Source organism: Cornus florida, unplaced genomic scaffold (assembly GCF_030987335.1).
Source record: "Cornus florida cultivar Cherokee Brave unplaced genomic scaffold, ASM3098733v1 CherokeeBrave_3.0.0_Hap2_Chr10, whole genome shotgun sequence".
Classification (NCBI taxonomy): Eukaryota; Viridiplantae; Streptophyta; class Magnoliopsida; order Cornales; family Cornaceae; genus Cornus; species Cornus florida.
The window spans coordinates 57,113,676-57,185,764 of NW_026775580.1; the positions used below are offsets into that span (position 1 = coordinate 57,113,676).

The 72,089-nt window shown below is 33.9% G+C and overlaps 3 protein-coding genes across 4 annotated transcripts; 2 read left to right on the plus strand and 1 right to left on the minus strand.

Annotated features, from left to right (window-relative positions):
- Window positions 1–23,928: 23,928 nt before the first annotated feature.
- LOC132278500 (xylulose kinase 2-like) lies at window positions 23,929–31,679 on the plus strand. Its single transcript, XM_059780294.1, has 11 exons — window positions 23,929–24,427; window positions 25,408–26,062; window positions 26,227–26,315; window positions 28,219–28,283; window positions 28,861–28,916; window positions 29,660–29,780; window positions 29,875–29,949; window positions 30,029–30,082; window positions 30,490–30,584; window positions 30,677–30,851; window positions 31,243–31,679. The coding sequence occupies exons 1-11, from the start codon at window positions 24,369–24,371 to the stop codon at window positions 31,473–31,475; spliced, it is 1,677 nt and encodes a 558-aa protein (XP_059636277.1). The 5' UTR covers window positions 23,929–24,368; the 3' UTR covers window positions 31,476–31,679.
- A 133-nt stretch (window positions 31,680–31,812) lies between these two features.
- On the plus strand, window positions 31,813–38,638 carry LOC132278501 (xylulose kinase 2-like). 2 transcript variants are annotated; one of them, XM_059780295.1, is made up of 11 exons: window positions 31,813–32,594; window positions 33,033–33,687; window positions 33,937–34,025; window positions 34,810–34,874; window positions 36,008–36,063; window positions 36,593–36,713; window positions 36,806–36,880; window positions 36,962–37,015; window positions 37,539–37,633; window positions 37,716–37,887; window positions 38,156–38,638. In XM_059780295.1, exons 1-11 carry the CDS (start codon window positions 32,536–32,538, stop codon window positions 38,386–38,388), a joined length of 1,674 nt encoding a protein of 557 aa, XP_059636278.1. In that variant the 5' UTR covers window positions 31,813–32,535; the 3' UTR covers window positions 38,389–38,638. The 2 variants fall into 2 exon arrangements, with proteins under 2 accessions (XP_059636278.1, XP_059636279.1); XM_059780296.1 differs by having other exon boundaries at window positions 32,491–32,594; window positions 33,019–33,687.
- Window positions 38,639–38,788: 150 nt separating this feature from the next.
- LOC132278503 (tubulin alpha chain) lies at window positions 38,789–41,237 on the minus strand. Its single transcript, XM_059780297.1, has 4 exons — window positions 41,017–41,237; window positions 40,225–40,459; window positions 39,770–40,140; window positions 38,789–39,663 (listed from the first exon to the last, which is right to left on the minus strand). Exons 1-4 carry the CDS (start codon window positions 41,107–41,109, stop codon window positions 39,007–39,009), a joined length of 1,356 nt encoding a protein of 451 aa, XP_059636280.1. The 5' UTR covers window positions 41,110–41,237; the 3' UTR covers window positions 38,789–39,006.
- Window positions 41,238–72,089: the final 30,852 nt, after the last annotated feature.

Here is a 72,089-nt window from a genome sequence, read left to right on the forward strand (position 1 = left end):
AGCCAAAGCCTTTCATGATAAGCATATTGTGAAAAAGTCTTTGGAACCCGGTCAAAAAGCTTGGCTTTTCAACTCTAGACTGAAACTCTTTCCTGGGAAATTGAGAACCAAATAGGAGGGTCCTTATAAAATCATCTCTGTTGCACCTCATGGGGCGGTTGAAATCAAAAACTTAAAGAAAGGGAACATTTTCAAAGTTAATGGTCAAAGGTTGAAACCTTACATAGAGGGTCAAGTCTTTCAAAAACATTTCGAAGCTGCACATCTAGTTGACCCGGTGTATGAGCACATAGAAGATTGCATTGACAAAGGATCAAAAGTTTCTTTTGAGCTTAATCCAACAAGTTCTTCAAAGAACCATTTGTTGGGTGGAGTTCAAAGCATCTATCACCCCAACAAGGAGGGGATGCATTATAAGATCTTTGATCTGGGCTAAAAGAACCCAATGTCTTGCTAGAGACGTTAAAGACTAGCAAAAACATTTCGTAGGGTGTCAAAACCCTATTCCTCCCCCATTTCTATCTTAAATTTCATTTCTTGTGAAGTCTAGATACTTGTTTTCGGTTCTCATATGCTTTGAAAGGAACTTTGGTGAGGATTGCATGAGCTTTCATGTCATTATTAAGCATTCTGCATCGTTCGATCGATCGAACTCCATTCTGCATCCAACACTTAGAAAATTTTTCGACCTGCAGAAACCTGCATCCAAATCACCTCTCTGTCCCATCGTTCGAACTTATTCTTAGATCGATCAAGAAACCTTCGATTGATCTAACTTCAAAGTTCGATTAATCTCATGATCCAACACTTAGAAAAATTTTGAGCCTGCATAAACCTGCATATTTCAACTCTCTGTCTCATCGATCGAAACATCTCAAGATTGATCTGAAGTTCTTCGATCGATCCAACTTCCAAGTTCGATCGATCTCCAAGTTCCAACACTTAGCCAATTTTCTGAGCCAAAAACCTGCATATTTTTGCTCTCTGTCTGATCGATCGAACTCTTGTTCCGATCGATCTCAATTCTCCATTTCATTATTTGACTTTGTTTTGACTTTTTCTATTTTTAAAATCCAAAAATATTTTTATTTTTATTCTCATTTTACTTTATTTTATTTTATTTCTCAAAAATATTTCAAAAATACAAAAAGATTATGTTTTATTTTATTTATTATTCAAAAAAAAAAAAAAAAAAAAAAAACTTTGTGAATAGATCATTCAAAGTTCGATCGATCTATGATTCTAGTTCGATCGATCGAACTTAAGAGTGACAGTTTTTAAATAGAGGATAAGATCTCATTCTCCCTTATTTCCAAACCCTAGTTCCTATGCCGCTGTAACCTCACCCATTTCTTCCATCTCCGGCGAGATCTCCAGAGTGAACCAAGTGTCGATCTCTCCCTCTTCTCGGATCTTCTTCCTCTTCACATTTCATCTCTCCTTTTTTTGATTCAAGGTAAGATCCGAGACCCTATTATTGATGTCACACCTCAATTTGTTAAGAATATGCTTTAAGTGTTTGATCCGTTCCAATATTCATGTTGATTGTTGGCCATGGATGAAGTTTTAAGCTTTTCATGTATATATGTATATATTCGTCTTTATGTCGTGTGATACCCCTCGGATCCGAGACACGGGTTGATCAGGCCCAGGCCCAAACTCGAGGGAATATCAAACAATTAAAGTATTTTAAATGAACACAGATTACAAAAAATGATTTAAGAAATAAAAAAATAAGCGGAAAGATACTATAAAAGAAATCCTCAATATAAAAACCTTAAAATATTAATAACTTAAAATCCTACAATCCAAAATCTCCAATCTTTTAACAACTCGGGAATCCATCTCTAGTGGACCCCTAATATAAAAATCCCAAACTGAATCAAAGTAAAACTGAAGATAAAATCCAAGTCGAATATCTGGAAAGAGATCCTACATCGTCGGAAGAATGAGTGACCGTCTCTACTCCACACGAACAAGCTCAAGCCTAGAACTGACGTACACCTGTAAAATAGGAGTGGGTCAGGCCCACGAACAAGTTCTATCCTACTGCAATCCAAGCAGAGACCCGATACGCATGTACATACTAAATAGTTCAACAATAGCTAATAGTCCGTACATAAATATATATCCACACTACTGGACTCTCGCTTTACCATGAAGAGGGTCTCAACCTGAATAGAAGGCATCACACAAATCGCACCTGAGTGGGTATACCTCAATCCCCACAGTCAGCTACACATCCAACTGCATATACGCATCCTAACCGTTGACTCTGAGACTCAAGCTCATGTCACGGTACCATAAAATATATTTAAACTCCAATTCCATCCATCCACAAGAAATCCATTAAGTCGTTCGGCGTAGTCAACCGCACCGACTTACATACATATAAGGAGGATTTATTTAATAACCCGTACCCTCATTCCAAATAGGTAGAACTTAGCAACTTGTGCTGTCCAAACCTAGTATGTCACCGTCCCATACCGATACATACAATCCAATCCATCCAACAGTTGATACCATACATAAAAAATGCACATAGCAACTGAACCGTAATAAGCATAAATAGAGATATAGACTAGCATGCCTACTCCAGTAATTGACAAACCAAAACCATAAGACATATCAATTAATACCATGATGAACATAAAATAAATATATAAGTTATCATATTCATCCCATATCTCCATTATAAATTATCATATTACTGAGCATGCAGATAATTCATCCTTCTCATCCACGAATCCATGACAAGTACAATAACCTTAACTATATTAATTACCATGCTTGTCACTATTAATAGCATCATATTAATCCATTTTCCATCCACAGAGAATATAAATTAAATTCAGTAGAAGTATAATTCCTTTGCACTACAATGAACAACTTTCGTCGATGCTTACTAATGTCTAAGCTATAAACACCTACTGGTTTATTAAACTTTAATCCACTCTCACAAGTGTTAATTAGACTTAGAACATCTCAAAACACCCAAGTATAGCTTCCTACAGCTTCTGAAAAATCCAAAATCCGAGTTCCGTAGCCAAACAAGTCACAGAATACGTCACACTAGAAGTTCGGGAAAGAGCCTGCTCTTTCAAATGAAAGAGCCTGCTCTTTGGTTGCAAAGAGCCTGCTCTTTTTGCTTCTATGAGCCGTCTCTTTGAAAACTTAAGCCGTTTCTTCTCTGTTCTTCTGTTTCCAACTCCGGTGAGTTTCTGTTAAACTGTGTTTCAATCCTAAGAGTCTTAGATGTTTAAATTAGATTCCAACTAATTACAGAGTCCACTAAATTCATTGCTCAGTTACCAAAATTAATTAAAACATAAACTTTGCACAAGAATTTAATACTAGCAGTTTATGCAATCCCAAACTCCAACTGTTTTAACACATCAACCTTGTAACTAAAAATTAATTCCATTGATTTCCAACATGATATAGAGTTAATTAAAAATCATTACTCATCAATTTCATTGAACTAAAATAAAAATTTAACATAATGAAGAAATTATAACATGAAAATACATTCAGGACCAAGCAAAATGGAGTGTAGGAAAACTAGTAAAAATCATGGTGCAACCTTTAATACCTTGGAACTTAATCCCACTCCAAACCCTTGTTAAACCATCCATTACAGTAACCATTCCATTTAGATAACTTAGAAAATCAATCTCCATAAAGCCATCTCACTGAAAACTGGAACTAAACCTCACGGAACGTGGAAAACTGGAGATAACCAAATGGAGCAGGCTCTGGAAAACCTTGGAGCCGCCTCCATGGCCTTGGAGCTGGCTCCCAAGTGTCTTGGAGCCGCCTCCAAGCATGTAGAGCCGGCTCCAAACCCTAAAGGAGCCGGCTCTCCCCCTCCTTTGCTCTGTGTTCTCTTCTCCGGCTACGTTTAAACCCTTCTACAGATCACCGTTTTGATCACCAGAAATTTCTAAGTAATTCCCCGTAAATTCTAATGTTGGTTTAAGCCTTGATTATACTTACTAATATGGATTTAACCAAGCACAATGCAAGATCAGTTCCAAGCTTTAACAGTTTATCAAACCAAACCTAGGACTAACAGTTTGCGTCCTAGTAACAGATAGCCTATCTATTTTTGTTTTAGAATCATATAATAAACCTGGAACCAATTTAATATGCAAAGAACACGAGTATAAGGGAGAGAGTAAGGTTAGAACTTGCCTTTGAGATCTTTGTTCAAAATCTCTACGCCGTCTCTAAAGCTTTCCGACCACTGCAAAACTACTCTGTTGCTTCTCTATCTCTAGAGACGTGAATAGGGTTTTGTGTGTTTTTCTAAAAACCCTATACAGACATTTCACATATATTTATAGGGTTTTACTAAACCCTAGATTAATTCCAACCCTCCTAAAAATCCTCACCGACCTAAAGAAACCTAATAAAACCTACGTCGGCAACAACTGACTTTTAAAACAAAACCCTATTTAAAAATACAATTAAATTAAAATAATTACCACTTAAATTAAATTAATCAAACCATTTTATTAAATTAGATTAAATCAATTAAACAGTTAAATTAAATCAAATAAAGCATTTAATCCTAATTAAAAAAAAATAACTAAATGCAATCAAAATACAACCATGAAAACAATTAAACTAAAACAAGGTATAAACATAAAACCCAATAAACTCATAATGAAATTTAAATAAATTTTTAATTAAAACAAACCAATTCATAATTAAATAAATAAAAATATAATTTAAACAATAAAATAAATTCCAAACCTATCCTTTTTAAATTAGGGGTATTACATGTCGTGTCCATTGTAATGAGTTACTTTGATTTTTGGGAGTGTGAGCCATTCTAGGTGATTGGGATTGATGTTTATTGTGTTGATGGACCCACGAACATGTTCATGTGGGTCCCGTGCTTCCACAGTCACAGATCTGTGACTTCTCATTTTTCACAGACCGCAGTTCGATCGATCGAACTTGTGTCTCAGATCGATCGAAGTTGTGAGATCGATCTCACTTATTTTCGATCGATCCAACTTTTGTGATCAATCTCACTTCTTTTTCTGATCGATCAAATTTCACAGATCTCACATACAAAACTCATTCATCTTGTGCTATCATATTTATGCCCAATGCCTGTGATATTCCACATTGGATGCATTTCATACTTATATTGCTTAACATGCTTCACATCCTGCCACTTGCATAGATTCATGTCGTATCTGTTTTGTCTATTTTACTTGACATACATGTTTCTATATTGTGCTTAAAATTTCTTATTCTGGCACTAACTCCCATTGCAAGATTTCTTTTTGCAGACCATGACTAAGAATGACAGTTCTTCTACTTCAGCCACACTTGAGGCTCATGATCAGATATGTCACTTAAAAGCGCACTTTCAGAGTTTGGAGGATATGCTGGTTGTCCTTAGAGCTGACATTGCTACCCTTAGGCTGAATATGATGGCTACCATTCGAGCTGACATTGCTTGCCTCCGTACGGAGATCTTGACTGCCATTGATGACTTAGCCAGGGAGATCCGCGGAGTTCCCTCTGCCTGAGACTCCTAGTCTCTTTATCTTTTTATGCTCTCTATCTATGTTGTGTGTCTACTACACTTCTGATACTATTATTTTTGCAGTCGGGTCTGTCGGCTTTGACACTAGATGTATTGTACTTTATTATTGTTTTTATCTATGATGGATGTCGTATGCTTTTATTGATACATCTGTCATTTTAACTCCATCAGGTGTATCATAGTGACTTCAGTGAGAGAGTACCACCCGATTTTCAGGACCACCCTTATACCTCTCTCATCTCTTTATCAGTTTATCCCATTTACACTTGCATGTCCACTGTGCACTACTTATCCCATTTTGTTATCTGATGAGTTTATCCAAGTGCCAATTTTCAGGACCACATTTCATCCCAAGTTTGGGGGGGCCATGCCACCCACTTCGGATACTTTAGTCCCGATCATTCTATACCTTAGTTGCACTGGTATACTCTTTCTTTTGTTCTCTTGCACATTGAGGACATTGTGCCATTTAAGTTTGGGGGGAATGCTGTTTTGCAATGTTTGTTTTAAATTCAAATTTTGAGCATGACTTGTGTATTTGAGGGATATTTCTATGATTGGTCCATATCTAGCTATGATTAGTCCATATCTAGCTATGAATTTGATTTTTTGAGGACTATATTGCTTAAAATTTAAGAATTGCTTAACTTGAGACTCCAATACTCCTTATATGCCTTATAGATGCCATTTAGGAGTAAATTTTTCGAAAGATTGATATCTTGCTTGCCTTTGTGATCCACATCATTTTGATTTTGTGATCGTTTTGAGATTCACTCTAGGATTCTACACTAGCACAGGCGCACACTATCATTCATTTGTGGGGTAAATGCTTTGTTGACTATTGAATTGGTTATATCCCAATTGAGCTAGTAGTGCATTGAAAGCTTTCATTCTTGATAAAGGTGGATAACAACCCCTTTTCACTAAGTAGCCGGGATTCTAGTCTTATCAAGCATTGAACTTCTCGCGCCGAAAGGTGGAGGGCCCAAACTCTAGGTTAATAATTGAATTGGAAAAAAAAAAAAAAAAAATGAAAGAAAAAGAAAAAGTTGCAAAAGCAAATAAAAAAGTGAGGACTTCTCCCAAAAGGTGAGAAGTGAGAAATGATTAGATGAAAGTTATTTTGATTTGTAGCCTAATTGATTTGAGCTTGTAAGTCCGTAGGGGTGTTTAAACGTCTAATGCCCTAATGCCGTCTGGTTTGGGAGTCATTGACTTAACGCTCGATCTCATGAATTACTAGAAAGCTTAAGAGATCAACACATTACACCATGCTTCCATCTTTGATCCTAAAAAAAAAAAAAAAAATCAAGTGGAAAAAATAAGCGCACCTAGAATAATAAAATTTTAATAAAAGGTCCACTTTTTGTCTTGATGATCGGTACTAGATTTGTGTGCTAGTTTGAGGGTAAGGATGTTATCATTTCTTTAGTTGGCTTAAATAGCAACATATTTGATGCCGGTCCACTCAAAACGATTCTAGAGTTGTTTTGATTTGCATGATCATTTTCTTGATATGTGGAGGACTATACTTGCTTGCTTGATATTGAGATTTTGGGAGATTGCTTGGAAATGTTTGAAAATTTGCATATTTGAGGTAGTTTTCTCCCAATGCTTGTTTGCAATATTGGTGCCTCTTTAGAAAGAATGAGCTTAATGTTTATGGGTATCATTTCTGGAAACCCTCATGAGACTTCACTCGTCCACTAGGGGTAACCTAGGGGTTTAAAAGGCTTGTTGCATGTGCTAAGTGCAATCGTGTTCCCTACGAAAGTGGCGTTATCCATTTATTGTTTTTTAGATTCATACTTGTATAGTTGTTTATTTCATTCCTTTACTTTCTAGTTCATTACTAGGGACTAGCAATATTTAAGTTTGGGGGTGTGATGAGCACTGAAAAGTGCGTATTTAAACCCCTTAAGCTTAGACATTCTAGTACCTTTATCTATCTTACTCTACCGTTTTAGATTGATTTCGAATTATTTCCATTTTCAGGCACTTATCCCGAAAATAAGCTAACTCAGCCAAATAAGAGCTTAATTGAAGCAATTCTAAGATTAAACAAAGAAAGGAGCAAAGTGGAGAAAGAATGAAGCAAATTAAGCCAAAGGTAAGAAGCAGCAAAGTTCGATCGATCCAACTTCAAGGTTCGATCGATCGAACATTGATCAATCTCAGCACTTCAAGATAGATCCAAACCTTGACCCAAAAGCAAAAAGTCTAAAGTTCGATCGATCCAACACCACCCTTCGATCGATCAAACACTTTTGTCCTTATCCAAATGATTGATCTTATCCATAACTGTACCACCCACTAACCACTTTTGTCCTTTTCCCAAAAATATCTCCTAAAATATCTTGGATTTGTCTTTTCCCAAAAAGTTCAACCAATTGGATCAACCTAGCCTCAGTTCGATGGATCTCAGCAAGTTCGATCGATCAAACTTCCTTCAGTGCGAAAAAGTTAAATTTCCAGCTTGTACAATCCGTCCTCTATCCAATCATTAGAGAATATTCTTTGCACGACCCCAGCTCATTTTGTGTGTCACTTGACCTACCTATAAAAGGAATATGATGCACTTTTTGAGACATAGACAATTCTAGGGATTATTCTCTTGGAGAGCAAGCTTAGAGGAGGAAGAGGCTAGAGACACCATTGGAGACTCTTCCTCAACCAAGGAGCAAATATCTTCCATGGAGTTAGCCCTTGAGGGTTGGAGCAACATTACCATGAGTGGCTAGACATCCTCTTGGGGCTAGAGTTAACCACAAACATGCTTTCTATATCTTAATCTTGTGTATTATTGGGGGATTAGTGTTGTAATTAATGTTTTGACACTTTTATATATATATAGATCTTGTTTATTCAATGATTATGTGGTTTAATGCTTCCAATTGATCACTTCATTCTATCCATATGTCTATGTATGCTAGAATAGATGTTCATGTGTTTGCCTCTATTTCTTGTGTTATTGATGCATGTCTATGTGTATTAATGCTATAGATTTAGAGATTGTCAAAACATTGTACTTAAAAGAATGCTCTTGTGATTTTCTAGATGGTCCATGCTCATTTCTTGATGGATTATGCCTCTCCCTTAGCTTAATTAGTTTAATTTCATGTCATTAGCTTAATTGTAGTGTAGTGATAGCATAGTTGTTAGATGAGAGGACAAACTTTTGAATGCAAGTAGCATATGTCTCTAATCTTGAGGTGTATTTGGCTTGTGAGCTTAATGAAAGGATTAATGACTTGTTAGATATGTTTTGCTTTTCACATGCTATTTAGACAATATATACTTAATTGCTAGATATATTGTGCTTTTCACATGTTGATTAGACAATGTATGCTTAATTGGTCACTCTTGCTAATTGAATCAACCAAGCATACACACACACACCAATATTGCAACACACATTACCCTCATTAGTCACTAGTTAGAGGTGTAGAAAAGCATTGCGTGGTGGTGACCTCTAAACCCCAAGATCTCTCTCTCTCTTACTTACTCTTTATTGCATTCAATTATTTAGTTTAATTTACTCTCTAGTTTAATCAACCAATCAACCATTTGTTTGATCACTCGACTTACTAACCCTAATTGCGATTCCACAACCAAGTACGACTCCAATCCCTTAGGACGATTATGATACCCCCTAATTTCGGAACACGAGTTGATCAAGTCCGCGCACAAAACTAGAGGATATCAAAACAATTAAAGTATTTCAAACAAGCACAGAGTACAAAATGAAATAAAAAGAATAAATAATACGCTGAAGAAAACTAATAAATAAAACTTTCCATTAATAAATTGTCAATGGTTACAACTCGGGAATCCGTAACTCAAGGACCCCTTAACCAAAATCCACTATCCATAAATCCATTAATAATTACTGAAGTAATACTATCCTACTTTGAAATAAAATAGAAAGAATAGATAAGTCCTCCAGCTGCGGATCCTCAACCTTGAGACTTGAACTTCTAATAACCTGAAAAAATAAATCGCGGGTTAAACCCTACGAGCAAGTTCTCTCTACCAGACCTCTGAAAACTAATAAATAGATCATCTCTAATAAAAAAACAAACCTAATACAGTCTTTATCTTTAATGTACATAATTATATACAATATAACTATCACAACTATTACCAAGTTCATTAATTCCAAAACCATTATCAATGATTAATTAATAATCATACCCGGTTCCATCCACAATTTCTTTTAAAGAAACTCCTCTAACCTTAACTCCATCCTAGACAACAATTTAATAATTTAAACCATAAAGTATAATTAAAAGAACATTATATCCAATTCCAAAACCAATAATGATCTTAAGTATTTAAATCACACAGTCAATATCTAGACTTTGACAAATCATCCATGTCACTACCAGTATTATTTTATTAATTTGTATAAAATAATACACTAACCTGTAAGTATTAAACTATTCTACTTTAAGAATATCTAATCCTAATCCAACTTACACAAACAGTAATCATAGATGATATATTTTAATCATCTAACACACAACAATATAATTAAACTTTGGCAAATCAACCATGCCATTATAAATATATTTGTTTATATATTGGCAATTCATCCATGCCTTCTTAAGTACGTTTATTTATAGATTGGCAATTCAACCATGCCTCCACAAGTATATTCATTTATACTTTTAATTAGTAACTCATCCATACTTCCCATGTATGTATTCTATTCATACAAATATTTAGGTAATATATTTAACCCTTTGGCAATTCATCCATGCCTACACTTTAACCATGAACCAACTTTAAACTTAACCATACGCTAAATCATACATAGCCATCTCATACATATTATATGCATATTATTAATTTAAAACCCAACCTATCTAGATATACCGATTAAATAAGAATAACTATTAATAATTATTTTAAATAATATATACTCATATACACATATTATATAATATATGTGTATAGTACCTTCCATAAATATATATATATATATATATATAAATACATTTAATTTCATCACGTAATAATAATTAATTATATATTCGCATATTTAATACCGCAGTGATACTCTGTGGCTCTCGGAATACTAAGAATATCTCCTTTAATAGTTGGTTCCAACCCTAACAAGTTTGAAATCAAAACTAGAACACCCCCTGACTACACAATAACCTTCCGGAACCCCAAATAGTGCATCACGCGCCCCCACGCGCCGCCAAACTCTCCAATACTCACTGCACGCGCTTCCACAAGCTGACAGGTGGTCTCACGCACCCTTACGCGCATTTACGCGCTTCCACGCACCTGGATCTTCTTTCTGGCTGATGTGGCCTCCTCTGGTTGGCTGGGTAAATGTGTTCGAGTGAGCTGCATCACACAGGATTACTTTTCTATTGACTGGACCGCATCTATGGTCCAGAGACATGCGCGCATGAGACCTCTGTGTGCCGCGGTGCATAGGATCCATTCACCATCCATCCACTCCACCCAACAGTCCAGATCCAGTGTGCACCGTATTCCTATGTACACGCCTACACTGGATCATTCTTTTAATCATCAGGACCAACTTATGGTCCTGATTCATGCGCACCGTAGCGCCGTGTGATGCGCCGCACTAAATCACCTCCCATATTTGAGGCGCCGATTTCTACTGGAGCGGCATTATATATATATATATATATAATTAATATCCAAATAAATATAGCAAAATAAATCAAATAAAATCCTAAAAATTATAGAAAAACCCCAGAAAAATACAGAAAATTCTCAAAACATCTATAAATCCTAAATAACCTTCTTGGGTTATAGATCAAACATAATAGTTGATTTTAAAAAAATACAACACACATATCTAACCATTTAAAACCAAAGTTTTAACAAATAAAATATAATAAATCATTTGTTTGATTAACCCGTGCTAACTATGATTTTAAGCAGATAATATTAATCTAAACATTGATACTCAAGGTGAAATCCTTATGAGTTCTAAGAGGAATGTTAGAGAAGAACTCGCTTGAAGGTTTCGAAATGAAACCGACGCTTCAATCTTTGATTGTCTCTTCAAATTCCGGCATCTTCTTTCTTAGATCCAACCTACTCCTTACTCCTTGTCGGTCCTTCTTCTTCCTCTCTCTCTGTCTCTCTTATTTTTCTAACGTGTAAACTTTTTAACACTAAACCTTATGTATATATTTATACACATTAATTCCCCTAATCCTATTCTTACTAGGATTACCAAATAAAATAATAATTATTATCTTTAAATAGTAAAATATATATATATATATATATATATCTATCTATCTATCTATCTTCCATAATTAACAATGGTTAATTAAATCATATATTATATATATATCCATAAATATATATCTATATATATATCCTTCCATAACATTTATTAATTAATTATATTTATATATAATTAAATACATATATTTATAAGTATACAAAAATGATCATTCTAGTAATCAAATAACCATGGGCCTTTATTATTTAACCCAATAAGATTTCCTTCAAGCCCAAGACCACATCCTTTGGTCCAACTTCCCTTAAACCCAATTCAATTAAAATAAAATAATTAACTTAATTAAATTAAATCTAATAATTACAAATAATTAACAAACAATTCACACGAGCATAAATACACACAATTCAAACAAATAATTCAATCACATCATTTCACAAAACAAAACACCATATAAATTCAACAACTAAAATCACAAAATATAATCTAATTAAACTAAAACAATTAATCTAAGCACTCAATTAAAAAAATTAAAAAATAATAAAAATAAAAATAAAATAAATCATATAAAAATAAAATAAAAAATCAATTAAACCCTAATTAAATCAAATAAATCATTTAAAAATAGAATAAAAAAAATTAATAAATCCCTTAAAATATCGGGGTATTACAACGATCCCTTCTCACCCTAACTATATTTTTAGTAAAGGTAGTAGTGGCTTTTATAAATGTAAAACTTGGCCCTCGTCTTAAAATTCACACTCTCCAAACTTGATGGTGGTAGTGCGGCCTCAGACCACGACCAGTCCCCCGTACTAGAGCTAAGCCCTAACCAAAGTCATACTTACGGCATTCCCAAGCTTCCAAAATCAACAAATAGTGCACAATATGTATATACATATATACTAAATGTATTTAATCAAATATCATACACAATCAAATTGTGAAAACACGCAAGACATGCCCTAAGTCCTCAACTACCATGACATGTAACATATTAGGCCTTGAAAACATCAAAGGTGCAAATAAATCATGATTTCATTAAATGGAAGCTAATAAAATAAAAATTAATTAATTCCTTTAGGTTGCAAAATATCACCAAATGATATAAAATTAACACATAATAAACAACATATCATGAATAACTCAAATATCAAATTAAAAGTCTAATTAAGCCACTAAAATACTTAATTAATTTTTAATTAACTTAATTAGTTAAAAATCTCTAGATTTCAAAAGTTATCCAAGAATTCCAAAAATAATATATGATGAACTACAAGTTATGGGCTTTCCAAATATCATATTATTAATTAAATCTAAGCATGCTTCAACTATGAAATTAAATCATCAAATAATTAAAATAAAAATCATTTCTAAATCTAAACTTTAAACATGCATATAAGTTGTATAAACCTCAAAAACATGTAAAACACTAAAATTATAAACATGGAACACTCCCTACCTCACTTGATATGAAAATCTCAAATCGCACCAAAATCAAACTTCACAAAATGCGATGAAACTTTGGGGTGTTAATGGGGACAAAAGGAGAGCAAGAATCCTTAAGTGAGAAGACCCAAATCCAAGCTTGAACTCTCAGCCTAAAAATCAAAGTGCTGCAAATCAAAAACTGATCAGATAGAAATGACCGCGTCGTCGAGGAGATAAAAAAAGTATAAACCGCGAAGATGAAAATCAAAAAGGAAATAGATGGAAGGAGGAGAGAGAAGAGGGCAGTGACGAACCCCTTTCTATGTGTTTAGAAAGTGAACTTTGTAATGCGAGAGGTCGCTTCGCAAGGTCAAAATATAAATGTGGTTTAGGAAGCCTTTCTAGTCAAATTTACATTTATAAAAATCACTACTACAACTAATGAAATATAATGAGTAGGGATCATCCACAGAGATTATACATGTTGGAATTTAATTTCGACTCTAGTGTATCAATTGATTGCAAAAGAGAGAGAGTTGGGTTGGTTGATTACTCCAGAAAACAATCAATTAAAATGCAAGCAAAATAAAATAAGTTGAGATAGGAATTTAAGAGATGAGAAGTGAAGTCTTGTGGTGTATTGGACTTGCCACCAAGCTTGTTCACCAAACCACACACTTTCAACTAATTTGGGGAAAACATTCTTGTGAACAAAATGCGATTACCAATTGCAATATTAAGCATGGACCATCAAATTTATTAATGTATTGTCTACCTAACCAACAAATAAACTAAGTGTAGAACAACCCATCAATTCTAAGCATGGCCTATCAAACTAGTCACAATTGTAGCACACATCAATTTAGAGAATAATAGAATTTGCAATAGTAAGCCATGGAATATAAAATCAAGTAAAGATAGTCTACCTACCTACAAGCATGAATTAAATTGTAGAACAACCCACTAAGTATAAGTATAATCCATCAAATTAATTGGCAAACCCATATAATAAAAACCATGTCTAGCCACCACTAGATTCTTAATTCATCACACATAGACATGCAACAAATATAGAGAAAATAGTGTAGAGATCAATTCCCCAATAATCACACATAAGACAACATATAATCATATAGAGAATCAATAGAAAGAATTAATCTATAGAAATCAAAGGAGAACCCAAGATTCACTAAATTCACAAGGCCAAAACACTAATCATAAGATATTATTCTCCAAAAAGTATGAAAAAGATAGAGGTTTAGATTATAAACTTGAGGCTCATCTAAGCCCCAAGGAGATGTCTAGCCAATTATGGAAGAGGTGGGTATGATTTTAGAACCCTCAAGGGTAATCTCCAAACATGGCTCCATCTTCTTCCTCTTCTTCTTTGTTAAATTCTAGAGAGAAAGTGTGTATAGATGTTGAGATGTGTTTTTGGAGCCTCCACTCTTCTCATTTCTTCTAACCCTAATCTCTAACTTTTCTACAGAGAGAAAATAAAATTACAATGTAAAAGTAAAATGATAAAAAGCTCTCTTACAAAAATGGTTCATTTAGATTATATACAAGCCTCTTTGAGTAGGCACCAAGTTAGAAATATAACCTATGATTGGAGGAATTTCGTAACTACACAAGTTAGGTAGAGACCGGCGTGCTGGGAAATTAGACAGCTCACTGCCAGTAGCATTTTCGATCAATCGAAGATTCTCGATTGATCAAACACTTAGCTTCGATTGATCGAAGCTGACGTGGCATCAAAAATATCTTCTGGGCCTTATCCACTTTGCTGAGCTGGCACCACCTCATTTCAATCGATTGTAGAACTCTTCGATCGATCGGGATTCCCTTCGATCGATTGAAACTCCTCTGGTGCATTTTTCTGGCTTCTTTCCAACTTTGCTAGGTAAAAACACAAATAAGTGTCTAAGACATGAAAGTAAGATAAATGAATGAACTAAAATACCCTAACTTAGGTGCTAAAATGTGTCACATTTGAGCACTCATCACACCCCCAAACTTAGATATTGCTAGTCCCTAGCAATAAACTACATGGAAAAGAAAGAATAGACAACTAAGTAACTGTGAACTAGAAAGCAATAAAAGGATAACTCCATTTTCGTAGGGAACACGATTACATTTAGCATATGCAACAAGTCTTTTAAACCCCTAGGTTACCCCTAGTGGACGAGTGAAGTCTCGTGAGGGGTTCAGAAATGATACCCCCAAACATTAAACTCTTTCTCACTAAAGAAGTACCAACATACAAAATAAGCATTGGGAAAAAACTACCTCAAATATGCAATTTTTCAACCATTTCCAAGTAATCTCCCAAAATCTCAACAACAAGCAATTAAGTATGGTCTTCCACACATCAAGACAATAATCATACAAATCAAAATAACTCTAGAATCCTTTTTAAGTGAACTAGCATCAAATATGTTGCTATCTAAGCCAAGTAAAGAAATAATCACATCCGGCCTCAAACTAGTACACAAATCTAGTACCGATCATCAAGACAAAGAATAGACCTTTTATTAAAGCTTTATTTGACTAGGTGCGCCTATTCTTTTCACTTGATTTTTTTTTTTACTAACCTAGAGGATCAAAGATGGAAGCATGGTGCAATATAGTGATCTATTAAGCTTTTTAACGATCCATGAGGTCGAGCGTTAGGTGAGTGACTCCCAAACCAGACGGCTTTAGGGCATTAGGTGTTTAAACACCCCTAAAGACTTATAAGCTCAAATCGACTAGGCTACAAATCAAAACTACCTCCATCTAATCATTTCCCACTTCTCACCTTTTAGGAGAAGTCCTCACTTTTTTTATTTGTTTTTGCAACTTTTTGTTTTGTTTTGTTTTTTTTTTTTTTTTTTTTCAAGTTATTATTAACCTATAGTTTGGGCCCTCCACCTTTCGGCACGAGAAATTCAGTGCTTGATGAGGCTAGAATCCCGGCTACTCAATGAAAAGGGTTTGTTATCTACCTTTATCAAGAATGAAAGCTTTCAATGCACTACTAGCTCAATTGGGATATAACCAAATTAGTGGTCAACAAAGCATGTACCCCATAAATGAATACTAGTGTGAGCTTGTGCTAGTATAGAATCCTAGAGTGAATCTCAAAACAATCACAAAATCAAGATGATGTGGACCATAAATGCAAGCAAGATATCAATCTTTCGAAAAATTTACTCCTAAATGACATCCACAAGGCATACAAGGAGTATTGGACTCTCAAGTCAAGCAATTTTTAAATTTTAAGCATCATGGTCCTTAAAAGATCAAAATCATCGCAAACATTGATCTCAAATCTAAATCATACAATTAAGTCTCAAACTTAAGTAGAATGTAACAAAGTCACCTTACCCCCAAACTTAAACCGCACATTGTCCTCAATGTGTAATGAGAACATTGGAAAAGATGGAAAGAATATACCGTAGTGGAAAAAACATGAAGCCTGGTAGTGATCCATTGGGAAAGAATGCACCCCCAAACTTGGAATCAACAACCTACTTGAATAATCACACTAGCAAACTCACATCAAATATCAAATGGGATAAGATAAGTAGATCAAGTATTCTAAGGCAATATAGCACAAGATGAAAGAGAGATATGAGATCAAGCCCAATTGAAAATATAAAAGTAGCATGACTACACATAAGGGCACAATGGTAAATTTTTTTATATTTTTCATTTAATGAAAGCAAGTATATACAAAATGCAAGAAAATCAAAGAATAAAATGCATGAACAAAATACAAAAAAAAAAAAATTAATAATAATAAAGAAAGTAAAATGCAATGAAAGAATATATACAATGTAAGAAATGAAAAGTAAAAAGTAAGAAATAATGTAAGAACAAAATAATGAAAAATGAAAATAAAAACTCTTTTTTATTTTTATTTTTTTAGACATAACAAGTATGTACATACACACAAAAATAAAACAAATAAACATGCAAGGAATGAAAATGTAAAGAAATAAGGGATGCAATTTTTTTTTTTTTTTATGAACAGTGCTCGATTGATCGAAATGTACTTCAATCGATCAAGTTGGGCCATGATCGATCGAAAACATGAACATTATTGCCCTGGGTTCAAAAATTTCCGACGTAATTCCGAATCGATCGAAATTATTTTCGATCGATTGAGACCATTTTCGATCGATCAGAATAAGTGTTGATCGATCGAGAAAGTCTTCGATCGATCGAACTGGGTGCTGCCTGGGCATAAAATGCTGAATTTTGAAAAATTTTCAAAGGCATAAATTTTTCAAAGGCCCCAAAATGCTTGAATATGGTCTAAAAACCTGATTTTTGACAATGAAGTGCAATGGAACATATCTAGACGGTGCAAGAAGTGAAAAATAAAAAGAAATGGGATAGGAATAGAGTTGAAAACTCTACAAATGCTAGTGTTTAATGTCTCTAGCAAGACATTGGTTTGACTCACTAGTCGAACGAATCAAAAACTGGATATAAAACATCCTTATTGACCCTCTTTTCCATTTTCTCATTTAATGCCTCACTTACAATAATGAAATCATCCTCTAAAAGAATGACTTGAAAAGAAATGAAAGAGATGATTTTGTTTCTTTCATCCACGGTCTTGAAAACAAAATCAATCATGATTGGCCTTGCCTCATTTTTGTGCTCTTGAAGTGCATTCAAAGAATTACGTCCTTTGTGAATTGGCAAGTCAACGTTTTTCAAAGACTCAATTGGAATTTCAAGAAACACATTCTTTTCATCATTTTTCTCTTCCACAAAAATCACTATCTCCTCACCTTCCAAGTTAACTAAGGAGTTCATTAGAGAGTTTATTTCATTTTTAGAGCTTTCAAGGTCAACACCACAATTTTTATACATTTAAAAAGGCAAGTCTCAAGAGGGTCTTTGGAGATAATAGAAGGAAGACCCTTTTCAACAAGTTCCTCCTCATCCTCCTCTCATACCTCTATAGTGGTCACCGTCTCCTCACTCTTTAAAGTAGTAATGGTCGAGATAAAATCATGATCAAAATAAGGAAAGTCCTTATTAATCATATTATGCTCTATTGGATTAGCTACCAACTCACTTGCCACTTCCTTCTCTATACAAGATAGAGTGCTAGGTATTAGCTCTCTGGTCTCATCCTCCTTACTCTTATCATCCTCATCTATATAAATTAAAGTTCTTGCCAATTTTTCATTTACCTCTTCCTCCTCCTCTTAAGAGAAAGAGGACTTGCAATTTGCTCAACTTGAGCTTCAAGTTTGGCTAAAATTTGAGAATGTGAAAGGATAAGTTGAGTTTGTAAATTAGGCCCATCAAGTAGAGCTAACACTTTTTCTTGAGACTAGGATGAATAAGATGATGGAGGTGGTTCTTCATAAAATGGTGGGGAAGGGCAATAGTCATAAGGAGGATTAAAAGAGTGATCAAGTCCATAATAAAATGATGCATGTTTAACATTGGACTCAATCTCATAAAGATTAAAATATGATGGAGGGGCATAAGGTGAAGGGATGTAATTTCCCCCAAAACTTGGATTAAACATTGGCTCCATTCACATTAAAAATCCAAATGCAAGAAAAAAATTTGGCCTCCACACGGGCCAATGTTTGGACAAAAATTTAAACAATATAATAAGCCTTAACAAGGGCTTTCACAAGCATGCAAAGAAGTGCACAATTAAAATACAAGAGTTCCAAGAATTGCTCACAAAGGTCCTTAGGCAATTTCAAATTTTAATGTTAGCTTTAAGCTCCAATGATTGCTTCAAGTTCCAAAGTTTGCCTTTCTTATAGTCAAGTACCTAATTTGAACAAATAATATCAAGAATGAGAAAAGAATATACAAAAGAAAATAAAATAAAAATAGAAACAATCAAATGAACACTATTGTCTAGTCTAACTCCAACAAAACCGTTAATTCCTTGCAACGGTGCCAAAATTTGACGATGCCCCTTTCTATGTGTTTAAAAAGTGAACTTTGTAATGCGAGAGGTCGCTTCCTAAGGTCAAAATATGAATGTGGTTTAGGAAGCTTTTTTAGTCAAATTTACATTTATAAAAACCACTACTATAACTAATGAAGTATAGTGAGTAGGGATCGTCCACAGAGATTATATGTGTTGAAATTTAATTTCGACTCTAATGTATCAATTGATTGCAAAAGAGAGAGAGTTGGGTTGGTTGATTACTCTAGAAAATAATTAATTAAAATGCAAGTAAAATAAAACTAAGTTGAGATAGGGAATTAAGAGATGAGAAGTGAGGTCTTGGGGTGTATTGGAATTGCCACCAAGCTTGTTCACCAAACCACACACTTTCAACTAATTTAGGAAAAACATTCTTGTGAACAAAATGCGACTACCAATTGCAATATTAAGCATGGACCATCAAATTCAATAATGTATCGTCTACCTAACCAACAAATAAACTAAGTGTAGAACAACCCATCAATTCTAAGCATGACCCATCAAACTAGTCATAATTGTAGCACACATCAATCTAGAGAATCATAGAATTTGCAATAATAAGCCATGGAATATAAAATCAAGTAAAGATTGTCTACCTACCTACAAGCATGAATTAAATTGTAGAACAACACATCAAGTATAAGTATAATCCATCAAATTAATTGGCAAACCTATCTAATAAAAACCATGTCTAGCCATTACTAGATTCTCAATTCATCACACATAGACATGCAACAAACATAGAGAAAATAATGTAGAGATCAATTCCCTAATAATCACACATAAGACAACATGTAATCATATAGAGAATCAATAGAAATAATTAATTAATAGAAATCAAAGGAGAACCCAAGATTTATTAAATTCACAAGGCTAAAACACTAATCACAAGATATTATTTCCCAAAAAGTATGAAAAAGATAGAGGTTTAGATTACAAACTTGGGGCTCATCCAATCCCCAAGGAGAAGTCTAGCCAATCATGGAGGAGGTGGGTGTGATATTAGAACCCTCAAGGGTAATCTCCAAACATGGCTCCATCTTCTTCCTCTTCTTCTTTGTTGAATTCTAGAGAGAAATAGAGTGTATAGATGTTGAAATGTGTTCTTAGAGCCTCCATTCTTCTCTTTTCTTCTAACCCTAATCTCTAACTTTTCTAGAGAGAGAAAATAAAATTACAATGTAAAAGTAAAATGATAAAAAGCTCTCTTACAAAAATAGTTCATTTAGATTATATACAAGCCTCTTTGAGTAGGCACCAAGTTAGAAATATAGCCAATGATTGGAGGAAATTCATAGCTATACAAGTTAGGTAGAAACCGACGTGCTCGGGAATTAGACAGCTCACTGTCAACAGTATTTTCGATCGATCGAAGATTCTCGATCGATCAAACACTCAACTTCGATTGATCGAAGTTGACGTAGCATCAAAAATATCTTCTGGGCCTTATCTACTTTGCTGAGCTGGCACCGCCTCGTTTCGATCGATTGTAGAACTCTTTGATCGATCGGGATTCCCTTCGATCGATCGAAGCTCCTCTGGTGCATTTTTCTGGCTTCTTTCCAACTTTGCTCCTTAGCTCCATAATTGAGCTAAATGGCTCTTATTAGGCTGTTTGGACTTTATTGACCTGAAATAGGCAAAAGCACAAATAAGTATCTAAGACATTAAAGTAAGATAGATGAATGGACAAAAATACCCTAACTTAGGTGCTAAAATGCGTCACATTTAAGCACTCATCTGGCAGCCTCCAAGCTCTAAAAATGGTGGTTGCTGCTGATACTTTAGGATATAAAAAGTTAGAAATGCTTTCTCTCTCATCTACTAACCCTAAATAGGTCAAAAAGGTGTCCCGAACAGTCCGAACGGGTCCCGTCCGGGTCAAAAAAGTGAAATATGTGAAGACGTGCTCAAATGCCAATGGTCTGTGAACAAAAAAGTTTTGAAATAGAATTCTAAGATCAACGGAAGAAACAGGTCAAAAATCGAGTCCCGAGTGAGGTAATATGCCCCGGACAAAATTGACAACTAATGGGGTTCAAAAATTCAAATTAAATGAAATAAAAATCCGGAAGTGCCAGAGTCCATAAAAAGTGAAAATAAACCCCTTATCAAAGTTTGAACCCAAAACGAGAAATTTTTCTGAAAACTTTCCATAATTATACAAATACCCCTCCACTATATAACTCAAAAAGTAAATTTCTCAGAAAGCCCAAAATGAAGTGCCATTCAAAAGATACATTTAAAATAACCTTAAATACAAAATTTTATCAAAAGATAATTACGAAATATACCCCAAGTAAGAAAACAATTTTCAAGAATCTTTGCATTTATATCCCTACGGGCAAAAGCAAACATCTAGCATGCTTTTCTAGAAAAGTAAAAATTTGGATCACATAAAAATAAAGTAAAATGAATGCATGCAAGGTCAGATTTTCGAGCATGACCTGATAGGTTTCGCAAAATGAAAAGACAGTGAAAAAGTGACGAAAAATAAAAAAAAAAACTCGGAAAAAGAAATCAATGAAAAAAAATTATCCATAAAATTTGAGAAAATGGAAAAGAAGGAAAATGACCAGGTCATTAGATAGAGTGCTGTTTGATCTGCCAGTAATCCTTCTACAAGAGTTAATAAAGTAAGCTTGAAGTCGAGAGCTGTTAGATAGGGGGGTCGCAAAGATGAAAACGGTCAGCCGTTGGTCCTTGGTAGATTGAAGGGGTGTAAGTCTGGATCAAAATTCAGTGTACTTTGCTTCATACATAGTAGATCATTTTGCTTAGGACATCGTGAAAGTCCTTGAGATTTTTCCAATTGGTTTTCTTCGCTAAAAATCCAGTGTCTCTCAAACTCTACTTTACTGCATTTATTTTTGCTTTGTGGGTTGATTAATTTACTTTTAATTTGGTAAATTTAATTTAAACAAAAAATTGGATAAAACGTTACACTTATTCATCCCCCTCTGAGTGATTTTTTTAAAAAATTCCATAACCTATTACATATAGCGTGACTCACATAATACAGTTCACCCGTCCCAACATCCTTATATATCATATTAATGTTTTCCTAAATTTTTGGAGCAAAATAAATATATAATTTCAAAAGAATAGTTTGGTATGTTGAAAAAAGTGTTTGGAGGGCATTTTGGACCTCAACAATAACTTTTAATGAATATGTAATTATTTTACTTAATTTAGCCAGAGTAAAAAACAAACTTTTAAAATAGACCACTTTATTATTTAGGTATCCTTAAATGTAGTTTTCCCTTCTCTTTTTATAATATAATTTCAGAAAGTACATCTAAATAAGAAAATTATATATAAATTAACAGCAATTCATAAATTGGGAATAAAATGATGACATAATAGAAATAAATTTAGTCTCTATATTTGATTTTTGAACTTTCTCTCACGAGTAATTTTTTTAAGGATAGTGATAGATGGGCCGATGATTTTGGTAGATTAGTTTGGCAAATACAATGGCAGGTAAGCAACTTTAACAAATAAAAAAAGGAAAGAAAATAAAAGGAGAAACAATACAAGTGTTCGCAGATTCATTTTTCCTAGGCTGTCAAGTTTTTGGCTAAGTTTTTCTTTTCTAATAGTTATCAAATCTTTCCCTCTTCGTTTCGTCTCTTCAAATAATATTTCTTACCATCTTAACTTGAAGAGAGAAAAAACTTTTAATTACTGAAAAAGAGAGAGAGAGAAAGAACTTTTAATTTTTAAAGTATGAGTGCAATTCCATATCATATATTATATTCATATGTATTTATATATATTGTATCATATGTGTAATTTTTTTTTTTTGGAAGGTAAATATGTGTATTTATTTGTTTGGTTATATTGTTCTTTCACAGTCTATAAAAAAAATTTCAAAGAGATATTAGAAAGAAATAGAATGAGAAAAAGAAAGAGATGAGAGATAAAGAGATGGAAGTAGCCTAGCGATAGGCCATGTAGTTTCTGCTAAAGTAATTTGTCAAATACTTCAGTTGAAATATCATTTTCCTTTTTTCCAAATACAAAACCTATTTGGCACTTCATGTTACAGAGTAAAAATAGGTCATTTACAATCAAAATATAAGATACATTTCAAAAAAAAAAAAAAAAAAACTCTCCAAAAATAAATCAACAAAAACAATTCTCTTTACTTACCGAAGAAAAAAAAAATTCAAATAAAGTAATAATTGAAAATTTAACGAAACAAAAACTATGAAAGAAAACACAAACAAATCAATAAACTAAGAATTTAGAAAAGAAAACACAAACAAATCAATAAACTAAGAATTTAGGTTATTCAATCATCGATTCTTGTTGATTTTCAAAATTTCATAGTTCTTCTATATTTTGTAGAAATAAATATCTTATAGATATCTCATAGAAGCATTCCAATACATTTCACACATATGCAAACCTAGTTTTATAGAAAGACTTTATTTTTCTATTATTCTGAATATAAGAAGAAAAAAAAGATAAAAAGAATCATGTATGAGATGAAATTTTAATATAATTAGATAATGAAAAGAATCTTACTTGAGTCGGAAGAATTTTAGAATTATTACGTTATGGAAAGAATTTAGTTTGAATTAGAATTTTACGCCAAACACATCAGATTTTCATGTGAGTCTGTTTTTGTAGGTACTGATAGTAGTCAATTATGTTATTTTCTTTATAATTTATAATTTATATATATATATATATAGAGAGAGAGAGAGAGAGAGAGAGAGAGAGAGGGGACGGGACCAGACCAAGGGCGCGTGCCCGTGGACCTTCATCGGCTCCGTTCGAGAGGGATCTCTTTGAAATATTACTCAAATAAAATAAATAAAAGACGAACTTAAGACCAGGTCCCCTGGTCGTTTAGTTTAGTAGGTTTGATAATTTTTGGACTCCGTGAACGAAAAAATAGCGCCTTTAATTCGTTTCATTTATCCTTGTAAAATCTTCATCTTTATCCAAATCTATGTTTTCCTTTTTTGGTAAGTACTAATCCAAATCTAATTGCTTATCAATACGGAACAACTCATGTATATGTTGATATACATATCTATATAATTATACTCTCTATCCAGTCTATCCCATAGAATTCTCTCCCAATTTTCTTCTACTGTAAAATCATCTTCTTGGTGTGTAAGTTCGGAGTTTCATTGTGATAGTTCTGCTTTGCTCCAATGGGCGATTGCTCTCTCCCTCAGGATTCTCTTTTCCTTGGATTCGACAGCTCTACTCAGTAAGTAATTGTTCCTTCTCATTTTGAATTTTTATTGCCAATTAACATATTTCAATTACCCATAACTTAATTTTGATGGTTTGGATTGATTTAGTTTTTGGTTTCCTTGCTAATATCGAATTAATTCCTAATCAAAGAAGGGTTTTGAAATTTTGATGTAACGATATTGGTGTGTCATGTATTGGGTACTCTTTTTTTCATCATTAATCAACTACCACATTTGAACCTTTAACTTGATTTTGATAGTTTGGATTGTTTGAGTTTCTGGGTTTCCTTGTTATGATCGAATTAATTCCTAATCAAACAAGGGTTTTGAAATTTTGATGTAATGATACTGTTGTGTCATGTATTGGGTACTCTTTTTTCATCATTAATCAAGTACCACATTTGAATTTTTAACTTAATTTTGATGAAATTTTCATGTAATAATACTGTTGTGTCATGTATTGAGTACTCTTTTTCATCATTAATGAAGTACTACATTTGAATTTTTAACTTAATTTTGATAATTTGGATTGCTTGAGTTTCTGGGTTTTCTTCCTATAAGCAAATTAATTCCTAATCAAACAAGGGTTTTGAAATTTTCATGTAATGATACTGTTGTGTCTTGTATTGGGTACTCTTTTTTCATCATTAATCAAGTACCACATTTGAATTTTTAACTTAATTTTGTAGTCTGGATTGCTTGAGTTTCTGGGTTTTCTTCCTATGATCGATTTCATTCCTAATCAAACAAGGGTTTGGGATTTTCCATGTAATGATACTGTTGTGTCATGTATTGGGTACTCTTTTTTCATCATTAATCAAGTACCACATTTGAATTTTTAACTTAATTTTGCTTGAGTCTCTGGGTTTCCTTGCTATGATTGGAATCATTTTTCCATGTAATGATATCGTTGTGTTATGTATTGGGTACTCTTTGTTCATTACTCTACCACATTTGAATTTTTCACTAATTTCATAGAACTTTGATTGTTTAGGTCAATAAAGGCAACTGTGTTAGATGCCAATCTTAACATTGTTTCTTCAGAAATAGTTAATTTTGATTCTGAATTGCCCCATTACAAAACCAAAGATGGTGTGTACAGAGACCCATCGGTTAATGGTCGAATTGTTTCACCCACTTTGATGTGGGTAGAAGCATTGGAAATTATACTTCAGAGGCTCCAGAAATCAAATTTAGATTTTGGGAAGATTGCCGCTATTTCTGGTAGTGGACAGCAACATGGTAGTGTGTATTGGAAGAATGGAAGTTCTGCAAAATTAGCATCATTGGACCCTAAGAAGCCATTGAAGGATCAACTTGATGGTGCTTTCTCAACAAATGAATCCCCAGTATGGATGGACAGCAGTACCACAGAGCAGTGCAAAGAGATTGAGAAAGCTGTTGGAGGTGCACTGGAGTTGTCTAGACTTACTGGGTCACGTGCGTATGAGAGGTTCACTGGACCACAAATTCGGAGGATTTTTGAGACACAACCGGAAATTTATCACAATACTGAAAGGATCTCCCTGGTTAGCTCCTTCGTGGCATCTCTACTTATTGGGGCTTATGCTTGTATTGATGAAACGGATGGTGCGGGGATGAACTTGATGGACATTAGGCAAAGAACGTGGTCTAAGATAGTTTTGGAGGTTTGTTTCTAGTTCTTTGAGATTGCACTTTGTGGTTTTGGAATCAAAATCATGATCCTTACTCAGTTCAATCAATCAAACGTTTCTTCTTTAAATGTTGTTGGTTTTATTTCAAGAGTATACTTTCTTCTTCAGTTGATGTTGAAGTTAAATGTTTATTATAGGCCACTGCACCAGGTTTGGAGGAAAAACTCGGGAAGTTAGCTCCTGCGCATGCTGTTGCTGGATTAATTGCTCCCTATTTTGTGGAGAGGTTAGTAATGCACTGTTTATCAACTCATAATGTCTATGATTTTCTTTTAAGATAGAAGTTAAGTTCTTACAGCATTATATTTAAGGTTCAGTTGGTATAGCCTTCATATTTATTTTCCATACATTTTAAGATGTAACAAAAATTTATGGACTGCACCTTGAATATAATGCTGTAAAAACATATAATGGTATAGCTATAGTGATAGAACCTGGTATGGACATTAGGTTTTAATGAAGTAATGACCTTGAGTCATAAACTTTCTTACAAAATAATAATAATGAGGAAGAATAGTATGCATAAAGTGACAAAATGATGAAAATATGTACAATGTGCTAGTCTTACCTCTTGGTTTGTAATACTTCGTACTACCAAAGTAAGTAATCATTCATCTTCTCGTGCTTCCCCAACACAAGTCTGCTTGTGCTTAAGGATATCATCAGCAACCTCATTAAAAACGAGCAAACTTTCTTTCATTCATATAATTGGAATAATAATTAAAAAAAAAATAACATTGATTTATAGGACATATAAAATGGAATGATTTATGTACATTTCTTTTCAGGTAAACAATATGTTAGCCCAACTTCAATATTTATTTAAATAAGCCTAAGGCTTAGCTAGTTGCACCACTCGCTTTCTTGTAATGCCTCCAGATAACAAACGCCAATCTGCAAGTTCCGAACCATACATTAAGAAACAAAATGAAACAAATATATATATATATATATATATATATATATATATATAAGTATACTGCTAAAGCAAGTAAGAAGCCATACTAACCTGCAGTGGTTGAAGATTTGCATGAGGTAGCTACTCAAGAACTGTATGCTCAGGTTTAGCTCTTCTTGACATTACTTGATGCACATGGTTTACAGGTAAGTAGCAAGTGCATGGATTTATAGGGATTAATCTTGAATCAAAATGGGCTAGGGGGACACCTTGGTGTAACCAAAAAAAGTTCCAAGTCATTGACTACTCTAATTGGGCTTTCAGTGTGGGATTTTGAGAAGGTTAAAGTATGAGATAAGTGAGAAGTGGATGCCAACAGTTCCTTATGTCAATTAGTGATTGGCTATATCAATACATATCGCTGTTAGTTTGTTGACAATAAAATGATTTTGAATTTCTAAAATGAGCATCAATACTTAAAATTAATTATCTTTTTGTGTCCAATGGCTCGGCTCCACATTGGGAAAGCTCTCCCCAAACCCATAAATCCTCCAACCCCATGTCCTCTATTAGGACTTGAACCCTGCAGCTTTCCTTAATGAAGGAGCATGAGATACCACAAGAGCTAGACTAGTGGTAGTGAAGTCCAGATACTCAAATAGATTCGCATCTACAGCTGGGAATAGATGTGCACTGCAGTTATATACATGGTGAAGCCACCCTCTGAAGGTCATGGGCTATGGAGGTCTGCTGTAACATTTATCATCCAGTTTGCAAGTTTTGTGAATTACTCTCATTCCCTCATTTCAAAAATATGGTAACTATTTGCAAGAGGCATGTGCATGACAGGCATCTCAAGTACTAATTATTATCCAAGTAAAATACTTAATACAATTTTACATGTATAAGTTGATATAAAAATGCATCATGTAGTTGAATATGGTGCAACCACGTTTGGTGCGTGTATGTGGTGCATGTATGTGTGTCATCTATCGCAGGGTACATCGAATGAGAGTAGCTTGTAAACCAAGTATAATGACTGCAATAGAAAAGAAGAATATGCTTTTTGAATCTCACATGAACAGCTTCAGTACAGAACAGTATTGGGTATCTATATCCTATGCTCTAATGTTCCTCTTACGATTTATCTTTTTATTCATGTATGCTGTTGCATTTTTCTTTGTGAGTAGAATGAGATTGTCATCTAGATATTACCTCAAACTGTTTTCAGGTTCCACTTCAACAAGAATTGTCTGATTGTTCAGTGGTCTGGAGACAACCCCAACAGCCTGGCAGGTAAATGGTTTTCTTCATTTTTAACTTTTACACATTCTTTGATCACAAAATTTTTATCATGATTTCTGTATGTCACACATTCACCTGGATTTTTGGTCAACTTATGATGCCTGTAAGTAACCTAAACTTTAGTGGTTATTCACGGTGCCACAAGGTTACGTAAATGTTGGCATACTAATTTCTCATATTTAGTTGCATTTATTAAATTTTTTTGTTTAGAATTTTTACCTTTTTTTAAAAAAATAAATAAATAAATAAAATAAAAATTAGACAGTAGCATTTTTTCCCCAAATTTCCAGTCATCCACTTCCTTTTGTATCAGTGCCTCAGTGGAATTTCTTCGGTAAGTGGAGCAACAAGTTACTGGGAAATGGTTTGTTGTCTCCATTGCCTGGCTTTGCCAAAAGCAGTGTCTTCATGCTTACCAGTGTTTTACTTGGTTTCAATCCATTGACAGCTTCACGTTGACTTCTGATTTGCTTTCCTTCCCTTATGACAGTTTTAATGCGGTTTCATCATATTATCATATTTTCTTTGTCTTAACTGCAAACTGACTGATGGCATTTCAAACCCGTAGGTTTGACCCTCAATACTCCAGGGGATCTGGCAATTAGTCTTGGCACTAGTGACACTGTAAGTTGAAAAAGATACGATCTTAATTTCTTCCTTTCTAATGTTCCTTTATAACTAATCTTTATATACATCGTCTTATTGATCCCTCCATTAGGCCTTTTCTTATCCATACATGATATTATTTTTGTGCTCAACTAAGTTTGACCTTGCTCTAACTAGCCATACTAAACATTTGCATTGGCTTTATTAGCTATTCATACATGTGTTTAATTCCCACACTTGAACCTTAAGAAAATCCAGTCAGCCATGATATTCTTCAAAGGCTTCCTTAGTTTCCACCTAGAGGTTTTATTGCTGCCTGCCTGTTTTTGCTCTGATGTGGCTTGTTACGCATAGAGGCTGAAGCTTGAGCCTGCTAATTTTTCTGGTGAGAAAACTTGTAGAAGCTAAATAATGAGCAGAACTACAAGCTGTTTAAGAGTGATTGGATTGCTTACCTGTCTTATTTAGGGCATCTAAATTGTAGTTCCACTTTTCAATGCCATTATAAATTTCTTATATGCTATGTTTGGCGGCACCGAATTGGCGCTTTGGATTTGGAATTGGAGAAAATTTAGTTAAAAAATTTAACTAAACATCTTCCAATTCCAAATCCAATGATGCACTGATTCGGTGCTCCAAAACATAACAATAGTGTCTTGCAATTCCTTAGTGGAACTTCAATATCTTTTGTTTGGTTTATTTTGTTTATCTTGAAATTTGATTCCTAAGAAGTAAAATTCACTTTCATTCTTATCAATCAGGTATTTGGGATCACTAGCAATCCTCAACCAAGTTTAGAAGGGCATGTTTTTCCTAATCCCGTGGATGCAAAAGGTTACATGGTTATGTTGTGCTATAAAAATGGGTCTCTGACTCGTGAAGGTACTACTCCATATCTGATATATAATTTTATTGATAAGGAATACATGGAGTTTCCTCTATTGACAATGTGATCACATTGTCACAACGTTACCAGATGTGCGTAACCGGTGTGCGGATAAATCTTGGGATGCTTTCGATACATTTCTTCAACAAACCCCTCCTCTAAATGGTTTGTAAACGTATTTTCTTTAAGTTTAAAATATTAGTTCTTTTCAGTTTCTGGTTTCTCATATTCCAGTATGCCATAGGTGGAAAGATGGGCTTTTACTACAAGGAGCACGAAATACTTCCTCCCCTCCCTGGTGGGTTAATGGTTTGCTTTTAACATTTTCTAAAGGCGGTCTGGCAATATATATATATATATATTTCCTTTTAATGAAGAATTCTGGTCAGGGGTGCATTCAATCTCTCAAAAATACTTCTGCATATTCTAAAGGTGGTCTAGATATATATTATAATGATATTTTGTGGTCTGTACTTGGATATAAAACTGGCCTAACAAGATGATTCATTACAGATTATCTGTGCTGCTTAAAGAGTAATGTCACTTTTTTATTTTTTTATACCATCAAATAGTCCTAATACAATATCGATAGATAATTTAGCTCTAGATTTATGTATGTTCTTAACCATGTATTTTTATACCTTTATTGTCATTTATCACAAGAATGGTCAAATGAAAAATTCCAAAAATTGTTTATGAATTCAGTTGGTTTCCACCGTTACATTCTGGAGAACTTTACGGGCGAGACTTTAGATGGCGTAAGTGAACGTGAAGTGGAGGAATTTGATCCTCCTGCTGAGGTTAGTGTCTTAGATAAATAGTTTGTTTGCATGAGACAGATGACATCCTTGACATTTGCGCTTTCATTCAGATTAAATAAATTCAATTACAGGTTCGAGCATTGATAGAGGGCCAATTTCTATCCATGCGAGCTCATGCTGAAAGATTTGGGATGCCATCACCTCCAAAGCGAATAATAGCTACTGGTGGAGCATCAGCAAATACTAGCATTCTGAGTGTAATAGCTTCCGTTTTTGGCTGTGATGTTTATACAGTCCAAAGGCCGGGTAAGTAGTCAATCCCTTTCACTCATAACTACCAAATTTTTTATTTATGACCGAATACAATATACTCAGCTTAACATCGCTTTGTCTGATTATAAATTGTATGTAGTTCATATCCCACTGAAAACAACGTTAAATCAATTATCAGTATCACAGTCTCACTCTGTTCATATGCGAACCTTAGCTTTACCCAAATATAAATCCTGAATTGGAGTTGTTCATATCCCACAGAAAACGTACATTAATTAAATCAATTATTAGCTACTTGAACAAACGGCCCTATGCAAATTCTTTGTTTGTAGCTGAGGGAGTTTTGAACTTGTGATTTTTATGTTCTTTCTGCTTCATGGTGTTATGCTTTGCTGATGGCGAATCTTCTGTTATTGCTTGGCAGACTCAGCTTCCCTAGGAGCTGCATTGAGGGCTGCTCACGGTTGGCTGTGCAACAAAAAGGGCAGTTTTGTGCCCATTTTGGGTATGTACAAGGACAAGCTGGAGAACACTTCTCTTGGCTGCAAGCTATCAGTGACTGCCGGAGACCGAGAACTTGTCACCAAGTATGCTCTGCTGATGAAAAAGAGAATGGAGTTTGAGAATCGCCTTGTCCAAAAGCTGGGGCGTTGCTAAAATTGAATAATTTTGAAAGAGAGTTTTAAAATGTCATGCCAACCAGAGTCAGATGTGACATGGCATTGTGGTAATAAATGGAACCAAATGGAAAGGATTTACATGTTTTTGGTGGAATTTAGGTTAACTAAATATTAATATTTCATAGTGACAATAATTTTATCATATTTGTAGATAAATAATAGTGAGAACCGTTTTAGTTAATTTCAACATGTTCATGATTTACTTTATAATTTATGCTATATAAACAGGAAAATGTTATAGAATTTTTCCCAATGACATTGGCATAATATGTTGGTCTCTTGTTACCCTTTAAAACAGGCGGCAATCGATGTGCTTTATAATTTGAAAAATGCTACTGCCATATCTTTAAGAAATCAGAAAAGATAAAAACTGTTTTTCAGAAATTATAAAAACTGATTCAAAGAAAACATATAATTTTTAAAAGAAAAAAAATGCAGAAAACTAATAATCGAACAAGTTTTGTACAATTTTCAAATTTTTAGTTTTCTAAAAAAAAAAAAAAAAAAAAAAAAACCATTTGGTTCACAATAATATGAGCGAGCAATAGAGACTTGGGCATCTTTCGGGCTGATTCTGAAATACCAACTAGTATATCAGGTCAAATACTTGCCTTTTGACCCTCAAAGTAATGCTCATTCCTATTCATTTTTCATTCGAATTCAATGTGTGATGAACGCTTTAAAAGGTAATTTCGCAGTACAACTCTTGTGATGGTCCCATAACTTGTGATACACCAACACATTTATAATAAAAATTTATTATATGCTCCCTGAATTATTGCTGCAAATCAATTACGAATGTATCAACTTTATTTAGTTTTAATATTTTTTTATTTTTTATTTTTTCGCCTTCGGTGTCAATCAGGGATTAATTTCTCCATCTCTCTTTTGTAAATGTGTTAACTGACATAACTGGTCATCTTAAAGAGACGTTCAATGTTAAAAGTAGAAGATGGTGGTTGTTTCGCGTTGTTGCCCGAAGTAAATATACAGCAAACTCTCCTAAATTCTACCATACCAATCTTTTCTTTGCTCCGATGGAGGATTGCTATCTACCTCAGGACTCCCTTTTTCTTGGATTCGACTGTTCCACTCAGTAAGTGTCTCTTCTTCCCTTCACTTCATTCTTCAATTCTGCTTAGCACATCTCAATCTTAAGCGTTTGTACTGTTTTATATTTCTGGGTTCTTTTGAGTCTCTTGAGTTTTATCGTTAATCAAATCAAATGTAATGATTTCTTGTACTGTTTATGACTTAAATCACTAAATTGGTTTTGACTTCAGTCGGGTATTTCTTAAATATTCATAATTTTGAGTAATTCAGGACCTTTTTACTGAATTTGTGAAGCTTTGGTCATTGAAGGCAACTGTTTTAGACTTCAGATCAGATGTAATGATATTTTGTACTGTTTATGACTTAATCACTAAATTGGTTTTGACTTCAGTTGGGTATTTCTTAAATTGTTCAAAATTTTGAGTAGTTCATTCCTAAACTAGGACCTTTTACTGAATTTTGTGAAGCTTTGGTCATTTAGGTCAATGAAGGCCACTGTGTTAGACTCCAATCTGAAAATTGTCACTTCAGAAATAGTTAGTTTCGATTCTGAATTGCCCCACTACAAAACCAAAGATGGTGTTTACCGAGATCCATGTGTTGACGGCCGAATTGTTTCACCCACTTTGATGTGGGTTGAAGCATTGGATCTTATACTTAAGAGACTTGTGAAATTGAAATTGGATTTTGGGAAGATTGTTGCTGTTTCCGGTAGCGGACAGCAACATGGTAGTGTATATTGGAAAAATGGGAGTTTGGCAAAATTGACATTGTTGGACTCGAAAAGGGCAATGGTGGATCAACTTGGTGATGCCTTTTCGATAAAGGAATCTCCCATATGGATGGACAGCAGCAGCACTCAACAGTGCAAAGAGATTGAGAAAGCTGTTGGAGGTGCTTTGGAGTTATCTAGACTTTCTGGATCTCGTGCTCATGAGAGGTATGCCGGCCCACAAATTCGGAAGATATTTGAGATGCAGCCAGAAGTTTATCGCGATACAGAGAGGATCTCTCTTGTTAGCTCCTTCATGGCTTCTCTACTTATTGGGGCTTATGCTTGTATTGATGAAACGGATGGTGCAGGGATGAACTTGATGGATATCAAGCGAAGAACTTGGTGTAAAATAGCTTTGCAGGTTTGCCTTTTGTACTTTTTAGTTTGAAGATAAACTAAATCTAATTAATCACACACAACTGACAAAGAAACCAAACCGTGATAGATCATAACTGAAGGAAAAAGCGTAAATGTTGCATATTAGGCTTATTGAAACAGAATCACTTCCAACATGTCATTATTTAAACGTCATATCTACAGTTATAAATTTTATAATTTCAAATAATGGTTTATTGTTCTGTGATCGAGCATGCTTCTATGTTTCTTATAGGCCACAGCACCAGGTTTGGAGAAAAGACTAGGAAAGTTAGCTCCTGCACATGCTGTTGCTGGTTTTATTGCTCCCTATTTTGTGGAGAGGTTAGTGGCACACTGTCTGTGAATTTGCAACATTTATGATGTTCTATTGAGATACACTTGATATGAGCTTCATTTGGTATAGCCTTTGTATTCCTCCAACTGTTTTGTGGTTAACTTGATCACCAACACGCAGATGTTAGTGTTTGATGACTGTTTCGGACCTGAATTACAACTTGTTAATTGCAGCTTAAATTCAATGAGCTTAATAGGACCAGTTTTATGGACTTCGAATGACCCCAATGTTTAAATAGATGGTATATTTTATAAGAACATAACATTGACAACTTCGTTTTTAACTCAGTCATGGTAGCAGCATTTGATATAAACTTCAAATTTCCAACAAAATTCAACTCTATTGAACTGGGAGAAGAATACACACACACACACACACGCATATATATATACTGCTAGACGTCTCGTACTTGTAGAACTAGATTCGTAATATTAATTTTTGGAACTTTAACTACTAAGATTATTCTAGACCATTAGAGACTACATATAAAGATCATACAACGTCAGAGACCTAGAATAAGAACTATAGATCACTACTACAGCTCATGTCTTGCAAATTTAGAAAAAACCACAATACTGTTGGACTCCTAGAACTTGAGAATTTATAAATAAAAATGACTAGCAGCATATTTATTTAAAAGTAAAATAAATGAAGACTCGACTCGCTATCAAGGACACTTTCTTTTAAGATCAAGTTTACTGGAATGGCTGGAGGCCCATCGTCGGGGCACTTTTCTTTAACTATCTTGATATCTCATCAAACTTCTTTCAGGTTCCACTTCAACAAGAACTGCTTGGTTGTTCAATGGTCTGGTGACAATCCCAACAGCTTAGCAGGTTAAAGGTTTTCTACGTTTGTAACTCTTTATGTATACTCTTTGATAAAGAATTCCTTACAATTTTGTCCCTCATTCTTTTCCTAGGTTTTTGCTTACTTTCCGGTGTAATCTATGATTTTATGGTTATTTTTAGTGTCATCAGGTTAAATTCACAGTTTATAATTGCTTTCACAATGGGAAAAATGACATCTTACTGAGTTTCTCCAAGTCATATATTTTTGTATGGCTTCTGCTCTTGTGCCATACACTATTTGCAGCTCCGGGTTGATCTCTCCTCTCCAAAGGGGAAGTTGAGAGTTCGAGCCCTGCTAGGGGCATGTTGTGGATGTGTGGTTGCTTAACTTCCAATATATATATATATATATATATATATTAACCACCTTGGCCTACCCTTGTTAATGTGGATTTAACTGAGTCTTACATAGAGTAAGGGCAGTGTTGTGTTTTAGAAAAATAATCACCCCAGGCAGTTGGGGTAAGATGTGGAATTCTAGATCAAATGTTATTAATTAACTGAGAGTTTGATAATGAAAGGAGGAAAATTAGAAATGCGGAAAGAAAGCAACTATTACATTTGAGTGTCACCTAGGACTTTCTCAGATTATGCTAGTTCACAATATGATAGCTTAGAGCTAAAAGGAAAGTATGAAAAACTATTTAACATAGTGTCTAACAATGAAGGCGAGTTGCTTAGTTAATGCGTATAATCTTCTTTGAAGACAGGCATGCAAGTTATTCTTTATTTATTTGCACATGTGCATGCTCCATGATTAGAATTTTACTAATAATTTCTTTAATATGAGTTTTGTAACTTTGTGTTTCTTAGCCATACCAATTTGCCAATTCTCCACTTGTGCATTGGTCGTTTTACCTTTAATTATGTTTTTACGATTAATGAGTTATTTGAAACATGTAGTTGTCTCTATTGCAAGAATTTGCCAAAAGCAACGGCTCCATGCTGCTAGTATTTCTACTTGATTTTGCTCTGTTGACTGATTGAGAAAAATGTGGATTATGGTTTCCTATTTCACACAAACGGCAGTCTTAATCTTGGCATGTCATATCACCTCAACTGTCATATTCTCTCACTCTCATAATTGCTTATTGATTAAAAGAATTTTGACCCTGTAGGTTTAACCATCAACACTCCAGGGGATCTGGCAATTAGTCTTGGCACCAGTGACACTGTAAGTTCAAAGATATATATTCTTGATTTTTTGCCTATCTTATTGCAATTACCCCTTTCATAGGTTTCTTTCTAGGCCATTTACTATATTATTTCTGCATCAATTTAGTTTAATGAGCTTAACCAAACATCTAATTCAATGGCCCAGACACTCATATATGTCTCTGAATGCCGCATTACAACCTATACATAGCACAAACTCAATAGCATCGATACTCTATAAAGCATACTCAATTCTTCAAAAAGAAAAAAACATATCTCATTCGCGCCTAGAGGTTCTACTCCTTGGCTTGTTGGTTGTTAAGCAAGTGAGCTTAGCTTTTTTTGCTTGTGAACAAGCTTGGAAACTAATTAATCATCCAAACTCAAGCTGCTAGTTTCGTATGAACCTTCTTTCTAGGCATTCCCCATTAAATGCTATTCTGCCTATTCATGTCTAATGTCATGAGAAAAATACCTGTTATTTTGATTTATTCTATTTTTCTTAAATCCTGGTTTATACTTGAAATCTGATCATGATTATCAATCAGGTATTTGGAATTACCAGTGATCCTCAACCAAGTTTAGAAGGACATGTTTTTCCTAATCCCGTGGATACAGAAGGATACATGGTAATGTTGGTTTATAAGAATGGCTCTCTGACTCGTGAAGGTAATACACATATCTGATATTATAATTCTATGAATTTCAGCAAGGCAATATCTGAAGTTCCTTCAATTGACAATGTCACCACACCTTGATAGATGTGCGTAATTGCTACGCCGATAAATCTTGGGAAGTCTTCAGCACATATCTGCAGCAAACACCACCTCTAAATGGTTGGCAAATATATCCTTTCAGTTTAGTTTATACATTAGTTAATACCTCCCATGTGGTTTCTCATATTCCGTTCGCTGCAGGTGGAAAGATAGGTTTTTACTACAAGGAGCATGAAATTCTTCCTCCCCTCCCAGGTAGGTTTGTAGCCTTTTCTCCAATAAATTTCAGTGGTGGTGTTTCAAAATATGTATGATTTATTTTCTATTATTAAAAACTACAGATCCCGGGGTATTGCATAATTAATATCTCGCTTTAAAATACTTGTGCCACACATTGGACTAGGGTGTCATGACCATTTTTTTTTCTTTTGGTTTCTACTTGGTAGTTGGATAGTATTGTCGATGAATCTAACATGGACACGACGGGTTTTTCTAATCAACTAATGTTATTTGTGCTGGTTAAATTTAATAACGCCAATCAGACCAGTGAAAAATTTAACATGTCAAAATGAATGAAGTAACTTAATTGGGGAAAGCTTTGGAGCACAAGGTCTCCTTAGTGCCATCCATGAAACAGCGTGCCACATTCATTTGCTCAATTTTTTGTCTGACAAGACAAAGTATGGGCGAAGGTCCAGATTTACAGATGATCTTGGGGTGTTGTAAGTTGTAACAAGAACAATCAAATGCTAAACTCATGAGTTGCTTATGCGTCCAGCTGGCTTGCACCGTTACATCCTTGAGAATTTTACGGGTGACATTTTGGACGGCCTAAGTGAACGTGAAGTGGAGGAATTTGATCCTCCTTCAGAGGTTTGTAGTCTTGGATACAGATTTCTGATTACCACAGGTAGAACTTTTTTTTCTTAAAACTGAACAAATTCCTTGCTTTCAGGTCCGAGCATTGATTGAGGGCCAGTTTCTCTCTATGCGAGCTCATGCTGAAAGATGTGGGATGCCTTCTCCAAAACGCATAATAGCCACTGGTGGAGCATCAGCAAATCTTAGCATTCTGAACTCAATAGCTTCCATTTTTGGCTGTGATGTGTATACGGTCCAAAGACCAGGTAGCTACTAGTCTCTACTTATTTGCTCAACATAGCCTTATCCAAATTATGAACCTTTAACCGCATAGGTATATGATATCAAAAAAGTTATTGGTCTGGCAATCTCGTTCATGCTCTACCCCCAACTTATATTAGTCTGTGCTGCACTACTTGATGGTGCATGTAACAGATTTTTTTTTTTTTTTTGCATGTTGTTTTGATAAGATTCTTGTTACATCATCATCTTTTGCTCTTGCATAATGTCAAAACCTTTATGCTTGCTTGACAGACTCTGCTTCACTAGGAGCCGCGCTGAGGGCTGCTCACGGCTGGTTATGCAACGAGAGAGGCAGTTTTGTACCCATCTCATGTATGTACATGGACAAGTTGGAGAAGACATCTCTGAGCTGTAAGCTTTCAGCGACTGCTGGAGACCGAGAACTCGTCACCAGGTATGGTTTGCTGATGAAGAAGAGAGTGGAAATTGAGAACTGCCTTGTCCAAAAGCTGGGACGTTGGTAATATTGAGATAAAGAATAAGGCACTAGCTTGAAAGAGGAAATTCTCAACCAGTATCGTGTCACATTGTATTGTGGTAGTAGCGTAATTGAACCAGATGTTATGGGTTTTACAATTTCTTGGTGAACTTCAAATAATACTTGCATTTCTTATACAAACTGAGTTGATTGTAAATACCACTAAAAAAATTGATTGTAAATGACAAATAATATTGATAGTAATGATAATGATAAAGGATGGTGGTTTAAGTTTATTTGTTTTCTTCAACACTTCACTCTCTCTTCTTCTTATTCCTCTATATATATATATATATATTGTGTGCGTGTTGTTTACGTTTGTGTGCCCATATTTGCATGTGTATATAGTATACAATTTCAAAGGTCAAGTCTGTAACCAGTTCATGTAAACAAAACAATACTTCAAATATAAGGCCAATTACTGAGATAATAGGATAGATAAATGTCACAGCACAGAACAAAGAAAATTATAGTGGCAATACCAAGACTAAGTGCCTTGAAACAACCATGTCTCAGGAACACACACACCACACACATCAAGAACACTAACACCACATAATAGCAGAGTACGTAATGCATGAACTGCAAGTGACAAGACCTTGGATTAGTACTCATCTCCGTCATCGCCATCCTCACCCTCAGCTGACTCTGCACCAACCTCCTCATAGTCCTTTTCCAAAGCAGCAAGATCCTCACGAGCTTCACTGAATTCTCCTTCCTCCATGCCCTCACCAACATACCAGTGCACAAATGCACGCTTAGCGTACATGAGATCAAACTTGTGATCAATGCGGGAGAACACTTCAGCAACACTGGTTGAGTTAGAGATCATGCACACAGCTCTCTGCACCTTTGCAAGGTCACCTCCTGGAACAACAGTTGGTGGCTGATAGTTGATACCACACTTGAATCCGGTTGGACACCAATCAACAAACTGAATTGTTCTCTTGGTCTTGATAGTTGCCACCGCTGCATTCACATCCTTGGGCACAACATCACCACGGTACATCAGGCAGCATGCCATGTACTTTCCATGGCGCGGGTCACATTTAGCCATCATGGATGAGGGCTCGAAAGCACTGTTGGTGATCTCTGCCACTGAGAGCTGCTCGTGATAGGCCTTCTCAGCTGAGATGACAGGAGCATATGAGGAAAGCATAAAATGGATCCTGGGGTAGGGCACAAGGTTGGTCTGGAATTCAGTCACGTCGACATTTAGGGCACCATCAAACCTCAACGAGGCAGTGAGGGATGAGATAACCTGGATTAAAAATAGCATGGAAACAACACAAACTATTATTGTTCCTGATAGTTCAAAAGAGCTAATAGCTCGGATTTCCTAGGTATAATCAATACTGCTAGTTTACCTGAGAAACAAGGCGATTGAGATTAGTGTAGGTGGGGCGTTCAATGTCCAGGGAGCGCCTACAGATATCATAAATGGCCTCATTGTCAAGAAGCACAGCAACATCAGTGTGCTCAAGAAGAGAGTGGGTCGAAAGGACACTGTTGTAGGGCTCCACAACCGATGTGGAGACCTGTGGTGAGGGATAAACAGTGAAACCAAGCTTTGATTTCTTGCCATAGTCAACAGAGAGACGCTCCAAAAGAAGCGACCCAAGGCCAGAACCAGTGCCACCACCAACAGCATTGAACACAAGGAAACCTTGAAGGCCAGTGCAGTTGTCCGCAAGCTTCCGGATACGATCCAAGCAGAGATCAACAATTTCTTTCCCAACTGAAAGACAAAATGACACAAATTTTAAGCATTTGGATAAAAGCAATTATTCAAGAAATACGACAAAGAAAGGGTCTTATTAACTGGTATAGTGGCCACGTGCAAAGTTGTTGGCGGCATCTTCCTTGCCACTGATGAGCTGCTCAGGGTGAAAGAGCTGGCGATATGGTCCGGTTCTAACTTCATCAATAACAGTGGGCTCGAGGTCAACAAAGACAGCACGAGGGACATGCTTCCCTGCTCCGGTTTCACTGAAAAACGTGTTGAAGGCATCATCCCCACCACCAACTGTCTTGTCACTGGGCATTTGGCCATCAGGCTGAACACAAATACAAAAAAATAACACAGTTAAAATCAAAGCTAACGAGCAAGAGACACAATACTAGATCTAGTATCACATATAAAAACCATATCATAAATGATTTTTAAAATAAAATGGGGAAAAATCCACAATTGATCATCCACAAGAACCCAAGATCATGACCTTGCACAGACCCAATTCTTCTGAAACTAAAAGAAATCAAATTTGGTATATCCCATACTCAAAATATAATAATTAATACCTAGAGTTCAAAATAAAGCATACAATTTCGAAAGAATTGCAAACAATACTGTATTTACTGGAATTGACTACATATAACAAAATACAACTAGCTTTTACTATTGCAGCACCACTCTGAACACATTATAACCCTAGAACGAGAGAAATTATCAACAGAAAGCACATAGATCACATACCAAATAAAACACAATTTGAAACAATTAATATAAAAAAAGTATATATAATGTGTATGTGTAAACTATATGTAAACTAGACATAAACAAATATATATATATAGAGAGAGAGAGAGAGAGAGATGGAGGAAGACATGTAACCTGGATGCCATGCTCGAGACAATAAAGTTCCCAGCAAGCATTGCCGACCTGGATACCGGCCTGACCAATGTGGATCGAAATGCACTCTCTCATTTTCACAAGTTTTTGGATAAAAAAAACCCTAGAAATTGCGAAGCGAAGAATAAGAAGATAGGAATGGACGGCGTTTATGAAGACGCCTTCTGATGATGGATTTCAGAACACTTTTGTGTATTGGCTTATGCCTCTGTATATACGCATATATAAGGGCCAGACAGATGGGAGAAGAAATATCTGGTAAACTAACCATAGTTAGTTAACCGCGGTTATCGTTCAATGCCAGCCAAGAACAGGCTTAATCATTGCCCAGCGTAACCACCATTTAACCGTGGTTAAGTTTTACCCGCCAGATTTTTTATTTTTGATATTTTGAAGAAAATAGGTTTAAGTTTCACTGAAATTGCACAACTGCCACCCTACTTAAAAAAGCTTTTTAGGTAGGTTGGTGAATGGAGAAGGGTAGAAACGTCATTCAAAGCATCTGAAAATATATTTTGGACATTTTATTTTATTTACTCGTATTATTATTGTTTTATTTTATGTTAGTTTATTTTTGTTTTAGGAGCCCACGAGATTGATTGTCCGCAAATGACTGAAGGCACATGCATTGTCCATGGCAGTTGAGATGTTAGCATAGAATTTGAGCCCTTGTTTCTTTCCGTGGCCCGCTTTGATTTGGATTCACTAATATTTATCTCAATTGCTTCAAAATGAAGCATAGTTGTTTAATGAAAGCATTAACTTATGTGAAGTGTTATAAATTATCGATCTACAGGAAAATAATCTTGACCCGACTTCATTTAATTTCGATTCATATTGTAGCCCAGGTTATTGCGAGGGGAGTATTGTCACACATCAGATTCGGATGGAAAAATAAATTGGTATATATAAACTGAGTGTTAATCCCATCTAACAACTTAAGCTTTTGGATTAAATCGCAAAACAACCACCCGTTACAGTTGGGTATCAGAACCAGCGCTCGGGTTGGAAGAGTTCGGGTGTTCTGTCTAGGGTAAGCAGAGTGGCTTGACCGCAACGAGGGCGTTGCGAGTTCGGATAGGGAAGAATGTTATAAGAAAAATTTTGTTTCACATCGGATCCGAATAAAAAAAATAAATGGGTATATATGGGCTAGGTATTAGCTCCCACCTAACAACTTATTTTTTTGAATCACATCGCGAAACACCCATCCGTTACACAAGCCATAATGCCCTATTAAGTAGTGTTGGGATCTGGACAGTACAACATCGTATTGTAAGTTATAACTTAATTGTTTACAACATTTTGATACTTATAAACGGTTCATCGTTGTTTGATCTGAGATCAATAATTAAGTGTGAAGTGAGATCAAACCTGATGATCCTAAGTCTAAAATCACGATAAACACTAAAGGGCCTTTGACGTAGTGGTATAACCTCTCCATCTTAAAAAAGGACGAGAAGGAGTTCGAGTTCCGGCGTGAACAAAAAAGTGCGTCAAAAATAAATAAATAAAAAACAATGAGCAAACCACGAACCTCTCCGTCGCGTGTGTAAGATGCAGGGAAATGTGCGTGAAGGGGGAAATCTTTCTCTGATTACAGGATGACCGCGGATTATAGGGTGCTCCATGGGTGAGACTAGCTTGAACCAAAACCTTCCAAGTAGGGTCTTTAAACTAGCTTGAACAAGTTCTTCCAACCTTACCAAATACAAGCTAGTATATCCAAAGAAAATTCAATTTTTTGGTGTCCAGAACTAAATATCAATTTACATAAACATAAATATCTTGTAAATTTTCTTCAAGCTTTATTTTTTATGATCTGATGCTCTAAGTTACCAAAAATACTTATTTCAATTCCAATTTCAAAGCGCGGATTCTGAAATGCAACATTAGTGTTACATGTTGAACTCACTATAAGCACTAAATCAAGGTCAAACCATTTCGAATGCTACACCACCAACTTCATAGGATTTTACATATTTCATTTTTGCACATACTGTCATGCACATATTTTTTACTGCAACCATAGTATCATCACTCTGATTTCAACAAACACACAGGGCTCATGAAAATATCATGAGTTCCTCTATTTTCATATCCAGAAAGTACCAAGCAATTAACAACTTGAATTGTTAACGCACGAAGAAACATTTCACACCCATCTTCATGGCTCGATAATTGTTCGTGGGAAAGAACAGCAATACAACGGTACTTTAACAGAGTGAAAAATGGCGTATTCCACGAAGATTAACACAAAGAATATCATCTACAAGGCCAGAAATCATGACATCTCGGAAAACAATTCTTATGAAATCAAAAGCTTTCGTTGTGTTAACTTACAATCAGCTGGACGAACGAGGAGAGCAGCTGAAATACCTGGAAATTGTTCCCGGAGCAACAATCCGAGTCGATACAGTGGCTGCTCCCCTGTATTATGAGGTCCTGCCTCCATCCGAGAAGAAAAAGTTTGCATGAATATGATGCTATCGTTCACCACGACAACAGAACAACATAATCAATACCATGACGAAAGCAACTAACAACCTACCACATCTTCAAATTTGTGCAAGCTTTCTTAAAAAATCTAAAGCATATCAAACATCAATCCATGGATCTTCTAAACATTGGAAAGAAGAATTTAAACCGCAGTAACAACTAGTCAATCAAACCATGAATTACGAAGATATATAATCACTACAAGACAATCTTATTCCTTTGACAAATAATAGAAGCTCTGTCATGTCCTTGTATGAACAAGAGAGCATTACGAGGCAAAAACTAAAAAAAAACAAAAACAAGCACATAAAAGAGAAAAAATGGTCATGTAAATCTATTGTACCAACATAAACTGAATTCACACGAAGGATTTTGAAAAAAAAAAAAAAAAAAAAGATTTTGCGTGATCTAAATGACAACTTTTCATTCGCAAACTAAACTGTTCAGCACTTCAACTTGTTGAAAGATCAATATCAGTACGAAGAAACCTATAATGACTAGCAGTAACCAGTAAGTTTGACGATAAAACAGACCTCATAGTTGTTTGCTTCGTTTTAAAACAGGGAAACAGGTGACTATTCATTCCAAAGCCATTGTGGAATGATGACATTCTGTAATGACATCCTAAACATCATCACATCTATATTGCGTCGAATAAATCAGAGTGAAAAGTTTTCTTCGGATACTGATTGCTATATTATTCTACACATAACAGAAATTCCAACCATATTAATGAAAACTAAATATCAAAAGAAGATTGAATAGACTTAGGGTTAAAAAAATAAAAAAGGAAGCAGGAATAATAGGATTGTGATGTGGCAACAAGTTCGTTCACCGGGCATATATAATAATGATGAAGTAGACAGATGGGTGTTACTTTTTTTAAATGGTCCCCCATTCATGCTGATCAATATCATGTACAAGTGTTACATTCATAAATCACAATCAACATCCAATTTAACCCCGAGATTTTTATAGCAGAAACATGACACTCTAACAATACCAACCAGAAACACATGTTCGTCCAAATGAACGACCCTTAAAAGTAATGTATTTCCACCAAGAAATGATTTTCATAAATACAATTCAGCCAAAATTAGAAAAGAACATAAAGAAAAAGAACTGGAATCCTATGCTATTGAAATGCATCTACATGAAATTTTATGAGAAATCATATATCGGAGTAATTTTTTTTTATATGACAGACAAATTTAATGTACATTATTTTGGATGGAGAATGTGCACAGAAATTTTGTTCGTACAACGTCTTTCAAATAGTATCAGTGACAACGGAAACAAGATGGAAAATGCAGATTTAATTACGTAAAGGTTTTATGGCAATAATCAAATAGAGAACACTAATGTATATAATGTATTAATCTCTACAATGGAGCAAACAAAAGAAATTCTGTAGTTCGATGTTAACAACTCAGACAAATTGTGGCATTGCATGAAACCTAACCATAACATCGCAACAAAAAGAAAATGCAATCACAACAATAATTTGTCATAGTTGAGCACCTTTCACAAACATCTAACTTTAAATAAAAACCTCTATGATAATCATCACGTCGAGCCATGAATTCTGAAAAGCATAACGCAATTGTTTAGTACTTTTTTCAGGAAACACTGCAGGGTATTATTGGCCTCGACTGATATAAATCGTTTCATGGACAAAACGAATCCATTTCCACAAAAGATACTGATAAAAAACACTAGGTATATATATAAACTCCTTAAGATCAAATCATGCTCACTACTCGAAACAATGAGGAACACGAGTAAATCGTAGTAGAAATAACTCCACTGTTTGGTTCATCCTTCTTAATTTAACAAGTTTAAAATGCACAAGAGTCATAAAACTAAAAGAAAATTCGGAAAACCTAAATTAACAGACCATATAGCAAACTTTAAGCTCTTTTGCTTAGAGACAAGTCTTATGATTGAATTAAACACTAAATAACGCACTTAAGCTTAAATTTAACCACAGAATAACACACTTATTTCAATTTCAACACACTCATCAATTCAATTCTTTTATTCATCATTTCAATACATTATTTCTACAATTAAAAACACTTATTTCATTTCGAACACATTAAATTTTCAAGAAAACACTAAATAACATATATATATATATATATATATATATATATATATATATTTTAATTCTTTCTTGTCTCAATGGGTAATAAGAAGAATCAGAGAAACTGCTAAGGACCCACATATTCAATATATATCAACTGAATTATAAATGCCCATATAACCAAATATAAACATAAAAATAAAATAAAACAAAGAGAATTGAAATCAAAATTATGCCAACTTTGCATTTATACATGTATTGAAAATTGGGGAATACATACATCATCATCAATATCACGATAACTATCAAATACAACATTTTGCATACATATATTGCCCTCCTCTTGAAATTACCGTGACATTAGACGACTCATTTTGCTTCTCCTCTTCTTTTCGAAAATCTGAGGAAATTTTTTAAAATAAAAATTAAGAAGAAAAATAATTACAAAAGATTTATGTATATATATATATATATATATATTGCCTGGCTTCCTCCTGTCTGCCATTTTCGATCGTGGGTTTCACAGAGAGAACTACATTGTACGACTATATCTGTGAATGCCCAAAAACGACCTTCGATTTACAAAGCAATGGTCAGACAATATCTCTTCAGAGCCAGGACAACGTTCTCAAAGGAACCCATTGCAGAGCTCTCTAGCTCACTATGTTTTGTAGGTGTTTTAGAGAGAGAAAGCTAGAGAGAGAAAGAGGGGGAGACGGGGAGTTTTATGAAGAAAGAGGAGAGAGATGTTTTTGGGGGCATTTGGTGATGGGGGGTGTGTATTGGCAGGCCATTGTGATGGGCTTTTTGGATTTGGGTCGGCCGGTGATAGGCCATTTTCAACTTTATCTTCGTTCCTTTTCCTGGTAAGACTCCACACTTGTCTCTTCTCTCTGTCTCTCTCATTTCTTCTGCAACACCTTTTACCAATACATTAAACAATTAAAAAACAATAAATAATAATAAATTATTTTATCTGACAATGAAAGGATTTGCTAGTGTCACTTGGTAACATGTCATCGACCACAAAGCCATTCAGTTTCTAACAACAATTATTTTTTTAAAATTTATTTTCTAAATTAAAAATCAGAAAAACTTGACCAAAACCCTATTCTCAGATAATTATATTTTTATTTTTAAGTTGAAATAACTGTTTTTCAAAACTGAACCAAACAAGTTCATAATTTTGCCTATGAATATAAATTGGACTAAATTGTTGCCTCAACCTTAAAAAGTCCCTCCTAATTCAAAAAAGGGCAAAAAAGAAAAAAAAAGATAAGAAGTTAGATTTTGAAGTAGAAAGAGCGATTTATCACTCAGAAAATAGTTTTTAAAAATATAAAATCATTTTTATAGAACTATTAAAAACTATTATTTGAAAAAAGACAAGTTTTGAAAATCCAAGTAGAATTTTTGTACAACTTTTGAATTTTTTAATTATTTAAAAATAAAAAATTATTTTTTAAGTGACAAATCAAACAAATCCAAATATTTTAATTATTATTATTATTATTTTCGTATTATTTTAACTTAAAGTCATGACTTGGAAAAATAAAACTTACAATCATGATATATGATCTGCATTGGGCTCTCTATCATTTTCCAATAAGTGTTGACTTTAAAGGCTAAAATAGTGCTTAGATATCAAATCTCCAAATTATTTTTATAAATATCCCGCCTTTCATGAGTGGACTCTTAATAAATTTAATCAATACGACAATTACATTTGATAAAGTTATCAAAAGTTTTGTGGTCTTAAATCTTTACCATCCAAAGCTAGTTGCTTGGATAGCTTAGCACAGAATTAGGTACATTGCATCTCAATTTTAACATTTTCTAACTCTTAGATTGTTCCATTAATTTAATCGAGAAACCTCCAATTTAAGTTGTTTGCATTCCATAATTTCAACATGAGTCCAAGGCGTTTTTAGATAGGAGGAGCTACTCATTTTATTGTGTCAGTTGGATTAATTATTTTACCGTGATTTCAGGGTATGGCGACATTGATATGGATCTGAAAAATAAATTTTTGAGATCTTGCTTTCGAACTGTCCTCCTAACTTGAATGGTGTGTGTGTTATGGGGCCGATAAACGTGCTTTAAAGGATTTTTAAAAAAAATTATTTTAATGTTTTGTTTAGAAGCACAAAATCAACATTTTAAATGTGAAATTAAAAAGAAAAAAAAAATTGGTATCAAATTTGAACGACCACCGATTTAATACTCCAAACATAAATAAATGAAATTTTGATGGATTGACCTTATATGTCATATTTAAATTAAAATAATCAAACGTGAACTTTTTTCCAACGTTGTTAGGGAACTATGAAATTTTACTTATTTTGCTCATGATATCCGGATGTATTTTTTAAAAATTATATGCACGTAAATTTGTAGATAAAAAAGGACCATACAATGGTATTATTCACAAACTTGGACTAGGCATAACCCATTAATTTATGGCTAACTTGGGACAGTTGGGTCCATTTTTTAACAAAATGCTACTACGAGCTTGGGCTTATAACCTAGGTCTAGGTGGTCGTTTTAAAATAGTGTCACCCCAATAAGAGAAGACACGTGAGAGGCCCGCAAGCTACAGGGACTATGGTATATTTGATCATTCATAGCTATGTTGTGGCAGACTTTGTTTTCTAATTCCCTGTATCAATAAATTGTTTTCTTGATGTGACAAAAAAATAAAAAGCTAGTATATTTTAAGAATTATATACTAAACATACTATATAATATAATAATATATATTATATGATAAAATAACTAAGGTTGGTATTGAATATTATCTCGTTAAGACAAAATTTGTCCCAACCTGTATAGGTGCTGAACAGTTAGTCGCAAGTGTTTTATATTATATATGTCAAGCTCAATATAGTGACCTTCATTTACACCTTCCCATAAATAAACACATCCAAACATTCGAATGTACGATTAGTTACTAACATACCCATGTCACTTCCTTCTTTAAAGTTTATTAATCACCTCATTTTGGCATTAATTTTTCATTCACCCCGAAATAAATTTGAAAAAATAAATATACAACAATGATCTATTCTCTGACTATGAACCTGCTTAAAATGCTTAATGAGACCCACTTGAAGCTTCGTTTCCGATAGGAATAAAAACTAAAGAAAAAAAAAAAGATTTGTTGCTTAGACCATCTCCAATGCAAAATGCTATTTTTACATGCAAAATCTATATTTTGAGAAGAGTTACAGTGTCAAATTGCTACATTTTAACAATTTTGCTCCAATGGCGAATTTCATCCAAAATACTATTGTTTTTTACACAATAACCATTATTTTTCAACTACCATTCCCAACTATAATTTTCAACAACTATTTTTTTTTTTTTTTTTTGAGTGTTTGTATTTTATTTAGCTTATTTGCCTTATTAAAAATAAATAAATAAAAACAATGACATATATATATATATATATAAGCACAATAGACATATATATACACACAACAGTGACATATATATATATATATATATATATATATATATATATATATACAAGCACAACTGACATATATATATATATATACACACACACAAACATAACAGATTTGGCAATAAATATATGTTGTGTTATATTTGGCATAACATTTAGCAAAGTTATATTTTGGTAACCCATTTAGTATGCCATTGAAAAACCCATTTTAAACCCATATGCTATATTTTGAAAATAGCATCTCATTGGAATTGCTCTAATGTACACCTTACACTACCATAAGAGAATAAAGAGGGTCTTTAAATTAAACAATTTTCACAACCATTCTATACTACTCTCAAGCATCACTTTATTACAGCAATACAGCCTCGTCTCAATACATGCTTGATTTATTGCTCAAGCAATACTAAAGCATCAAGAAGGTTGCTATAGCAAATGTGAAAGTCGGTCTTAGTTTTCCACATTGGTATAGAGCATTGCTTGGTAGAGTATGGTTACAGTCTTTTGCATTCTGTAGAGAATTATGAAGTAGTCTAGAGTAATAGAGGATTCTAAAATATTAAATATCGCTAATAAGACTTGGTAAAATTAAAAAAAAAAAAAAATAGAATTCCTTAGATAATTATGCATAGAATTCTAAAAGTTAGATCTTACCTATTAATTGTAATGCATGCATCTTAACCGTGTAGTAGGGTGGTGATTGTCTATATAAATGGTATATGCCTCATTTGTAACTAACAATTCCTTAGGTTGGGTGCGCGTTTGTTAGAATGGTGGGTTTGTTAGAAGTGTGAGTCAGATTATGAAAACGAAAAGTGTTCAACATGTCTAACCTCTAACATGTACTACATCAACTATTAGACTGCCTTGACAAACTATTTTTAATTCCCAGATACTAGTTTAAAAAAGAGAGTTAAAAATTCTGATTATATACTAGTACTGGAGAATTCAATTTTGCAGCTTCAATAGAAAGATTCAAAGATAAGTATAGATATATAATTGCAATCTAAATGGCGTACAAAACATTTTGACATTAATTTCTTATAAAATGTAGTGATTATAATTAATAAAATATTTATTTATTTTTTATCTTATTTTTGTAGTTTTGTTGTGTAATATAAAATTAAAAGTTAATAAATGAAAGATGATTTATATATAGTTCCAAATAATGAAAAAATCAAGTTTCATCATAGGTTCAGGTTGATGATAGGCAAAGAAATTCTTTTACCCATTTTATCATTTATTCAGAAACAATAATGACTTGTCATAGAATGTATAAGCTTAAGATAAAGATCAATAAAAGTTCAAGCACCTAATTGACACATTAAAATCAGAATGGATGAGAATTTTGCTTTTATTGGACTTGATCTCTCTACTGATAAAGGAAATGAAATTATTTTTTCCAACTTATAATCAAGTAATGTGCTTAAGAGGTACGTTTTATCATTTATTTTTAAGAAAAGAACAAAAAATGGAGTGAATTTAATTTAAAAGTGAAGTGGGTTCCTATCCTCTATTCCGAAAATTTTAGATTAAGCATTCAAATTCCTTTATGAACAAATAGTCTATACAGATATATAAAGAAAATCAACACTACGGCTCCGTTTGTTTTGATTTAAAATATTTTTTTGAAAAATATATTTTTTTCATATAAAATATTTTTTATTTTTATTTTGTTGGTGTTCGGTAAGGGTCTACGTCGAGGTTGAAGTCGAGTCCATCGGGCGGGGCATGTAAAATAACTTGTCAAAAATTTATAAATAAATTATTTTTGTTAAATTTTAATATATTTTTTTTTCTTCCTAAATATTTTAGGACAACCAAACACTAGAAAATAAAAAAAATATTTTCTGAAAAATATTTTACGTCCAAACAAACGGAGCTTAAAGTTTTCATTTTTAGAAAGAATAAGTCCTATTAATTTTTAATAATATCAATAAATCCTAGTAAATTTTTTTTCCCCAAACGTCTAAACCTCTAGATCTTCCATTTATATCCTTATAAAATAGGATTCAAATTTTGCAATTATAATTTGTAATTAAAAATTTATATTTAATTCATTTTTATGATCTTTTTAGTTTTACCTAATTAATTAATATTAAATTAAGAATTTAAATTATCATTAATTAATTCAAAACTATTGCGTTTCATTTACTGCAACTTTAATCCACAAAAAAATTAAATTTATTACAAAATTCAATAAAATAAAATCATTTTTCTTCTTTGACTAAATTTTATCCTTTTAAAAACAGAGTAATCATTCTGGAAAAAAAAAAAAAATGTATAAAATGAAAGAACCCAATTGCTTATAGAAAAATATTCAATATGTTTAGTTAGTCAAATAGAAAAATTGGATTACATATCAACTTTTGTATACAAATTCATAATTTCAAAATTTTGATTGTAATTTCATAAGGGTATAGAGGATTGAGTGGTTTAGATTTTAGTAAATAACACAAAATTATTAGAAGTAAGAGTTTATTGGTCATTTGTAAAATAGTAGGAGTTTAGGATTATTTGGTATGCGCTTTGTTTTTGATATTTTTGTTTCTGTTAAGAATTGTAGCACTGAACACTGAAAAAAAAAAAAAAAAAAAAAAAAATAATATTATTATGTGGTAAAAATTGTTTTGTTTTAAAACGGTGGCCAAAAATCAAAACATCAATTTGGTGTTTTTGTATGTTTTCACATTGTAATGTTTGGTACTGTAATGATGAATAGTAAGTTTTTTTTTTAAAAAATTAAATGACATTTTTAAGTTAATCATTATATTTTTTAAACTTGCAACACTTTTATACCAAATATATTTTTATATTTTTACTTTAAAAAATTATGCAACAAATGAACGTTACAAAACATGCTTTCGATTACTATTCAAAATATTCTATAATAAAACACTTATTTTGTTTTAAATTAAAATAAAACACAAAAAATAAAACGCTTACCTAATAGTTCCCTAGTGTGTAGTGATAATTGGAGACCGACGTTGTAGTTTATATATGTTTTGGGACATGCATATATATATATATATATAATTGGGAATTTCAATGGATGAAGTTAGTTTGTTCTGTTTTCTTTGTGGGTAAAATTTGGGTTCAATCTGTTTATACTGTAAACCCTAAAATTTGGGTTTAATCTGTTTATACCGTAAACCCAGTGTGAAATTACATCACGTATAATGGCGGTGTGAAATTGTTTGTATATAAAATTGTATTATTTTAAAAATAGACTAATCATCCTTAAAACAAAATATATAAAATAAATTAAACCAATTGCTTACACAAAAATATTCAATATGTTTAATTAATCAAATAGAAAAAATTGGGCTGCATTGACATTTGTATAAAAATTATAATTTCAAAATTTTCAATGTAATTAGTAAAGGTATAAATAGAAGATTGAGTGATTTAAAATTTTAAGAAATGATCTTTCATGACATATTATGCCTCATTCGATTTGAATTGGATAAAAATAATATATGATCTGATCAAATTCGATAACTGGATGAATTATTTAATGATTAAGTTCATATATGTTTTGTTATTAATAAGATATCTAATTTAATAACCGGATCTTAAAAATGTAATTTTTTATATATATATATAAAATTTAATATCAAGAGAGATTAGCAAACTGATTAAGAAAAAATGAGATAAACTAGGGAAGAAAATAAAATAAAATTCAGTTACCCGTTAAACAAAAAATAGTAGAAAAGAACGTATTTGGCTTTAATAATTTGTAAATATTATAGCATATATAATACATTTATACTATAATTTGACTTTAATAATTTGTAAATATTATATATTGTAGCATATATAATACATTTATACTATATTATATATTACAATATATTATTATCAGATCAGATCTACCATAATTTATATATCGTTTAGCTAACAAATTATTGAATTTGAATCCTTAATGAATTATTGAATTAAATGTTTCAATTCATATCCAACCCATTGACAGGTCTAGAATAAATAACCAAAATTCATTTTTAGTGCCCCTCAACTTACCGTAACGAATAATTTTTCCTACTAGAGAGACACGTGTGTGTATATATATGTATATATGTATTCATCTACACAAAACTCGATGTATATATTCTTGATTATGATTATGAATCATTAAAAGCCATGATATATTTTTTTTTCTTTTTCCTAGCAAAAAATTTTCAAAATATTTTTATTTTCGAAGATACTAGAGCCTCAAACTTTTATTTTGATATGAAAGTAGACATCCCTAAACTATATGTTTTTGTGGTAAAGTTGTTACGACTAAGTGGTCTAGATATATATGACAATAATGAAGGAGGTTATTGTAGGTGCAAAAATTCGCTTAACTAAAAAGTTAAAAGAATAAATACAACTCACTCAAAATAAAAGAACAACTAACAAGAATAATTCAAAGAAAAACTTGCAATGCTCGATCATCTTTATTAAAGGTCTATGCCTCTATTTATATACAAAAATGATGAGCGCTGAAAAGTATACTTTTAAACCCTTTAAGTTTGAGTATTCTAGGACCTTTATTTATCTTATTTTCTCGTTTTAGTACTTATTTGTGTTTTTGTCTATTTCAGGTCAATAATGTTAAAATGGGCTAAAAATAGTTTCTTAAGGCCTTTTTGGAGTCAAACTAAGTCTTGGTGAGGATTCGGAGCAAAAGGAGGCTGATTTGGAGCAAAAAGAGGTTGATTTTGAAAAACTGCCAAGTGAGATCGATCATGAGATCGATCGCAGAAGTGAGATCGATCGAAAATCAAAGTTGGATCGATCGAACTTTTCTCTGATCGATCGAACTTTTGCTGGTAGCGAACTGTCTTATTCCCGTGCGCGCCCAAAAGTCCACTTACCACATAGTACGGGATTAGATATTTTTTGGGCTATATTCCTGACTTAGTGACTAAGAAAATGACCTTCTATATAAAGGGAAGTAACCCACTTGTAAATGAGGTTTTTGATCATTTTATTTTTACATTGTAATTTTTATTTCTCTCCCTAGAAAAGTTAGATATTAGGGTTAGAAGAAAAGAGGGAAGTGGAGGCACATCTCAAGATCTATCTCTAGACCACTCTCTCTCTCCATCTCTAGAGCTTCAAAGAAGAAGAAGAAGAAGAGGAAGAAGAAGATGGAGCCATATTTGAAGCTTGATTCCATGACCACATCCACCTCCTCCATGCTTGGCTAGATCTATACTTAAGGCTTGGATGAGCCCTAAGTCTTGTGTAATTTGAACTCTTATATTTCTATTTTTGGGGATTTATATATATATTGTTGTGATTAGTGCTCTGGCCTTGTGATTATTGATTTAATTCTTTCTTATGATTCTCTATTTTAATTGCATGTTGTCTTATGTGTGATTATTTGGGGAATTAATCTCTACACTAGATTCTCTATGTTGGTTGTATATCTATGTGTGATTTATTAATGATTTAGTGATGGCTAAGCATGGGTTTTCATTGAATGGGTTTATCAATTAATTTGATGGTTTATACTTATGCTTGATGGATTGTTCTACAATTTAATTCATGCTTGTAGGTAAGTAGATAATCTATGCTTGCTTAGATATTCCATGGTTTATTATTGCAAATTCCATGATTCTCTAGATTGATGTGTGCTACAATTGTTGCTACTTAGATAAGTCATGCTTAAAATTGATGGGTTGTGCTACACTTAGTTTAGGTAGACAATTCATACATAAATTAGATGGTCCATGCTTAATATTGCAATTGGTAGTCGCATTTTGTTCACAATAATGTATTCCCCATTAATGGAAAGCAAGTGGTTAATTACATGAGCTTAGTGGTGATTCCAACACCCTAAGTCCTCTCTTCATATCTCTTAAATCCCTATCTCAACTTAGTTTTATTTTAATTGCATTTTCTTTAATTGAAGTAGTTTAATTATCTCATCAAATCTCTTTACAATCTTGTGATACATTAGAGTCAAAGTTAAATTCCAACACGTATAATCCCTTGGGACGATCCCTTCTCACTCATACTACATAGTATAGGTGTTAAGCGATTTATAAATTTAAAATATGATGCCCACTTGACACTAATTTCCACGTTGTGCATTATTTTGTGCACACGCTCGGGTCGCATCATAATTTTGGCGCCGTTGCCGAGGGTTAACGGTTTTGTTGGAATTAAACTAGACATTAGTACTTATTTGATTGCTCTATTTTTATTTTATTTTTTGTTCTATATTCTTTTCTCTTGTTTTCATTATTATTTGTTCAATTAGGTACTTGACTACAAAGAAGGCAAACTTTGGAACTTGAAGCAATCATTGGAGCTTAAAGTTAATATTAAAATTTGAAGTTGCTTAAGGACCGTTGTGAGCAATTATTGGAATTCTTGTATTTTAATTGTTTCACTTCTTTGCATGCTTGTGATAGCCCTGTTGAGGCTCATTATATTGGTCCAAGCATAGGCCCTTGTTGAGGCCATTATTTGTTGCATTTGGATTTTAATTGTGAATGGAGGAATTGTTTGATCCAAGTTTGGGGGGAAATTATATTCCTCCTCTTTATGCCCCTCCATCATATTTTAATCCTTATGAGATTGAGTCCAATTCATTTAATACATCATCTTATTATGGACTTGATCACTCATTTAATCTTTCTTATTACTATTACCCTCCACCACCATTTTATGATGAACCACTTCCATCACCTTATTCACCCGGATTTGAAGAAAAAGTGTTAACTTTACTTGATGTGCATATTTCACAAACTCCACTTATTAATTCTCATTCTCAAACTTTAGCCAATCTTGAAGCTCAAGTTGAGCAAATTGCAAGTATTCTTTCTCATCAAGAGGAGGAGGAAGAGATAAATGAAAAAATGGCAAGAACTTCAATGTATATAGATGAGGATGATAAGAGTGAAGAGGAGGATGACGCTAGTGAGCTAATGCCTAGCACTCTATCTTGTATAAAGGAGGAAGTTGTAAGTCAGTTAGTGGCTAATCCAATAGAGCATAACATGATTAATGAGGACTATCCTTGTTTTGATTATGATTTTATCTCGGACATTGCTACTTTAGAGAGTGAGGAGACGTTGACCACCTTTGAGGTAGGAGAGAAGGAGGAGGAACTTGTTGAAGAGGGCCTTCCTTCTATTATCTCCAAAGACCCTCTTGAGACATGCCTTTTTGAAATATATAAAAATTGTGGTTTTGACTTTGAAAGCTCCAAAAATGAAGTGAACTCTCTAATGGACTCCTTAGTTAACTTGGAAGGTGAGGAGATGGTGATTTTTGAGGAGGAGAAAAAGGATAAAGAGAAGGTGTTTCTTGATATTCCAAATGAGTCTTTGAAAGACAATGCATCACCAATTATCAAAGTGAATGATCCTTTGAATGTGTTTCAAGAGAACAAAAATGAGGTAAGGCTAACCATGATTGATTTTGTTTTCAAAGCCGTGGATGAAAGGAACAATATCATTTCTTTTATTTCTTTTCAAGTCAATCTTTTGGAGTATGATTTCATTGTCATAAGTGAGGCATTAAATGAGAAAATGGAAAAGAGGATCAATAAGGATGTTTCATATCCGGTTTTTGATTCTTTTGATTAGTGAGTTGGCCCAACGTTTTGCTAGAGACGTTAAACACTAGCATTCATAGAGTTTTCAACTTTATTCCTCTCCTATTTCTTTTTATTATTTATTTTTATTTTTCGTTCTTGTGTACATTCTTCTATCCATTTTTCAACCTCTATTTTTGTTACCATCATTGGGGCTTAGCATAGGGTTTTCTGCATTTTCATGTTGAAAATTAAGCATTTTGCATAAGTTCGATCGATCTCAAATAAGAGTTCAATCGATCGAACTTCATTCCTGCAGCAAACCTGCATCCAAATCACTCTCTGTCTTATCGATCCAAGAAAATCTTCAAATCTCAGTTCTCAGTTAGATCGATCAGAAGACCTTCGATCGATCCAAACATCAAGTTCGATCGATCTGTAGTTTCAATACTTAGAAAAAATTTGAGCCTACATCAACCTGCATATTTTAGCTCCTGTCAGATTGATCGAAAACATTCCTAGATCGATCTAAAGTTCTTCGATCGATCCAACTTCATTATTGGATCGATCTTGAGATTCTATACTTAGAAAATTTTTCAAAGCACTACAAATTTCATACTCTCTATCCCATCGTGCGAGCATAGATCGATCATAGCTTTGCCCCTTTGACTTTTTGACTTTTTCCTTTTTCTATTTTTATTTTATTTTATTTTTCATTTTCTTTATTCAAAAAAAAAAAAAAATTAATTAAGAAAAAAAGAAAGAAAAAAAAAAAAAGACGGTTTTTCAAAGTGGCATTCCGTCTTGCTAGAGACGTTAAACTTAGCACCCACATGACACATTGTGTCTTTTATCTCTTGTATAGTTCATGTTCGTGTACATTTTTATTTTTATTTTTTATTTTTCTTGTATTTTATTTCATTGTACATACTTTCATCAAAATTAAAAAAAAAAAAAAAAAAAAAATTATTTTCATTCTTTATTAGTTTGTTCTTGCATCATTTCTTACTTTTTATTTTTCATTTCTTGCATTGTATATATTCTTTCTTTACATTTTACCTTCTTTATTTTTCTTTTTATATTTTTTTCATGCATTTTATTCTTTGTTTTTCTTGCATTTTGTATATACTTGTTTTCATTAAATGAAAAATATAAAAAGATTTACCATTGTGCCCTCATGTGTAGTCATGCATACTTTATGCTTTAGGTATGGCTTGATCTCATATATCTCTTTCATCTTGTGATATATTGCCTTAGAATGCTTGATTATTCTTATCCCATTTGATATTTGATGTGAGTTTGCTAGTGTGGTTATTCAAGTAGGTTGTTTATTCCAAGTTTAGGGGAGACATCTTTCGAATTGGATCATTGCCGAGCTTCATGTCTTTATCACCACGGTATACTCTTTCTACTTTTCCATTGTTCTCATTGCACATTGAGGACAATGTGCGGTTTAAGTTTGGGGGTAAGGTGTCTTTGCTGCATTTTACTTGAAATTGAACTTTAAATGCATGATTAAGATTTGATATTGATGTTAGCGATGATTTTGATCTTTTGAGGACTATATTGCTTAAAATTTAAAAATTGCTTGACTTGAGAGTCCAATACTTATTGTATGCCTTGTGGATGCCATTTAGGAGTAAATTTTTCGAAAAAATGATATCTTGCTTACACTTGTGGTCCACATCATCTTGATTTTGTGATTGTTTTGAGTTTCATTTTAGGATTCTACACTAGCACAGACACACACTAGCATTCATTTGTTGGGTACATGCTTTGTTGATTATTGAATTGGTTATATCCCAATTGAGCTAGTAGTGCATTGAAAACTTTCATTCTTGATAAAGGTGGATAACAACCCCTTTTCACTAAGTAGCCGGGATTCTAGCCTCATTAAGCACTGAACTTCTCGCGCCGAAAGGTGGAGGGCCCAAACTCTAGGTTAATAATTGGAAAAAAAAAAAAAAAAGTTACAAAAGTAATAAAAAAGTGAGAACTTCTCCCAAAAGGTGAGAAGTGGGAAATGATTAGATGGAAGTTGTCTTGATTTGTAGCCTAATTGATTTGAGCTTGTAAGTCCGTAGGGGTGTTTGAACGCCTAATACCCTAAAGCTGTCTGGTTTGGGAGTTATTGACCTAACGCTCGACCTTATGAATCGCTAGAAAGCTTAATAGATCAACACATTGCACCATGCTTCCATCTTTGATCCTAAAAAAAAAAAAAAAAAAAAAAAAAAAAAAAATTAGTGAAAAGAATAAGCGCACCTAGAACAATAAAGCTTTAATAAAAGATTCACTTTTTGTCTTGATGATCGGTACTAGATTTGTGTGCTAGTTTGAGGGTAAGGATATGATTGATTCTTTAGTTGGCTTAGATAGCAACATATTTGATGCCAGTCCACTCAAAAGGATTCTAGAGTTCTTTGGATTTGCATGATCATTTTCTTGATGTGTGGAAGACCATATTTGCTTGCTTGATGTTGAGATTTTGGGAGATTCCTTAGAAATGTTTGAAAAATTGCATACTTCAGGTAGTTTTCTCCCAATGCTTGTTTGCAACATTGGTGCCTCTTTTGTGAGAATGAGCTTAATGTTTGTGGGTATCATTTCTGGAAACCCTCACGAGACTGCACTCGTTCACTAGGGGTAACCCAGGGGTTTAAAAGGCTTGTTGCATGTGTTAAGTACAATCGTGTTCCCTACGAAAGTGGCGTTATCCATTTATTGCTTTCTAGTTATAGTTGTTTAGTTGTTCATTTCATTTCTTTACTTTGTAGTTTATTGCTAGGGACTAGCAATATTTAAGTTTGGGGGTGTGATGAGTGCTGAAAAGTACACTTTTAAACCCCTTAAGCTTGAGTATTCTAGGACCTTTATCTATCTTATTTTCCCGTTTTAGTACTTATTTTTGTTTTTATCTATTTCAGGTCAATAATGTTAAAATGGGCTAAAAATGGTTTCTTAAGGCCTTTTTGGAGTCAAACTAAGTCTTGGTGAGGATCTGGAGCAAAAAGAGGCTGATCCTGAAAAGCTGCCAAGTGAGATCGATCATGAGATCGATCGCAGAAAGTGAGATCGATCAAAGTTGGATCGATCGAAAATCAAAGTTGGATAGATCGAACTTTTCTCTGATCGATCAAACTTTTTCTCTGATCGATCGAACTTTTGCTGGCAGCGAGCTTTCTTATTCCTGTGCGCACCCAAAAGTCCACTTACCATATAGTACGGGATTAAATATTTTTGGGGCTATATTCCTGACTTAGTGATTAAGAAAATGACCTTCTATATAAAGGGAAGTTACCCATTTGTAAAGGAGCTTTTTGATCATTTTATTTTTTACATTGTAATTTTTATTTCTCTCTCTAGAAAAGTTAGAGATTAGGGTTAGAAAAAAAGAGGGAAGTGGAGGCACATCTCAAGATCCATCTCTAGACCACTCTCTCTCTCCATCTCTAGAGCTTCAAAGAAGAAGAAGAAGAAGAGGAAGAAGAAGATGGAGCCATATTTGGAGCTTGATTCCATGACCACATCCACCTCCTCCATGATTGGCTAGATCTATACTTAGGGCTTGGATGAGCCCTAAGTCTTGTATAATCTGAACCCTTGTATTTCTATTTTTGGGGATTTATATATATATTGTTGTGATTAGTGCTCTAGACTTGTGATTGCTGATTTAATTCTTCCTTATGTTTCTCTATTTTAATTACATGTTGTCTTATGTGTGATTATTTGGGGAATTGATCTCTACACTAAATTCTCTATGTTGGTTGCATGTCTATGTGTGATTTATTAAGGATTTAGTGATGGCTAAGCATGGGTTTTGATTGAATGGGTTTGTCAATTAATTTGATGGTTTATACTTATGCTTGATGGATTGTTCTACAATTTAATTCATGCTTGTAGGTAGGTAGACAATCTATGCTTGCTTAGATATTCCATGACTTATTATTGCAAATTCTATGATTCTCTAGACTGATGTGTGCTACAATTGTTGCTACTTAAATGGGTCATGCTTAAAATTGATGGGTTGTGCTGCACTTAGTTTAGGTAGACAATTCATACATAAATTAGATGGTCCATGCTTAATATTGCAATTGGTAGTCGCATTTTGTTCACAACAATGTATTCCCCATTAATGGAAAGCAAGTGGTTAATTACATGAGCTTAGTGGTGATTCCAACACCCTAAGTCCTTTCTTCATATCTCTTAAATCCCTATCTCAACTTAGTTTTATTTTAATTGCATTTTCTTTATTGAAGTAGTTTAATCATCTCATCAAATCTCTTTACAATCTTGTGATACATTAGAGTCAAAGTTAAATTCCAACACGTATAATCCCTTGGGACGATCCGTACTTGCTATACTTCATTAGTTGTAGTAGTGGTTTTTATAAATGTAAATTTGACTAGAAAAGCTTCCAAAACCACATTTATATTTTGACCTTGTGAAGCGACCTCTCGCATTAAAAAGTCCGTTTTTTAAACACTTGGAAAGGGGCTTGTCAAAAAAAATGGTGGAATTATGGTAGGATTTGCTATACTTGTCCTCCACATTATTTCTATATAAAATTCATTCCATGTACAATTCCTTACATACAAGTTTCTTTCCTTATTCAATTTCTTTCCATGTCAGACTTTTCCTATGTAAAGCTTCTTTCCATGTATGATTCCTTACCATGTAGGACTTTTCCTATGTTTGAACTTTTGTATATGAAGGATCCTTAAGTAAGCAGGACTTTGATTAATCTGAATTGGACTTGGATTGGGATGTGAATGGGCCTGATGAGTTCTTTAGCAGGCTGAGAGGTTAACGTTAATAACCTTGGGTCGATGGCAACTTTATTTGGGCTTGATCAAGATTGGGCTTTGATGGGCTTTCGGAGAACAATTGGGATTATACCTTATTTTAATGACATGGCTGATTCTTATTGGAGGGAAAATTTTCCTTCCACACTTTGCCCCCAATTTCCTCCTAAATTGAACTACGGCTCCTAATTAGAAGGGAATTGATTTTGCACGGTTGCCAATTTTTGAAGAGGCGATTCGAGGAATGACCGTTGACATTCTAATGAAAGAACTTCTTCAAAGTTTGCTCTTGACTTCACTGCGCTTATTGCTTTGTCGTGATATCAGGTTAGTTTTCATCTATCTTATTGATTTCGTATCATGAGCACTTCATCCACCCACAACCACACAGAGATTATGGATTCCGAAACCACACCTTCATCTTCTCCCGTTCTTCTTAGAGTTCCTCCTCCTAGGGTTTCTAACCCTCCTAAATCTACAAATGATTGTGTCGTGCGAATAGATGATTCTTTGCCTCAAACGGAGGTATCCACTTCTGGATCAGACAATATTTTCACGAAAAAGGAGAAAGAAATAATTTTATCCGTCCGACGTATCAAGTTTGCTATTAATTCCGTAATGGAAGAGTTTGAGATCCCTAAGGGGGTAGAGATCGCTGAATACCCAAAAAATGCTGATTTTAGTTTTGGTGAAGGGGTAGGTGAGAATGAATTGTTTTTATCTGTTGGCCATTTGAATGCCCTTCGTTTTCCCCTTTATCCTTTTTATCACTTAGTCTTTAATAAGTTAGGAATTGCCCCCCTTCAAGTAAACCCTAACTTTCTTAGAATAGTATCGGCTCTTCTTGTGCGTCGAAGGTTAGAGGGACTTGACTTGAATCTTGCTAACTTGCTGATTACCTATAGTATTTCCAGACGTCAGACCGAACTTGGACGTTATTATTTCACTTCTTCTCTTCAACAGAAGATATGCACAGACCTTCCTTCTTTCGAAAAGAGATGGAAGGAAAGAATAATTATTGTAGGGGGGAATTGGTCTGTGTCTCAATCGAACAAACTTCCTATTCCTCGCAAAGTTGGGATATTATGTATAGAAGATTTACCTTCCTTTCATCCAAAATGCTCTAGTTGCTTCCCATGTCAGGTTTTACTTTTTTTGTCATATTTACGAATTTTTTAGTATTTTTTTTAGCAACGTTTCCATCTTCTGTGGCTAGGGAGAGGCTTGTTTTCCTCGAAGAACAAGTTCGGAACAATCCTCCTTCTGTAGAGGACCTTTTTTCTTCATCCAATCTTAAGGAGCTTGTGTCTAATGCTTTAGCAGCTGATCTCATGGATTTGTCACTTCCTTCTTTTGACAATTTTCCTCTAACTGATGAGGAAAAGAAGAGGGTTGAAGCTCTCAAGAAGATAGCTACAGAGGCCAAACGCCTCGCGGTTATACGCTCTACTGAACAAAAGAAGGAAGTTGAAGAACTTCCTTTAAAGAAGAAACTTAAATTGAACCCTTCCTCAGCAGCCAAGAACAAGGGTATTAACCTTTCAAAAAACAAAGGGTAAAAAGCTGACGAGGCTGATCCTGAGGAGGAGGTTAGGGCTTTTGACCTAGCAGAGACAGGAGAACCTTGGAGGCCCACTTTCTCTAAGGTTGATAAATCAGTTCTTCATTCTGGAGACTCGGTAGTCACAGATTTTTCTGCAGCACTAGCAATTGCCCGAGGGATATGGTTACCTAAAGATGAAGAAATAATTAGGTAACATAGGGTTGGAGCAGCTGCTTTCTTCTGCCCCTATTCGCGCCATGGAGGTTTGTCTTCTTTCATTCCCTCACTATTCTCTTACTTATTATTATTATTTTTTTACTCATACCATGATTGATTATGTAGAATTCGTACCATACCATTGCCTTGTGTGCGACTATTGAAGCTCAATCAATTTCCATCCGAAAGTTGGAGAAGGACCTTGTTGCGGTTGAAAAAAAGCTTTTTAATGCACTTATAGATGTTAAAATGGCATACGATGCAAGAGATGTATACAAGGGTCACCTTGCAGCTTCTGAAGCCAAAGTAAAGGAGTTAGAGGCTGAGAACCTTCGCTGGAAAGATGCAGTTAATACCTGTATTGTAATGACCTAGTCATTTTCCTCCTTTTCTTTTTTCTCAAATTTTACGGATAATTTTTTTTTGTTTAATTTTCCTTTTCTGAGTTCTGTTTCTCGTCACTTAGTGTCATCTCGAGTACTTGGAAATGGTTTCTGAGACTATTTCATGTGGATTGACAACTTCCTTGTTAGGACCACGTCGTTTCTACACTTTCGTTTTTTGACACTATTCACGTTTCGTCATTTTTCCCGTTGTTACTTTTTGGCACAACCTCACTTTTGTGCTCAGAGTTAGTTTTTAACTTCATGTATCTTCATTCTATATGGTTTTCACGAAATACTTATCCTTACTTTTGAAGAAAAGTACTCTGATTGCTCCCGGTGTTTATAGGGGCGTGGATGCAAAGTTTCTTCAGAAACATTCCTGTTTCTTGGGGTGTTTTTCATAAATATCTTTTGAAGGTATTTTATTTTGGGAGTTTTTAAGAAAGTATCTTTTGGAAGATATTTTCATTCTGCCCAGTTTTACAGTTATCCTTTCTAGGAGGGGCCATTGTGTAATTAACGAAAGTTATTACAAAATGCCTCGTTTTGAGCCTAGATTCTTGTACGGGATTCATTTTCACATTTCATCGAGTTGTGTACTCTTAGAATTCTCTTCTGGTCATTAACCCCAGTTTTAGGGATTTCTGACCCTAGTTTACGACGGACTTGTTCGAGGCATATCTCTCTGTACGGAACTCTATTTTTGACGTCATTTCTTCCGTTATTCATATTTTTTCATTTTGGTTCCTTTTTGTTCACAGTGTTTTACCGTTTGAGCGCGTTTACATAGATTTTACTTTTTTGGACCTGTCAGGGCTCGTTCGGGGCACTTTTAGGGTTTTCCTATAAAAGGGGGGTGAGACATTTCATTTTTGACCTCTTCTTCTCTTCATGGACAACTAGTAGCTGCCATGGCAGCCTAAGGGGGGCTGTCACTCTTCTTCTCTTATTTTAACCTTCTTCCCTTAGGTATTTTGCCGTCGTACCTTAACGTTTATTGAAGGCTTTGACTAGGCCTTCCTTTCCCCCTTATTAAAAACCATTTTTGACCATTTTTGAGTTCGGGTTTGAATTTTCATGGTACCTCAAAGGTTAAAGTTACTTCCCTCGTTGTCCCCGACAAAACCTAGGAGTATCGTCGAATTCAGAGTACTTTTCTTTTGGTAGGGAATTGAGATTTTCATCTCAAATTGAGGTAGGGGATGCTATAGGTTTATATTCTTGATGTATTGCATGCTATTGATGCTTATACAACTCATTTACATGTCTTTGTATCAAATCTAGAAACTTTATTTTAATTATTTCTTTATGTAAGATTTAATTCTCATGGTTGCTTATAGCTTGGAATAAGATTGTGGTATGACATTAAATTAGACCTTGATATGGTCATTGACATATATTAAATTGGGAGTATTTGAATAAGTATTGAAACTTTTATTTAATTATTTTCTTAAATGAAAATTTAATTCATATGGTTGTAACTAGCATGGAATCAACATGTAATGTGATATTAAATTAGGCCTTAGCATACTCTTTAACATATGTGAATTTGAGAGTATTTGGAGATGTTTTAAAATCTAGTAATAATTAATTAATTTGATTAATTAATTTCTTTTTAAGTGTACTATTCACTTCATCGGATTTCCTACTTGATATTGTTAATGAGCATGCTATGTGCTTTTATATATATTAAATTGAGAATTTTTTATTAGGTTTTGAAATTTTTCATTTAATTATTTTCTTGTATGGATGTTTAATCCTCATGGTCGTATTTTGCATGTAAGTAACTTGTGTTATGCTATTAAATTAAGTCTTGGCATGTTTAGTAACATACTTTAATTTGAGAGCATTTGGATGAGTTTAAAAATCTAGAGATTTTAATTAAATGAATTAATTAAAATCTATTCAATGGTTCCATGTACTTGATTAAGCTTTTAACTTGATATTTGTTATGACTAGGACTTGATTACTAGCATGTATTAATATCAGAGCCATTCGAAATTCTTTTAGAATCTAGGGACTTGATTATCATGATTTAATTAAATTTAACTTTATTGTTCCAATGATTTGTTTAAGTTTCAAAACTTGATATCGTTGATTATCATGGCAAGTTCCTTCTCATATATTAAATAGAGAATAATTGGATAAGTTTTGAGACTTATATTTAATTATTTTCTTTGTATAGAATCTAATTCACATGGTTGTCTCTTGTGTGGAATGAACTTGTAATGTGAGATTAAACTAGGCCTTGACATGACCTTTGACATATCTTATTCGTAGAACATTTGGAGTTGCCTTGAAATCTTAAGAATTTAATTATTTAAGTTAATTAAATTCCCTTTTATGCTTCTATCGAGTTAATTATGCCTTGATATTGAATTCTTGCCTAAATTATAAATTTGAAACTTGTTATGTGATTGCATGATAATATTCTATGAGTGGAAGTCATGATTTAACTTATTAGTATACACATTTTCTTATATGACATTTATTATGCCATTGTAACTTGAATGCCTAGGCATACCTTGTGTGATTTCCGTGACTTGTTTGTGCATTGTAATTGGCTAAGTGCATTGAATATATATGTTATATCTTGATTTGCGCAAATTGTTTATTTTGAAACTTAGGATATCAATCAAGAATTGACATGGCTAGGACTTGGCTCTAGTACGGGAGATAGAGAGCTCCTTACATTATATATCAATCAAGAAGTGCGCACTAGGGGAAGGTACCCATGGGTTAGTAGCCCTAAAGTGATCCCGAGAGTACGGTTTTAATCCGGGCGATATCCGAGTATCCACATTGTTTGATTTCACTCTATAAATTTCAAGTGTTATTCCTTGAAGATTTAAGAACTTTTTCGTGTTTTATGGAATATTTTAACCTTATTTCATTGCATAGATTTTATGCTTCATCCTTGATTTCACTCTTTATATTTCAAGTGTTGTATTCCTTGAAAATTTAAAACATTTTCATGTTATATGGAATATTCCAACCTTGTTTAATTGCATAGACATTATGCTTTCGCTTTGATTTTGCTCTTTAAATTTTAAGTGTTGCATTTCTTGAAGATTTAAAACTTTTTCGTGTTATATGGAATGATCCAACCTTGTTTAAATTATATAGACATCATGCTTTATCCTTGATTTCACTTTTTAAATTTCAAGTAGTATTTCTTAAAGATTTAAATCTTGTCATGTTGTATGGAATGTCCCAACCTTGTTCAATTTGATAGATATCGTGATTTATGTTGGTTCATGTTGATATGATTTAGGAATAATCCTATGTAAGCATCTTGACTTAGATTCTAGGTGGCATGAACCGTTTTGGTTGTTATCACATTCTAGGTTACAATTTGACAACTTTGGATACCTATGTCTCGTTGCATTGCATTATATGCTCCTATGTTGTTTACTTGTATAAATATTGTGGTTTATGCTAGAAATGCTTTAAAGTAATTTAGAATGATCCTTGAGTCTCATTCTTGACATAGACATTAGGTGGCATGACCCCTATAAATTGTTCCACCTTAAGTTGATAATATTATAAAATGCTAGGTCTATGCATACTCATTCCCTACGAGTATCACATGATACTCACCCCTCGCTGAATGCCACCTGTTTCAGGCACGAAGACTTGGTTCGAGATGCACATCATTCCTTGGTCATGTAAATGTTAGCATGAAATGTCATTTTGTAGCTTTGTATGTCAAAACTTGTACCTTTGATTCCATATATGTAAAGTGTACGTAAGTATACCTTTTACAATGTATTTGACATGTATGAGATGAGGCTAGAGGCCAATAATTATTATTTTGTATCCTATGGAACTTTTGACTTCATAAAATATTATGGAAATATTGAAAAATGACAAGTCATTGCTTCACCATGTTTGCATCGGGTGTGGGAATTCCAATTTTATTCTTTCATAGGGTCTCATTAATCATGTATGAAGTGTGGCCAAGGGCCAAACAATAATTTGAAATCATTTGTTAATTTTGGTTTTCAAATTTTCCATTTCTAGTTTATTTTAGCCATTTTTGGCCGTCGGGAGGTCGTAATTTTCATCCGCCATTTTTAGGAGCCACAGACCATTCTCGCGTGCTCAAAATTACTATTTATGTTTGCGTGCATAATCGTTTTCAGGTCTAGAGTCATATTTCACAAAATGAGCACTCTACAAATTTATTTTTGACGTTTTCAGTACAATCTGATCTAGGGGCTTTCTGGACATGTCACAACAATTTTATTTTTTTCTTTTGACATGGTCAGATAGAAAACGTGATTTTAGGGGGGTTTCGTTATTGCGTTTTTTTCCAGAAAATGTCGTTTTGGTACCGGAAATCCAGCGCGAAGTTTAGTTTTTTGTTTTGCATTTTATCAGCTTTTTAACCCTCATGACCTGATTTTTCTTGGGGGCATTCTAGGCATTTCACAGAGTGTTTTTTTTTTCATTTTCTTCCACGTAGTCGGGTAAAAAACTTGATTTTATGGGGCGGGGTTTCTTTTCTATGTTTTTGCAGAAAAGTCCGTTTTGATACCCGTTTTTACTCTCAGTTGCAGCAGCTGTGGGCTGACAGCAACAGTAGCTGTCATGGCTATTCGTCGGTCGCCGCGACATCACTTCTTCTTTTGGACTTTTCTCCCTCGTCTGGACTCCGAATGGGGTGATTCTTTTTTTTCTTTTATCCAATGGTGTACTCATTGCACCCGGATTGTAATGACCCGGCCTTTTTCCTCCTTTTCCATTTTTGGCGATTTTCTTTTTTCGTCTTTTTCCTATTTTGTCTTTTCCCTATTTCGTTTTTTTCCCGTTTCTTTCATTTTTCCTTGCATAACCTCACTTGTTGTGCTCGGATTTGATTCCGGTTTTGCATGCATTCATGGTATTTAAATTCCATGACATCTACATTTTTACTTTTGTAGAAATGCATATTAAATGCTTACTTTCTTTGTAAAAGCTATGAAAACAAGACTTTTTGTAATTATCCATAACTAGAGGGGTTTTTGGGTAATTAAGTAAAGTAATTATTTTTCGTCTTAGGGACCATTTTGCAACTTAATTTGGAACATATTTTCAAAAAGGACTTGTTTGCAATTTTCGAAAAGTGTAACAAGTGTCACACTCTCATTGGTCCACTTGTTGACATTTGTGTGGAAACACTTTGATGCGTTGGATGATGACATGTGGAGGGTGGAGATTCACCTACTTGTTGGCGTAGGATTGGTACACTTGTTGGCATGGATGGTTGACAAATGTAGGTTCAATATTAAGTCTTGGAAGTTTACATAGGATGGTGACAAGTGTAGGCTTGAGATTAAGCTTAGGAATGAACCATAGATTCAGGACAAGTGTAGGTTCACCATTTAGTCTTGCATTATGTGTGTGAGATAGGTAGTGTAAGAGCACATAGTGAGTGGAGGATTTCTAGTCCTTCCACTCACCATTTTACACTTTATCATTTTCATTTTCACTTGTCTTCAAGAACCATAACCTAGCCACCATTGGAGAAAAGCTTGGTTAACAGCTTTTTTCTTCATTTTGGCCTCCTTCCACTCACTTTAGACATAAAACCTTGGAAGACAAAAGCTTCCTCTCACTCCCCTCTTCATTAACCCTAAACTTGTTTTCCATTTTAAGCTTGGTTACTTGGATTATAGAGATTCAATTCTCGATTGAGGTGGGTGTTATAATTTATCTTCCAAGTGATTTTATTTGTTCCTATAGTGATATCTAAGTTATATGTTTGTCTTGTATTAAAATGAGAAATAAATGATTAATTGTGACTTGTATGTAATTCACTTTAGACTCGATAAATAACATGACCATGGCTTGATTCATAACTTATGTTAATTTGAGGTCATTTAGAGTTATTTTAAAATCTAGAGGGATTAATGAATTAATTTAATTAATTTTTATTTATATACTCCCATGACTTAAATCAAGTTTTGAAGTGATTTATATAATAACTATGACATGTACTACAACATATATTAAATTGAGCATGTTTGGATGAGAAGTGAAATCTAGGGAATTTAGTTGTTTTTTTAAATTGTTTAAATTATGATTTTTAACTTATATCATACTTGTGAGGTTATGTTCTTGTTGTTGAATGATATTGTTGTAATTAGTGGCAAATAGCATAATGATCATTCAATGTTCTTCATGCCATTTTAGTTGAGAACTTAGGGCATGTATTGTGTTTCCAAAATTGATTTGTACATGTTGATGGCTTTACATTGTATATATATATGTTATGTTGATACATATATGTAATGTGCACAAAATGTTGATTTTGGAAACTTGGGGATGTTGTTGTTATGACTATGGCTAGGGCATGGTTTTAGTATGGGGGAAAGTCCCTCTACAAGTCTAGTGCACACATAGGGAGGTTACCCATGGGCTAGTAACCCTAAAGTAACCACATTGTCGGTTTGATCCGGCGTGATGTCCAAGTATCCACTTTGGTTTGATTTTGCATTTAAATTCCAAGTTGTTAACTTTGTAAAATTACATCTCATTGTGTTATGTTGAAAGTTCTATTGTCACTTGATAGCATAAATTAAATGGTATTGGATTGTAACTTGGTACAAAGATAAACCCATGCATTCCCTACGAGTAAACTTGTTTACTCACCCCTAAGTTAATGGGTGTTTTGCAGGTAAAAAAGCCTTAGTGTGGGATGCACAACATTCTTAGAGTCACTAGAGTTCTTGAAGTATATTTTGATGGCATAGAATATGCATATGTTAGCATATCTTGTCCTATTTTTGCTTACTTTGATAAAACTTGTACTTATTGTCTAAGTTATGTAATATGCACTTAAGTGCACCTTTTGACACTCTTAGAATGAGGTTGTAATGAGGCCAAGGGCCAAATACACTTATGTGAAATGTATGCTAACTTTGAACTTCATTGTTGCCTATGGAAGATATGTGGATTAATGCATTGAAGGGTTCTATTTTGCATATGACATGCCATGAAGCCATAGGCCATTGCAACACATCTATTTTATCACATTACATATGCTTGCATGCTCACTTTGGCAAACAAAACCATCCTTGATGAAACAAAGACTCTAAGTAGCATTTTTAGGGAGTTTTACCCTATTCTGTTCTAGGGGAATTTCGGGTATCTCAAAATGTATTTTTTTCATTTTTCTTTGTGAGTCACATAGAAAACTCAATTTTGAGGGAGGTTTCTTCTTTGTGTTTTTCCAGAAATTTCCAACTTGACCCTCAAAAATTGATTTTTTTTTCTGAAAAATCATTGCTGCCAGGTTTTTGCCGACTTTAGTGCAAATATACTTGGTACTATTCATCGACTTTTTTTTGAAAAGCGTGACAATCGATCCGAAACTTTCGGGGGTCTTGTGGGTGTATTTTAAGATTGCATTTTCAATTTAGGCAATTTAAAAACCTTCCGAAGCCCCATTTCCTTTCTTTGGGCAGTAGCTTGGAACGATTTTTGACCTCTAGACCTGATTTTCTTGAGGGTATTTTGGACCTTTTGCAATGCATTTTTTTGGTTTCCGTCCACGTGTCAGGTAGAAAACTTGATTTTAGGGGGGGGGGGGTTTCTTCTTTGTTTTTTTTTCCAGAAAAGTTCGTTTAGATGCCCGTTTTAACTCTCAGTTGCAGCAGTAGTGAGTGACAGCACTGTAGCCGTCACGGCCTTCGTCGGGCCGCCGCGACGTCGATTTTGTTTTTGACCTTTCTCCCTCATCCGGACTCCAAATCAAGTAAGTTTTTTTTTTTTAAATTGATTAATTTTTTATTGTCTTCCCAGTGGTGTGCTCGATAGCACTTGAATCCATTTTTTTTTTTGCAAAATGACCATTTTGCCCCTATGTTCCTTTTTGTCCATTTTTGAAACGACTCTTCCGCATTGGTTTTCCTTTGGGTTCCATGACCTCATTGAGGGTCACATTGGTGTCTTAGAGACGCATTGTATCTCTAGAGACCGTTGTTTCACCTTTCGTTTCCGCATTTCGGATCCGTTATCGGGTCATCTTTTGGTCATCACTGACACACCAGGTTTACAAAACTTGGGCTGTCACAAGTGGTATCAGAGCTCCTAGGTTCGAAAACCTTAGGACGATGGGTTTTGGGTGCATATCATGCTTTTGTTAATGTACTTTGATTTATTAGCATACATTTGATAACATGTTTTTGGCATTATAACATAATTACATGTTTCTTGGTGACATACTTGTTATTATGATATGTCTCTATGTTTGTATACTTAGATATTTAAGAAGCATCCTTGTTTAACATATTGCTTAAGTGATTAACTGTTTAAACAGCCTTCCTTGATTGCCTTATCATGACCGTATGTTACATACCTCATCTTGCTTTGTATTTCTTACTTTCATAGTACGAGTTGCATTCGGTCATAATAACTTGTGTTATTGTTGACCTCTTTCATTGCATATGTTTAGCATTATGGTTGTCACACGTGGGGAGTCTTCGCGTCAGGGCGTTGAGGAGCAGGTGGATGACACCGAGTTTACGAGGGGTC

Excerpts from the sequence above, each read along its gene's own strand:
- LOC132278500 (XM_059780294.1), top strand. The coding sequence starts at position 24,369 with ATGGGCGATTGCTCTCTCCCTCAGGATTCTCTTTTCCTTGGATTCGAC. Across the intron at positions 24,428-25,407 it reads GGATTCGACAGCTCTACTCA|GTCAATAAAGGCAACTGTGT; the intron begins GTAAGTAATTGT and ends TTGATTGTTTAG. Across the intron at positions 30,083-30,489 it reads AATACTTCCTCCCCTCCCTG|TTGGTTTCCACCGTTACATT; the intron begins GTGGGTTAATGG and ends TTATGAATTCAG.
- LOC132278501 (XM_059780295.1), top strand. The coding sequence starts at position 32,536 with ATGGAGGATTGCTATCTACCTCAGGACTCCCTTTTTCTTGGATTCGAC. Across the intron at positions 37,016-37,538 it reads AATTCTTCCTCCCCTCCCAG|CTGGCTTGCACCGTTACATC; the intron begins GTAGGTTTGTAG and ends TTATGCGTCCAG. Across the intron at positions 37,634-37,715 it reads AATTTGATCCTCCTTCAGAG|GTCCGAGCATTGATTGAGGG; the intron begins GTTTGTAGTCTT and ends CCTTGCTTTCAG.
- LOC132278503 (XM_059780297.1), bottom strand. The coding sequence starts at position 41,109 with ATGAGAGAGTGCATTTCGATCCACATTGGTCAGGCCGGTATCCAGGTC. Across the intron at positions 40,460-41,016 it reads GTCTCGAGCATGGCATCCAG|CCTGATGGCCAAATGCCCAG; the intron begins GTTACATGTCTT and ends ATTTGTGTTCAG. Across the intron at positions 39,664-39,769 it reads TCAATCGCCTTGTTTCTCAG|GTTATCTCATCCCTCACTGC; the intron begins GTAAACTAGCAG and ends TTTTTAATCCAG.